The 56,480-nt window shown below is 50.9% G+C and overlaps 2 protein-coding genes across 6 annotated transcripts; one reads left to right on the top strand and one right to left on the bottom strand.

Annotated features, from left to right (window-relative positions):
* Positions 1–8,046: 8,046 nt before the first annotated feature.
* Positions 8,047–26,934, top strand: PMM1 (phosphomannomutase 1). Of its 4 annotated transcripts, none has more exons than XM_073327202.1 (11): positions 8,093–8,182; positions 10,433–10,555; positions 11,684–11,886; positions 12,172–12,289; positions 13,728–13,804; positions 14,104–14,195; positions 14,993–15,092; positions 16,868–16,943; positions 19,614–19,729; positions 20,582–20,661; positions 21,732–26,934. In XM_073327202.1, the coding sequence occupies exons 3-11, from the start codon at positions 11,830–11,832 to the stop codon at positions 21,835–21,837; spliced, it is 822 nt and encodes a 273-aa protein (XP_073183303.1). In that variant the 5' UTR covers positions 8,093–8,182; positions 10,433–10,555; positions 11,684–11,829; the 3' UTR covers positions 21,838–26,934. The 4 variants fall into 4 exon arrangements, with proteins under 4 accessions (XP_073183305.1, XP_073183303.1, XP_073183304.1 ...); XM_073327201.1 differs by having other exon boundaries at positions 8,101–8,182; positions 8,881–10,555; XM_073327203.1 differs by lacking the exon at positions 10,433–10,555.
* Positions 26,935–27,169: 235 nt separating this feature from the next.
* Positions 27,170–56,211, bottom strand: CSDC2 (cold shock domain containing C2). 2 transcript variants are annotated; one of them, XM_073327205.1, is made up of 4 exons: positions 56,046–56,211; positions 34,213–34,478; positions 32,429–32,551; positions 27,170–31,519 (listed from the first exon to the last, which is right to left on the bottom strand). In XM_073327205.1, exons 2-4 carry the CDS (start codon positions 34,386–34,388, stop codon positions 31,357–31,359), a joined length of 462 nt encoding a protein of 153 aa, XP_073183306.1. In that variant the 5' UTR covers positions 34,389–34,478; positions 56,046–56,211; the 3' UTR covers positions 27,170–31,356. The 2 variants fall into 2 exon arrangements, with proteins under 2 accessions (XP_073183306.1, XP_073183307.1); XM_073327206.1 differs by lacking the exon at positions 56,046–56,211 and adding an exon at positions 47,953–48,163.
* Positions 56,212–56,480: the final 269 nt, after the last annotated feature.

Raw genomic sequence — 56,480 nt, 5'->3', positions numbered from 1 at the left:
TTCAGAGTAGCAGCCGTGTTAGTCTGTATTCGCAAAAAGAAAAGGAGGACTTGTGGCACTTTAGAGACTAACCAATTTATTTGAGCATAAGCTTTCGTGAGCTACAGCCATGAAAAAATGGGTGTTTATCACTTCAAAAGGGGGAGAGAGCGTTTTGAAGTGATAAACACCCATTCTTTTCCATGGTCTGTGTGTATAAAAACATCCTCACTGCATTTTCCACTTTTATGCAGCTGATGAAGTGAGCTGTAGCTCACAAAGGCTTATGCTCAAATAAATTGGTTAGTCTCTAAGGTGCCACAAGTACTCCTTTTCTTCTTGCAGAGAGGTGTCCAAAATAGTATGAGGGAGACAGATTTGGAAGAGCATAGGCCAAATTCATCCCGGGTGTGACTCCCATCAATTTTGAGGCATGAAGTTGGTCTGACATCTGTATATAGGAGTGAAAGATGCAAAATGCCAACTCACTTGCAGTTGCTACAACAAGCTACCTCTAGATGGCACTGCTATTTTGTCTCATGGTTATGTAACTCGCATTCCCTACAAACACTTTGGGTCTCATGGTGCTGCTGCTGCTGTTGCAAAGCCAGACTGGGAAATGCCAAGTGGGAAGCAGTGCCTGAAGGTTGTGACCATCCAATGGCCGTCTGGTGGCCTGTGTGATTGAAGGTAGTTCATTTCCAGTCCACTTCCTAGAGGGACAGATCACCGCAAGCCGCCTTCTTGGTCCCAGAGATGCCAAGGAATGAAGCCTGCACATAGAGCCTGAGTTCACTCTGAGGCAGCCTCTTCGTATTAAGCCCAGGGTCAAGACGCATTTGTGGCCCTGCACTGCTGCTGCACTAGCTTGTGAGTAAAGCGAGGTCTCTAGTCTCCCAAGCCACATCCCTTTCATCTATGCGAGATTCACTTTGTAAGAGTGATCTTTATTGGGGACCAGTTTCTCATGCTTGTAACATGCTACAAAGAGAAAGCACAGCTTCCTGGATTATGGGCAAGCCTCACAAGTCTAGAATGTTCAGCCATGCACCTGCTGGCCTGGAAGCTGATCCAAAGCATCTGCAAGAACCCAGACTGGAAGGCTCTGGAGAACAACAGTAGCTGAGCACTTCTTCCTGAAAGCAACGAGCACAAGGAGAACTGAAATGACAACTGCAAAGACTTGGAGAGCACATATCGCCAGCTACTCTAAACCACAAGAAGGCTGTGGTTTCACACAGAGTGTGAGGAACCTTTGTTCTTTCATCCACAATTGTTTCCCTTCCCTCCCCTGTCCATGGCTCTGCCATCGCATTCAGCTTCTCTGTAGGTTTCTAGTTGTGAGGAGACCAATCAAAAATAAATGAAAGCCAACTCAGTCTGAGCAGAACTCAAAATATTTTCTGATGTTTCTGAGTGTTGGGACCAAAAGGGTAAAGATCTGAAGGCTAAATGGAACTGGGGAGCAGAGCACAACTTGCAGAATCTGTAGCAGTGATGCCAAAGCACAGGGAAGAGAGTCCGACTTGGCTTTCAGATGGGCAGGTTGAGATGACAGGGCTGACTGTCAGGAACTGCGTCTTTTAAAACCAAGAAAGTCTGGTAACTAATCAGACAACATTAGAGTTAGTGAAAGAAGGGGGAGACTGCTTGGACTATGATGAGAGGGGACAACTGAGGTATTCTGTGGCTACGCTGAAATAAAACAATATCTATCAAGTCATGGCTTTGCCTGGCTACACGAGGGGTTTGCTCTGATGTAGTTACACTGGCAGCTGGCCACTGGTGGCTATACCCAGGGGACAGCCTTAGCTACACCTCTTCCATTGAAACTAATTGCAGGTGTGGGGCTAAATGCTCTGTACAGCTTTGAGAGTCTCAGCCAAAGAGACGTCAACAGTCTGACAAATCCCTTTGTTTCTCAGTTGCTCAACTGTCACTCGCTTGGGATGTCATTTTCCTAGCTCTCCAGTCACCTCAGGATAGGTGCCCATTGCAATCACACGGTGTGACTGCCTCATGATGCAGCCAAACCTGAGGTAGCTTTAATCTAACTAGCGTGAGTACCAATAGCAGTGATGTCACAGCAGCATGGGCTAGCCACCAGAGTAATTAGCCAGAATCCTGGATGGGTTTGTACAGCCTGCATTGAAGCCCATGGTGCTGTCATTGCTGCTGGGACTCACCCTGGCTAGATCCAAGCTAGCTTGGGTATGCCTACATGTGCAGCAATCACACCTCCCATTGCAGAGTTGACATACTCTCTTCCATCCTAGATATGCCCTGAACGTCTATGGTAAAGCATAAGCAGGTCTGCATTATGGAACATAAAAAAGGGGGCCCAGGGAAGAAGCAGAACTCTAATTATTGTTTTCCTCTTTGCAGATGACCTTTAATTACAGAGAGACAAACCTTAAATCCGAACAGATAAAGTTGGCAAATAACCTGGTTTCAGGATTCTAAATATGAGTACTTCCATCTAAATTCGTCCATGGCTGTTAGGAGAAGGCCACATCAGTGCAAAGCTAGTTTTTTCTAGAACGTGCCAGACATGCACTTATCTTCACTACCAGAACACACCCACCATTTGGGTTTTTTTAATATAATAAGATAACTCAGTTGTTATCCTGCTGTAAAATCCCAGTGGAGACAAAGGGCAGGCAGTTTTCACCATGATGTAACTAGGGAAGGTCAACACTATACCCCTCCACCCATCTTGAGCTTGCCTACCTACACTGCAGGGAGAACTACAGAGCCTTGTCTCCACAAGGATTTTACAGTAAGATAGCTCATGTGCATTAGTTATCTACCCACTGGGTGAAGCAAAGCAGGAACAAGGCATTCTTTTTCTGGAATAACAGTGTTTACACAGAAAGTTAACCAGTAATAACTCCATGTGTAAACAAGCCCATAGTTAGGGCATGTTCTTTGACCTACATAAACATTCAGCCACCTAACTGCATGCCAGCCACACTAAACACAGCTTTCTAATGTACCTGGGGATCACATACTATAGCAAAACCCGTATTTCCAGCCTGGTAGAACACGATGGTCATAAGCAGACTACGGCACAAGTAGAACGGAGAGAACCCTGTAGATCAGACATAAATTAACTGTGAGAGCACCAAAGTCTGGGGAAATACAGTAGATGACCCAATCCCCTGCAACTCCACGCCCCAGCGTTTGGAACGGAGGAGTCCTGCTCACATCTGTTACCTAGTATGCAGTTCAGCTTTACCAGTCAGAGCAAATGGACAGCAGAGTAGAATAGACACCTCGAAGGGAGGGATTAAAAAATCAGAGATTAAAGCACACAAAGACATTAATGGGGATGATATAGGAAGGGGCTCTTGGAAATGCAAAGGGGGGTGGAAATCAGATGGAGAGTGTCACATTCTATACTAAAAAGAAAAGGAGTACTTGTGTCAACTTAGAGATTAACAAATTTATTAGAGCATAAGCTTTCGTGAGCTACAGCTCACTTTATCATGTAGCTCACAAAAGCTTATGCTCTAATAAATTTGTTAGTCTCTAAGGTGCCACAAGTACTCCTTTTCTTTTTGCCAATACAGACTAACATGGCTGCTACTCTGAAACCTGACATTCTATACTGAAGCCTGGAGGCTGTCCTAACCATATACCCTCCCAGCTCATTCCGGTCCCACCTGGATTATTCCAGTATCCCCAAAGTGACAGCAAATAGCCCAGACCAAGCTCACCTTTCAGAATCTGACCTCCTCATCTCCTGCTCCTCAGGAGAGAACAGTAGCTGTGGCCCAGGGTAAACTGAGGGAGAACAAAGCCCATGCACACACATCTTGCACAAGCCAAGGCCTTCTGTATGAAGATGGTGGGTGTGTCTCTGTTTCCCTTGCTCTGTTTCCTTGGATATAGAGCAGCCCAGGGACCCCGAGTCCCTCATTAGTCAGTTGTACAGGATGGTTAACAAAGTGCATTCGAAAGCACCTGAGATTCATTGTCTCCTGGTTGCTAATTACCAAGGTTCTGTCTTCTTTAGTAAAGGGGCAAGGTCAGACTTTCAGTGTTACTGGGATTCTCCCACAAAGAGTAAAGCTTGTTTGTCCGGGAATCAGCCCTTTCTCCTGGGCTGGTCCGAGACTGTGGAATAAACTCCCTCAGGAACTAAGGGCCATCACAAGCCTCTGTATCTTCTGCTCCAAGTGACCAGTCTGTTTCTTTGACCTGCCTTCTCTAACATAAACACACAGCAGCAGGTATATAGAGATCAAAACGAAACCTACCAAAAACATGACACTCCACTATACACGCTTCTCCTGCTGGGAAGAGGATAAGAGAACAAACAACACGACAGATGTGTAGTCACATTTCTTAATGCACCACTGGCAGGCACTCAGATACGAGCACAGTATAAGAACCTCGACAGAAAGTTCCACGTATGTTCATGCCACTTATTTGTATTGTGATAGCGCCTAGGACTCAGAGTCCTGAAGCATGACCCCCTGTGCTAGGTGCTGAACAGACACAGAAAAACAAGATGGGCCCGCCCCCAAAAGAGATTTCCAGACCCTCCCACATTTAGCCACTTGCAATAATTGCCTCTTCAAAAAGGTGCTCCAGAATCCTCTGCACCAGAGATGCTTCATAGGAGATGCTATGGGAATTGGCACAACAGCTTATGAATGATCTCTGGCAGGTGGGGAGGAGTGGTAGAAACTCACGGAGCAAATCTCCACTGAAGTGTACCACTGCACCCTAGTAATAGTCACCTTGGTAACATTAGGGATACGGCTGCCTGCTGTGTGACAAGGTTATATCTTTTGTATGATCAGGCCAGGTGATAACCCAGGAAATAGAGACAAGTCTTTTACCAGCACTTCTGTGGGTCACAGTGTTAACACACAGTATCAGAAGAAAACAAAATCTTTGACAAAAATGGAGGAAGTGATGTCATCTGAATCCCTCAATCTGGCACAGAACTGGAAGAAATGGTTGCAGATTTTACTGAAAGCAAGAAATATTGAAGAGAAACCAGACAGGTGAAATGTGGTGGGTCCAGAGATGTTGAAGCCCAACAGCACATTCCAACGAGAGCAGGAGAGCAAATATTCCGAAATGTCAAGAACACTGCGATCTATGTAAGAATGCAATTTGGGAAAGATATATTCTTTACAAGAAGCTGGGGGTGAGGTGAGACTATTGACCATTATGTACAGGCCTGCATAATAATGTTAAATCACATGAACTCCAGATGGACCAAATTATTTGTGGTATAACTGATAACCAGGTCAAAGCAATATAACTGGAAGATAGACTTGACTTTGCAAAGAAGAGTTGACACTGAAAACTGTGTTTCCCAAGTGAAAGCGTTTGTTAACATGTTAGCTAATTTGCCGAGTCTAGGCATGGCTTGAGCCAGCTACTCAAGAGTGGGGCAGAGCAGTCTTCTTGGGCATCCACTGCTTCTGTTACAGTGGTTGAGGTAGAAGAAAGACCCAGTCCAGTAACGATGAGCAGACACACCACCTGCAGTTCCCTTGGCAATGTCAGTTCACATGCTGTTCCCTAACCCCATGCACCTCATTAGCAGCAAAGGCCAACACAGACACACAACAACCATGCTTTGTGAACGCCACTGGCTCCCTATTTGTTTCAGAGCATAGTGCAAAGTCCTATTCCTAATCTACAAGGCACTGAACATACTTGGATATAGTTAGTGCAGAGAATGCCTTATCCTGCGCAATCCCTCAAATCAGCTACATTCCACATGGCTATTATTGATGAGAAAAGATGACCTTGTGGTTTAGGCACTACATAAACACTCAGGAGCTCGAGGTTCAATTTCCAGATTTGCCACAGATTTCCTGTGTGATCTTAGGCAAGTCACTTAATCCATCTATGCCTCAGTTTCCCAACTGTTCAATGGGGATAGTGCTCCCCTACCTCACGGTGGTGTTCTGAGGAACGCTCATTAATTATTGTGAGGTTCTCAGATCCTATTGTGACAGCCCTGTGTAAGTACCTGTATAGATGCATAACCCAGACACTGGGAACAGAGCATTGTTAGTGGCAGAGCCCCAGCTGCAGATCTCTGTCAGAGACCAGACTGAAGCCAAACCAGGTGTTGTGCTGATCAAACCATGCCTTTTCCATAAAGCCTTCCTCAGAAATGATACTATCCAATCAAACACACAGTCATGCTCCTCTGTTCCAGAGGAACTGGGAGAGACAAAACACCTTTTGTTCAGGGTTTTGGTGTGGCACAGAGATACCATGATGATAGGTGTTACATCAAACTCCAGAAGTGGTGAGATTGGCTAGCTTTTTAAGACTGAACCTTGATTTACTTTCCTCACTGATGGAGCTGTTTAGCTGTAAAGCCCAAGGCTGATTACCTCAGGCTCATCACAGCATCCACAGCAGCTGCTGTCTTGTGCAGCTTACAAATGCAGTTAATTTAACTGTAATTGGAATAAGGGATTGGTCATTCCTACCTCATTATTTTCCAGCCTCCATGATCATCACGAGATTAGATTCCTCTTTCCAACAACCCCCCAGTCCCAAGGTGTCATAAAGGGAAGGGTAATCACTTTTCTGTATACAGTACTATAAAATCCCTCCTGGCCAGAGGCAACATCTTGTTACCTGTACAGGGTTAAGAAGCTCAGCTAACCTGGCTGGCACCTGACCCAAAGGACCAATAAGGGAACAAGATACTTTCAAATCTTTTGGGGGAGGGGGAAGGCTTTTGTTTGCTCTCTCTTGGGACTGGGAGAGGCCAGTCAGAAATCCATCTTCTCCAACCCATCCTAATCCAAGTCTCCAATATTGCAACCAGTAGGTAAACCAGGCAAGGCAGATTTTTATCTTTTGTTTAGTTTATCTTTTGTTTGTGTGTTTTTTCCCCTGTGTTAAGAGGGAGGTTTATTCCTGTTTTCTGTAACTTTAAGGTTTTGCCCAGAGTGGGATTCTCTGTGTTTTGAATCTGAATACCCTGTAAAGTATTTTTCATCCTGATTTTACAGAGATGATTTTGACCTTTTTAAAAATAAATAAATAAATAAAATCCTTCTTTTAAGAACCTGACTGATTTTTCCATTGTTCCAAGATCCAGGGGTTTGGGTCTTTGATGATTTTGTAACAAATTGGTTAGGATATTATTCTCAAGCCTCCCAAGAATGGGGGTGTGTAGGGCTTGGGGAGATATTTTGGGGGAAGACGTCTCCAAGTAGTCTCTTTCCCTGTTCTTTGTTTAAAAGGCTTGGTGGTAGCAGCATACTGTTCAAGGACAAGGCAAAGTTTGTACCATGGGGAAGTTTTTAACCTAAGCTGGTAAGAATAGGCTTTAGGGGGTCTTTCATGTGGGTCCCCAGATCTGTACCCTAGAGTGGGGAAGGAACCCTGACACAAGGGTATGTGACAACTGTAGCCACTGGCTACGGGTGACCTGAAACATAACTACATCTTGTCCAGTCTCTGCTACTATCCCCTGGGGTACTTTGCAGAAAGGGTCAAAAATGACACTGATGTCTAGTCTAACAGTCCCTCTCAGGGTAAAATCTGCTGCTCTGTGAAATCAATTCCTGAAAAAGACTTTGAATAACCGTGGGGGCGGGGGAAAGAAAATCGGGAACCTTCCTTTTCATCCACTGCCCGAAAGCTCGTGCAGTGTTGCTGGGGGCTGTTCAACAGCCACTGCGCTCCACCCCAGAGACGGCTGCACTTTAGTGGTGGGCGAGCCAAATTCTGCCCTTATTTTCTCCTGCCATCCCACCCAAGCGGGGCGCTCGGCTGCGTCGCGATCGAGGCTTAAAACACGTCCCACGGTCTCCGAGATGCTGGGGGAGCTTTCGGCGCGGGAGGCGCCCGCCACTGGCAGCCTTATCGTCCCTCCTCGCCGGGCCGGGCGCGGTCAACTCGTCCCGCGCCCCTGGTGGCCGTCGTCGGGCTGCCGCAGCGGGCTCCGCCGAAGGGCTGCAGGGAGCCGGGCGGGCCGGGGTGTAAGGGCCGCTTGGCTTGTGCTCCCACCCCCCGCTCGGATCCCGCCCATGCGCCGCGATTGGCCCGGACGGGGCGACGCCTCCCGCCCGCCCGCTCTCCCTGCGCGCCGTCTGCAGCGTGGGGCTCGGCCGGCGCCGCAGCGATGGCTGGCGCCGAGCCGCCGAGCCGGGAGCGCGTCCTCTGCCTCTTCGACGTGGATGGGACGCTCACGCCGGCTCGCCAGGTACCCGCCCGTGGGCCCCTCCTTCCCGCGCCCCTTGCCCGTCCTTGAGCAGCGCGGGCAGGGCAACGAGAGGAGCCGGCCGGGGAGGTGTCCGCCCCGGCCCCGGCCCCCGGCCCCCTGCGGGTGCGGAGCGCGCAGCGGGCTCGGGAGCGGAGTGCCTGCCCGGTGCCCCGCGCAGAGGCGCCATATGGCCCAGCTGGGAGCCTGTCGGGTCTAGCGCAGTGGGGAGCCCGGACTCCCAGCCCCTGCGGCCCTCCACTGAGGAAGCTGCCTCCTGCGGCGTCTCTTCCGGGGCTGTTTCTCCCTCCTGAGCGACAGGTCCCCTAAGCCCCGCCTGGCAGTGGGGGGCGAGATGGAGTCAGAGCTCCCCAGCCAGTGCTGCCCCCAGCACGCCTGCTGCCCTGTGTTGGAACCCAAGCGTGCAAGCTCGGGGCCTTGTTCTAGCAGGTCTGGAGCCCTGCGCTGCCTTTCTGTGAAATACCCTGTGGGTGGAAGAAGGAGACTGTGCAAGGCCACGTAACCATTGAGCACCAGGGATTCTCTTTGCCTTGGCTCTTTGGATTTAACTGTAGTTTTTCTGTGTTGTAGAGTGATTTAACATGGAGAACATTTATTGCTTCTAAAAGTGAGGGGCAGATGGTCCTAGGAAGGGGCTGACCCCCTATGGGCAAGGGCTGAACAAGCTTCCTCTCATGCAGCTCTACGAATGCACCGCTCTGACCTGCAGCAGCCTCTACTATTTCACTCCTGATCCCATAGCTCTGCTAATGCCCTCCCGCTGCTGTTCCTGTTCTAGACTGACAGGCATAGCTCTGCCCGTGCTCTCACTCCTGCCCTGCTATAACCTTTGCTATTCCTGCATCTTCCCACACTGTTCTTCCAATGCACTATGATCCGAACATGCCGCACTCCCTGCTACTCCCATCCCAGGCCTCCCCCAAACAGAGGTTTTTCAAAGGTGCCAATTCAGTATGCTTATATTGTGCTGCAAACTGGTGTGTCTCAGCCTTACCTTAAACCAAAAAGCTCCTTTCATAGGCAACCACCCCAAGGTGTCAGCCCAGCTGGCTGGACGCACACACCACAGGTTATATTTGATTAAAGGAGATCTGGCCACCTTTCTAGTGACCTGCACACTTGCCCCTCCCACAGCCCACGTAGTGGCACCTTTTTGGTTTTATCTGGGACAAGATCTTTACATCACCTAGAGACAAGAAGGGGCTAGATGACAGGGTCTAACAGCCTCTTAGGGACCTGGTATGTCTACACTGCAGTTAAACTTCTTGGGCTGGTTCATGCCAACTGCCTCAGACTCACAGGGCTCCAGCTAAGGGGCTGTTTAAGTTGCTGTGTAGACATTCAGACTGCCCGAGCTCTGGGACCCTACCGCTTTCTCTAGCACAAACATCTACGCTGCAATTAAACAGACCCTTCGCCCAAACCCCTTGAGCCCAAGTCAGTTTGCACCGGCCAGCTACAGTTTGCGGCATAGACATATATTTTGGGGTGAAATCGCCTCCCTGCATCCTAGTTATTTTGGCTTTTGGGGAAATAGAAAAAATCTCTGATTAATATGTCAAAGTTCCTTTAAATTGCTGCCTGCCGTATATTTGTGATGCAATAACCAGTTTACAGCATCTGCTTGGTATTAGAAGCAGGGAAAGGGGAGAGGCCTGCTTTCTCCTCACAGCCTGCAAAAGATGCTGGAGCTTTGCAAGGAATGAGAGCAGGTCTGGTGGGCCTAGCTGGCAAAGCCTAGAAGCATCTGGCTCTTCCAGTGTAATCCCACCTGTATTCCACATTCCTTTGTTCTTAGCCACTCCAGGATGAAGTTCTGCCCCTGGCCCCGCATCCATGTATAAACTGTTCTGAGCCCCACTGTAGTGAAGGCCTCTTGCCCACACACAGACTAACCCCACAAGCCTCTTCTTTTACGGCGACCTTGTCCACTATGGGACTAAGTTTGCCCATCTGTATGTTATGGCCTTGTCTACACTAGAGGGACTTACCAGGCCAAGATCTGTGTGGCCCCCTTGCATGCTTGTAAAACCTGTTCGGCCCACAACACGCAAGTGCTCTCAATGGCTTACCTGTGAGCCAAATGCATTTGGATTAGACTAGTGTGTACATGCACATGGTGCGTGAGCCCAGCATAATGGGGCCTGTGATGAGAGCCTCTAACTGTTTACCCAATAGAAATGACTTGCTTTAAATGGAACACAATATTGGATTTACCCTGAATCATTTCAGCCTGCATTGGACAGCACCAGAACAGACCACACAGTCCTCTTCCTACTGGCCCACAGGCCACTGGTGACCTTTTGAGATCTCCCAGAATCCACTGCTGCTGGCAGCTGAGCTGGGAACTGTGGGGTAGGTACGCAGAAGACACTGCAGGGGAAGTAGCTTAGAACAGCACCAGTGTAGATGCAGTGCCAAATGGACATGTTGAAGTGTTTGAGTCTAGACCAGCATCATCCCACCAGCTCAGTTCTCTAGTGGAGACATGACCTATAGGTACAAACCAGTAACACTTCCCTGCCTTGCAGATGGATTGTGAGGCTAGAATCATGTTTGTCAGGCTCTCTGGGATCCTCATGTGAAGATGCTGTATGGGAGGGCTAAGTATCCATGTGATTAACTACACCAACCTTTAAAGCTTGTTATTCTGTAGGGGGTGATACAGAAGAACACATGTCCCCAGGCCAAAGGAAGGGGGAAGAGGGGAGGCGCTGTTGCTGGGTGCAGTCAGCCCTCCAGCCTTAGCAAACTACCTTTATCTAGAGAAGATAAACAGCAGGGTGGTGGCAGAGTCTGCTCCTGGCAGACACATGTTGCCCAACCCTGCGACAGTGGGATGCCTCTCCTCTCCTGCCTCAGCATGGCTTGCGACTATTCTGGCCAGACCTGCAGGGGGAAGTTAAAGGCTTGGTGGGACCTGTGCTGCTTCAGCTGGCATTCTGTTAATGGGATTAGGCAGTAATGGGGCAGCCCTTCAGTGGGAGGGGAAGGGAGCAAGAGCAGGCCCCTGACTGCCGCCTTTGTTATGGCCCCTGCTGTCACTGCTTCATCTCCAGCTCTGTTACAGTGAATTCTGTGATGCAGTTTGGTTTGTCCCTATGGGGAGCCAGCCCTTAGGACACTTCTCTGCCTGGTTCCCAAATGTTTTGGGTAGGATCTCTCCCACTTGTGAGGGATTATTGATGTATAGGCACTTCCCACCCCCTTAGTTAAATACAGAAAAGGGCATATATTACCACTTTGTGTGTCAGGGCAAGGGGAAAGACATGGAGCAACAGGATATGCGGGAATGGGGTGCCAATTTACTATTAATCCCTTACAAATGGGGGGCACATACACGCACTCCTTTCCTTGTTTGTCTCTTCCCCCTCCATCAGTCCTTTGCTGTTTCTTTCCTCCATATCATTTTTCCACCCCTCCCAGTGTATTTTTTCCTCCATGCCCTGGTGGTACCCCCTTCCTGTTCCCATTCCCCCCCAGATGACTGTGTGCTGCTGGGCTTGGGAAGATGACAGCGCCCATTCGTATCACCGTGGGACTAGGCCTCACATGCTGCCAAGGCTGAGCTGAATGCCGCAGAAGCAGAGAAGAGAAGTGTGGGTTCATGGGATGCTGCCTGCAGCTCCATGTGTGAGCAGCTCCCACAGCCCACTCACAGAGGCTGCTGTGAGAGCAGAGAGAAGGCAGGTGGCTTTCAAAGAACCCCTTGCCACTTCGTTCAGAGCCATGGAAGGCCATCTGCTGGGGGAGGGAATGATGGCCAGATCTGGGGTCATGCAGCTATTCACAATTCCAATGCACCTGGTTCCCTGGACTAAAGTGGTGCTCACCAGGCAGGGAAATACTGTTAAAGACTAGTCACTACTGGCTGGGAACGGCCTTCGTTGGAGGCCCTGCTGTAAGTGGGCCAGAGCTTGTCCATTACTCTGGCTGTATTCTGACCTGCCCTCTCGCTCCTGCCCCTCTAGAAAATTGATCCTGAAGTGGACAAGTTCCTTCAGGAGCTGCGTGAGAGAGTCCAGATCGGCGTGGTGGGAGGCTCTGACTACTCCAAGATAGCTGAGCAGCTGGGGGAAGGGGATGAAGGTGAGACGCTCCCCCTACCCCAGATCAGGAGAGTGTGGGAAGGGGTGGGGGAAACAGAGGGTGGAGAGAGAGAGAGAGAGAGGCTACTCTCCTTTGCAGGGAGGGAGGTAGTTTGGCTTGTGTGCTGTTGGTAATTACATGCAGCTGTAGACACCTGAACACTGAGTTTGATTCCACCCACAGAGAGGATAAAATGGTACCCACAGAGAGCGCTTGCACTGCTACCCATTGCCACTTGTGCTACTGAGCTCAGAGAGTCGCCCCCAGGCAACCACTCTTGCGAGAAGCGTAGCACTTGTACCTAAGGGCCCGCTCCTGCTCCCATTGAAGTCACTGGAACCAACAGAAATTTTGCCGTTGAGAGCAGGAGCAGCTCAGCCGACAACCAGAACTGTGGCTATCCACATCAGCAGAGCTGACCTCTGTAACGGAGCAGAGGTGCACATGTAACCCACCGTGTTTGTGTCTCTCTCCTGGGCCAGCACATGAGTAGTCTTCGGCTCCAGCAGCTGCAGCATGTGCTTTTAGCTGTCATGGGCCTGCAAAGAGCATGGGAGGATAGAAGGAGGCCCATTTAGAGTTTACCTTCTCTTCCCTACCTCCAGGAGCAATATAGTCCTACCATCTCCAGGTCTGATCAGCTGTAACCTCCATTAGTTCCATAGCCCATTCATTGACAGTCTGAGTAAATGGAAAGGGAATGGGCACAAACTCTCTCCCATGCTTGGACATGCTCTGTTTTGGAGGTCTGAAGGTCCTGAACAGCAGTGGGAGATTGGGCAGAGTGTTTGGATGAGAAGGAGCGACTGGGGAATTGACAGCTGTCCTCTCTTCTCACTTTCCTTTTTCCCCTTTTCTAATATCAGCATAAAATCTACAGCGGAGTTCTGAAATCCTCTTCCTAGCTCCTTAGCAAAGAGAGGCTGCCTGGTGACACAACTCATGGCTCAAGGGAGCATGAAGTTAATTGCAGAGTCAGCAACAATCTATTTATTGCTGGAGGAGAAGCTAGGGTTAGATAACCAAGTGCATTGCTGAGGGGAGGGTGCGGGTGGGGATGGGAAAGGGTGGAGGCAGGATGGTCTAGGAGAATGAGCACATGGCTGGGAGTCTGGCATTCCTGAGCGCTAATCTCAACTCTGCCACTAACTCCCTGCAGGGCCTTGAGCAGGTCGCTTCTGCTGTCTGTGCCTTTGTTCCCCATGTGTAAAATGGGCATAACATCCAGGGAGTTGTGAGGCTCAAGGTCTGTTTGCTCAGCCTACGGCCATGGAGTAAAGGCTCAAAGAGCTCTGAATCCAGCCAACATCCATCGCTCCGCACTGCTCCATCGCCGAGTGACGGACGAGGTTTTGCTAATGTTTTTTCTCTCGCCTTCATCTCCCTTCCCCCCCCCCCCACCCTGCTGTCCCCTGCCCCATACACCCATTCCCCACAGTCATCGACAAGTTTGATTACGTCTTTGCAGAGAATGGCACCGTGCAGTACAAGAATGGGCAGCTGGTCGCCAAACAGGTAGGCCTAGCTTACTTGCTATGTCTCCCACCAAGCCACAGGAGCTCTTTCCCTGTCTTCTCCACCAAGTCTGTCTCCAGTTCCATCAGCACCAGATGAAACCAGCCATATGCCACCATCCAGAGCTCTGCCAGCTCCACTCCCCACCAAAGCCTCCCTACTCCTTCTGTCCAGTCATCACCATAGTGGGCATCCTGGATGAATTTTGTAGAATAGCTCAGCCCACGTGCTTTGTGGCAAGTTGATGGTAGTCTTGGCTTCATGTGACCTCTAACCTTTTCTTCCCCCTGCTCCCAAAGGCTATCCAGAATCACCTGGGGGAGGAGCTTTTGCAGGAGCTGATCAACTTCTGTCTCAACTACATGGCACTCCTGAAGCTGCCCAAGAAACGGTAATAATCCTCCTGTACCCAGCTGCTGTTCGTGTACCATTCAGATCCAGGCAATTGGACATCACACTCCCATTTAGAATTGCAGATCCACTGGCTTTGTTCTTGGCCTCATTATCTGTATTTTGATAGCACCTAGAGGCCCTAACCAAGAGCAGAGTCCTGCTGTGCTGGGTGTTGCAAATGCACAATTTAAGAGACAGTCCCTGTTCTAAAGAGTTGATGATCTAAGTAGACAAACCAGGGGATGGAAGAGTGGAAGTATTGTTATCCCCTCCTTACAGATAGGAAACTGGGGCACAAAGATTATGACTTGCCCAGTATCACACAGTCTGTGGCAGAGCTAAGGATTGAACCCACGTCACTTGAGTCCTAGTGTCTTAACCACAAGATCAGCTTTGCTCTCGCATTATCTTAGCTTCCAAAACACTGCTCCCTCCCCCTGAGCTCTGGCTTAGATTGAGTTGACATGTTTCCTTCTCTCTAAAGACACCCTGTCATTCTGGGACAACTCCCCTCAACTCTGTATCAGCAAAGCTTGGCTGTGATTAATATCCCAGTGATGTGCTGCAGCAGTAAAAGTGGAGAGTTATTTATTTCTGGGCTTAGAGCGTGAGCACTTGATACCTGAAGCATGAGGATAATCCTGTTGTCATTTTTAGCCTGCTTAGTGTCCCTGCAAACATTCCTTACATCACATGTTTTACAGGCACTCCTATTTTAATGGTTCCTTCTCTCTTCCCTTCCCAATTCTTAAAAAAAACCAAAACAAACCACCATGGACATCTACACATGCACAGCGGGACCTTCATAGAGTTCCGCAACGGAATGCTGAACATCTCTCCCATTGGCCGAAGCTGCACCCTGGAGGAGCGAATAGAATTCTCCGAGCTGGACAAGGTAACTGGCCAAGATTCACCCTCCCCTCCTCCATGACTGGGCATTAAGTTGTGGGGCGTTGACTATTTCTGGCCATGTAATACCACAGCACTCGGGTCTCATCTTATATCCATGCCGACGACTCTGTTGCCTGTGGGCTTGCCTGCATAAGCTCTGGAGGCTGAGGCTGTGATAAGGATGGGAAACCAAAGGAAATATATAGATGAAAGAACTGACCTAATCTGCTGCCACTGATCAAGTAGGAGTGCAGGCTCCCTATGTGGAGAAGCTGTCCTAAGAAGAGCCTCTCATTTTCAATGGTGTTTCTTCAGTGTCATGATTAGAGATGATCTTAGACCAGAACCTCAAAGCCAGCAGCCCTGAACTTAGGTAGTGAACTTACAGCTCAGGGCCCATCTCCAGTCACAGCGAAGCAGCATTGTCAACTGACATCATGTCCCATTCCCCAGCCCAAACGGAGCAGGTGTCTCCTCAATGGGCCTTCCAGACCAGGACCAGTCTCCTAAACGGATCTACAGAGCTCTCAGATCCTTGCAAATGCTGGCTGAACCAACCTATCTATGATGGCTTCTTTCTCCCCTCCCCAAGGGCAGAAGGGGTCAGACTACGTCAAGACATGAAGGCAGATAAGTGGGGAACCTATGGACTTTGGGTCCTGAACTGGGCCTCTGAACCTCCAAGGGAGAGCAGTGTTGATGGTGAAATGCATTAGCTGCCAGGGTGGGGTGGAGTGCAGGAAGGGGCTTTGGTTTGGGGTTGCTCAACAGCTGACCTGGGGTCCTCTAGGCTAGGGATGGGTAAACTTTTTGGCCTGAGGGCCACATCTGGGTATGGAAACTGTATGGTGGGCCATGAATGCTCATGAAATTGGGGGTTGGGGTATGGAAGGGGGTGAGCGCTCCAGCTGGGGGTGTGGGTTCTTGGGTGGGGTTGGGAAAGAGGGGTTGGGGATGGAGGAGGGTGCTCTGGGCTGGGACCGAGGGGTTCAGAGGATGGGAGGGGGATCAGGGCCTGAGCAGGGGGTTGGAGCTCAGGGGTGCAGGCTCGAGGTGATGCTTACCTCAAGCAGCTCCCAGAAGCAGCAGTGTGTCCCCCCTCCAGCTCCTACACGGAGGCGCTGCCCCATCCGCTCCTATTGGCTGCAGTTCCTAGCCAATGGGAGCTGTGGGGGTGGCGCTTGGGGCAGGGATAGCATGCAGAGCCTCCTGGCTGACCCTATACATAGGAGCCGGAGAGGGGACATGCTGCTGCTTCTGGGAGCCACGCGGAGCAGGGCAAGCCCTCGATCCCGCTCCCCGGCTGGAGCGGGACAAGCACTGGATCCTGCTCCCCACCGGGAGTTTGAGGGCTGGATGTGGCCCCTGGGCTGTAGCTTGCCCACCCCGGCTCTAGGCTGACATGGCCAAGGCTAATGTGGGCTGGCTACAGCAGTGTGGGGAGGGGAATCATATACAGGGAGAAATGAAAGTAGCATGAATACAGAGGCCATTTCGAATCCTCACAGCCCATGCTGAATGCCTTCCTCGTCCTCCCCAACAGTTGTCCTGGGTGCTCAGTACAGGAGACAGAGGAAGGAGGTTGTACTTGCTGCTAGGGTAACAAGGAAATTCTGGCCTGGAAACTGGGATCAGAGCAGAGAAACTATCCTGGTGATGCACAGAGAGAGGCTTGCAAGGCCTGTAGGTAAATCTAGACAATCAATGGAATGAGGCCTATCAAGGATACAGTCATTCAAAACCTCCTATCCCGCCATCCTCCTGTTTGTTCATCTGCAGAAAGAGAGGATCCGTGAGAAGTTTGTAGCAGCCCTGCAGAGGGAGTTTGCTGGCAAGGGCCTACGGTTCTCTCGAGGTGAGCAGAGTGCTGCTGTGGGGTTTCCCTGTGTGATGAATTTCCTGTTGAGATCTTGGAAGGGAATGATGCCAGGGTATTTCCTGCTTAAAAGTAGTAGAGCGTCTGCTTGAGTGAACGTCAGAGGTGTATTCCCAGTGGAGATCCCTGGGAGGGGTATTGCCCATGTTCATCCCTGAGGAGGGATCTCAAGCCCTGTTTCCTATTTAATGCATGATTATGGTCCGAAAACCGTAGATCTGCTTCCCTGGTATCACTCGGATGTGCTGGCTTTAGTGACACACTAAGTTTTAACTGTATTTTACTTCTGTTAGCTGTACTGAGCCAACACAGTTCTGGACAGAGCTTGAATCTGTTCTGTCTCAGACAGCAGCAACAGGATTGCTAACTGCGTTCCAACTACAGAGCCAAATTCTACCTTCAGTCCCACCTACGTAACTGCACTGAATCCACTGGTGCAGGAGAGTGGAAGAACCCAGCCTGAGTCTGAGCTCCCAGGTTGTGTTTGCAGGGGTGACTGTTAAGAAAACGGCCTTTACTCCATTTGCAAGGAAAAGCTGCATCTTGAGTCACTGAGAGGCAATAAATGTGGAGCCCAGTACACCATTTTATGCAGTCACTCACTTTAATGGCCAGACTTTCAGGAGTGCTCAGCCCGCAGCCACCCTCACGGAGCACAGCAGGAGGGGAGCACTCTTGGGTCTTTCCACTGAAGTGGAAGGTCATCAGGCTGGGTGAGTGACAGGGCTGAATTCTTTAAAGCTATTCACCAGGGAAGGTAGGTATGGCTGAAAAAGGGAAGGCACTCATCAAAAAGAAAGCACATTACTAGGAGTGTAGCAGGGATGAGTGATGGGGGAGCGTGGTGGAGGTGGCACATCATTTGCCACCCTATGTGTAATTCAGAGTCCCCGAGACTCTGCGCTCGGAGGAGCCTGCATCTCTAGGCAGTATCCCCCTTCGCTGCCCCAGTAAGAATATCTCGTGATCCCTGCCAGCATTTACACAAACCATTTGTCATAGCAGAGAAGGACAAAGGCATTGCAGTCCTGTTCTTCTCCTCAAATGCACATGGAACAAGAACAGAACAATGGTCCTTTCTCCTATGACTTTGGTAAGCTGCCAGCAGTAGGCTAGGATTGTAAGTAAGCACACAAAGATAATGGGAGCTGCGGGGGCTCAGCTCCTCTAAAAATAAGGCATAAAGTGTTTAGAGTACCCCAAAGTGGAGACACACAAAATTAAGGACTCCTTCTGAAAGGGGTGTGCACAGAGCTGAAAAGTGGCAGAGCTGGCAGAAGGCCTCAAGAGTTCCTGGAGCCCAGTCCCCTGCTCACACCACTGAGCAACAACGAGACAGAACTTACTGTCCTTGAGTGCCATCTGTCGTTCCCTCTGCATTTGATCTTCTAGCCCTGCCAGTACCAGGAGCCCCTCTCACTGCCCAGCTCTGCTTAGAGACAGAGCACGCTGACAATATTTTCCATATCTGAATGCATATGGATGTATTAAAGGGAAGGATTACATGTAGGGCTCCAGCCTAGAACTTAGAGACCTGGGTTCAATTCCTAGTCTGCCCCAGGCTTTCTGTGGGACCTTCAAGCAAGTCACTTAGTGTCTCTGTGCCACAGCTCCCCCCCCATGTAAAAGGGGAGGCTAGCACTTTTCTCAACACCCCTGTGAGGTAAGGGAGTTACTGTGCAGATGGGGCCATGGAAGTACTGTGGCAGGGGTCTGTCCCAAAGCACACCTCCTCATGGCACAGAATGGCCCTGCAGGCACCCAGCCCTCAGTTCCCTCCTAGTTCTCCCAGGAACATGGTCGTAGCCCAGAATACTTGCAGTAATGTTCCCCTTCTTGGGGTTCAGTTAAGGCTTTAGGAAATAGTTGGTCTCCTTTGGCCCTTTCAGGCCCAAGCCCTTCCCTCTTGGGGTTTCCTGTTTCACCCTCCCTCTAGGCCTTCAGGTTTGCAGTTCCCCCTCCAGTTAGCTCATTACTAGGGAGCGCTGTCATTCCCACTTCAGCTTCTGGCCACTCTGTGGAGTTTTTTCCCCAGGTGTCTTGCCCTGGTGTCTCAGTGCCATTCCTCTGGTCAAGGGATTCCACAGCTCCTCCATGGGTTGTGCACAGAGTCAAGTTCCCCTGCCTGCTAGGATCCAGGCCTACTCCACAGAGTCTCTCTCCTTCCACTCTGCTCAGCCAACAGCTGGGTTTTATCCTGGATCAGGAAGTAGCTCCATGACTAACACCTGGCCCCCATTCTCCAGCTTCTCTGCTGCCTCCTTAAGCAGCTGTTCTTTAAAGGGGCCATGTCATGAAACAGGGTTGGCTAGCCCCAGATCCCACTACACCTGATAGGGGACAGACCGCTCTGGTACAGTACCCATGGCAGATTCCTCTGGAGCACCACCAGCCTCACTGTTTCCTGCTTGTGCCCTTGGCTGGAATCACAAGGGCCTTGCTGACGCCACCACAGCCCATTGTCATAGAAACAGCAGCTGCTGTCATCCTGATAATGCATTAGAGACTCGATCACCATGGCTGGGCTGGTGCCTGCCTCCACATCATGGACAGACATTTCCCTTTGCCCCAGGGTAGCGAGGTCTGGAATTCACCCCGCACCCTTCCAACACCAGCCTGCTGACCTAACAACCTCCCTCCTGCTGGCAGGTGGTATGATCAGCTTTGATGTCTTCCCTGAGGGCTGGGACAAGCGATACTGCCTCGACATCCTCGAGGACGAGAGGTTCGACACCATCCACTTCTTCGGGAATGAGACGACCCCAGTGAGTATATGGGGGGGGGCATTTCTCTCCTAGGCTGGCAGCCTCTTGGAGGAGAGGGCAGGAGTCCTTCCCCAGCCATATGGGACTTCACCTAACTCCCTTTGGAATTGCCCTCTAGTGGTGGGGGGGTCTCTCTAGTGCGAATGAGGGCCTGCAACTGTACCATAGCAGGCTGCAGTCCCAGCAGAACTCACGTCCCCAGGGGAAACTGAGTGCTGTAAGAAGTGGTGTTGGGGATTCACCGGGTGGCTCTCTTCCTTCTGAGTCGTTACTGACCTAGTGGCCCAGCACAAGTCTGGGAAGGGTTATGCTGCTGATGGTGCCATGTAACCAATGAGCTGTAAACCAAAACCTCGCCCGCTTCCACAGAGGCTTTTCAGTTTAAACAGGAACGGCTCTGCCTACTCTCTGGAATCGGTTACAAGATGATCCTTACCTACTGCAATAAGCTGACTTGGGCATCTCCACTGACGTAGGGGGAGTGGTGTTAGCCAAGCTCCGGCTTGGGTGACTACATTGTGCTGTTCTAAAATTCTCCCATCATTTCAGATGGGTGTGGTATTCTTCACTTCCTATCCTAAACTGCTCCACAGTGTTGTAGCTGCAGAACAGTGGTGTAAGCAGGGACCTTTCCCACATACTCCATTCGCACAGTTAACACACTGTAGCCTGTTACAAGCTGCTACGTTCTCCTCCAGCTGCAGAGGTGGCTGCGTTTCAGTGGCAGATGAATGACCCTTCTACAGAGTCTCCAGTGCATTGGAGATTGTGCAAGACAAAGCAAGTGATAGCTAGAGAGGGAGTTATGGTTGTGATTACTACCCTCCTCCCTATTTTCTTTTCCCCCTACAGGGAGGGAATGATTATGAGATTTATGATGACCCCCGGACAGTAGGACACAGCGTCCAGTCTCCCCAGGACACAGTCCGAAGGTGCTGTGAGATCTTTTTTCCAGAGAGAGCTAATGAATCGTGACTTTGATACCCCTTCTCCAGCACCCCGCCTCCCGAGATCCCACATCATGAAAACCACCTTCATTCGAGGCCTCTGTGCAGGGCCCTTTTAAGAAAGCTTTCTAGAGCTGGTTGTGAGGGAAGGATTTAAACTGAGGTGGAGGAGGCTATAGGGAGGGGGGTTATTAACCTTCCACTACCCCCAGTTACAGGTGGGCTGTGTGGGACCAGGCTCCTTTCTGCTGCCATCAGACTCTCTTCCTTTTCCAGGTGAACGTTCAGTTCTTGGTGGGAGACGGTTCCCTGCTCTGTTCATCTGAGGCATTTGTAGGGGCCAATCACTACAGTCTCACTCTCTAAACATATTTGCACAACGGATGCACTCCTCATCAGTTAGCACCTTTTAAATAGGAAGCAGGGTCTGGGACCCCCATAAGTCAGGTGGTTCTCAGACCTCTTCACACAGCAGACCAGTCCTTAAAGGCAACCTGCAAAGGGTTTTAAAAAATGATCAGGGCTGTAACCCCATGCTCTGGGTGTCCCTAGTCTTTGATTGCCAGAAGCTGGGAGTGGGCGACAGGGGATGGATCACTCAATGATTACCTGTTCTGATCATTCCCTCTGAAGCATAGGGCACTGTTCACCGTCAGAAGACCTGATCATGGCTAGATGGACCATTGGTCTGATCCATTATGGCTGGTCTTATGAGCTTGTACCCTTTTTATATATATAAACAAAAAATATAGAAAAAGGGTGCACTGGATTTCTGTTTTTGTTTACACTAGAAACATCAGGAATGTTGTGCCTGATCTCTTATCTTGTTGGAGGACTTGTGGGAGGTCTGTGGGGGTTTATTCTGCCCTTAGCACCTCAGTTGAAGAGGTTGGGAAGTGGAAACTTTAACAAAGACATTCTTTTAACCATTAGGCATTGGAGTTGGATGGGTATTAAGTTTATATTTAAAAAAAAAAAAAAAAAAACAACAAACACCACCTCTGGCAGTTTCAGCAATCTAAGTGTTATCCCCTTTTCTATCCCAATTGCTCAAGTCTTCCTGGCTGGAGAAGCTATGAAGTGATGACATCACCAGACACCCTTGGGACTGCCAGCCTAGACAAGAGCTCGATTTCTAGTTCAAAAAACCTCACCCTTTAAAAAGCCAACCCAACCCTTTCAAGCGTTCTTTATCCAGCTGGAAACAAAACACGGAACAGCTCTAATTTGCCCCATTCCCTTTTCCAGTCACCTTTAAGGAGGCAAAAAGAACAGGAGTACTTGTGGCACCTTAGAGACTAACAAATTTATTAGAGCATAAGCTTTCGTGGCCACAGCCTACTTCATTGGATGCATAGAATGGAACATATAGTAAGAAGATATAGATATATATACATACAGAGAAGGTGGAAGTTGCCGTACAAACTGTAAGAGGTTAATTAATTAAGATGAGCTATTAGCAGCGAGAGAAAAAAACCTTTTGTAGTGATAATCAAGATGGCCTATTTAGACAGTTGACAAGAAGGTGAGAGGATACTTAACATGGCTGCTTTCCCCATTCAGGAGCTTATCTGTGCAGTGAGTGCAGGGTTACACAGCTTCCCCACCCCATGGTGCTCTGCCAGTGATGAGCTGCCAAAATCTTAACAACCGGTTCCCTCCTCATCCCACGAGGAGGTCATGGCCCTCCCCCGCCCCCCAGGACTCCTGCCCCATCCAACACCTGCATTCCTTGATGCCGCCCCCCCCCCCAGGACCCCGTCCCATCCTCCCCTGTCCCCTGACTGCCCCTGGAACCGGGCAGGAGGGTCTTGTGGGCCACCATAGTGGGTGCCCACCCCGCCTCGTCTCGCCCCTAAGAGCCAGAGGGACCTGCCGGGGGGTAAGGTGGGGCTTCCCGGCAGTGCTTACCTGGGACGGCTCCTGGGAAGCATCCGGCAGGTCCCTCTGGCTCCTAGGGGCGGGGAAGCGTAGCTAGGTGGGGAGCAGGGGGAGCGGCTGCTCCCCCCACTGATCACATCAAAAGTGGCGCCTTAGGCGCTGACTCCATGGGTGCTCCAGCCCTGGAGCACCCACAGGGAAAATTTAGTGGGTGCAGAGCACCCACCAGCAGCTCCCCACCCGGCCTCACCTCACCTCCACTCCGCCTCCTCCCCTGCACACGTCGCCCCGCTCTGATTCTCCGCCCCCTCCCCCAGCTTCCTGCGAATCAGCTGTTCGCGCGGAAAGCCTGGGAGGGCTGAGAAGCAAGCGGCGGCTTTGTGCTCAGGCCCAGGGAGGTGGAGGTGAGCTGGGGCAGGGTGGGGTTACCTGCTGCAGTGCGGGTGGCCCTCCTCGTGCCCCCCCCACCCCAGCTCACCTCTGCCTCCCTGGGCCTGAGCACGAAGGCACCCCTTGCTTCTCAGCCCCCTGGCTTTCTGCGCGAACAGCTGATTAGTGGGAAGCCAGGGGGGCAGAGAAGCACAGCAAGGTGGCACGTAACTCAGGGGTGGAGGCAGAGTGGAGATGAGCTGGGGACGGGGACGGGGAGCTGCCGGTGGGTGCTTTGCACCCACCAAATTTTCCCTGTGGGTGCTCCAGCCCTGGAGCACCCACAGCGCCACTTTTGGCCGGTTGTTAAATTTAGAAGCCCTTTTAGAACCACTTGTCCCTTGCAGGACAACCAGTTCTAAAAGGGCTTCTAAATTTAACAACTGGTTCTAGCAAACCAGCTCCAGCTCATCACGGTGCTCTGCCCTGCACCCACTTGGGACTTGCCTGGGGTCACCTTTCCCAGCGGCCCACTACTGCAAGGTGGGCAACGCTGGCTTCCCTACTCAGCTGGGAACGCAAAGGGCCTTTCCTCAGCAGTGCTAAGCTTCACATGGAGTTGTGTGCGCTTGGCCTTGCTGGGCTCCCACTAATGCACAGTTCAGCACCTACCACCTGAATATTGCTCCTCGTGGTAGCGGATGCAGCTCCATGAATCTGTTTCAGAACCACTGTAGTAGGTGATGCTGTGCCAACCGTGGGCTACCATTAGGCCCCCTCTCTGTTAGAACCCAAACCATATTAGGGACCAGGTCACCATGTGGTGGGCTTCCCCCCATGCCAGTCCACAGCAGAGGGGAGTCCAGTACACCTCGCAGCCACAGCACCAGGCTCTTCAGCTCTGGCTGTAGAGGCTCATGGATTTAGCTGTGGAGGCCCCTTCTCCAAACTGCACTGTTGGCCAATGCCGGGGCTGTCACAGCCCTGCTTTTAAGGCTGTGTAAGTGGAGAGGCCGGGCTGGCTTTAAGCAGTTAGCCTGGCTGGGGTAGAGCAGAGCCCACCCTGCTACCATCCTTGGCAAAAGCAAAGATTGAGCCAGGTTGCCTCCTGTTCTAGCCTTTCCTTGCCCACAGGCCCCCATCTGGCCTGGCAGCGACAGCAGTAGGGAGGCAGCACCATGGGGGGAAGGGGATGGGCTTGTACCAACATTTTCAAAAGCCACCTCTGACTTTGGGGGCCTAACCCCAACCCCCCAGGCCCTGCTGTGCCAAGGGGCTGAGCACATGGTGTGCACCTGCTCAGTGCCTCGGAGAAGCAGGCCCCAGGTGGCTTAGCTTGGCTGCCTCCCATTAGCACAGGCCCTGCTGTACTAGACTGATGTGGGCAAGGGCCCAAATGCAGGTGTGGAGGGAAGGGGCAGGACTGGGCTCCTTGGGAGGGGTTAGAGTGGGTGAGGGCCTGTGCCCTGCCTGAGCAGCAGCTTTCAGGAGCGGAAAAGCCTCAGTTTGACCACACCCCATGGTTACATTCCTAGGAAGCGCTTGTGTGCACCGCTTGTTCCTAGAGCCCTCCCTCATGTAGTCACTCTTCCTGCCCCCTGGAAATACTCACCAGGTGCTAGTTGTCAGACCCCTCCCAGGGGGCTAGAGTGGGGTCTGCATGCCCCAGGGCACATAGCAGGTGAGAGGGCCACTCTGCCAGCGCTAGGAGGAGCTGGGAAGGGGAATCCACCCATCTGAGTCCTGACACCATGCCCTGGTGTGGCTTCTATCCGCACACAAGCATGAGGAGCACCCATCCCAGGTGTGTCACCTCTGCCCTAGCAGGGAGTGCACGGGGGGCGATGGTGTTACGTGAGAGGGAAGATGGGAATAATTGTTGGTCTAGAACAGGGGTCGGCAACCTATGGCATGCGTGCCAAAGACAGCACGCGAGCCGATTTTTAATGGCACGCTGCTGCCGGGACCCCGGCAGGCAGCAGCATGCTATTAAAAATCCTGCCCGCCCCAGCCCACTCTTCTCCGCACTCCAACCCCCCGCAGGAGCAGGGTGAAGAAGCTTGGTCCTGCCAGCTGCTGCAGGGCAGGCAAGCTCCCCCCTCCCAAACCTCTTCCCCCAGTGTGCTGGGTTCCTGTCCCTCCTCCTCTCCCTCCCTGCTGCCGATCAGCTGATGAGGGAGGGGGAGAAACAGAGCTGCAGTGTGCTCCTTGCTCAGGGGAGGAGGCAGAGAAGAGGTGGAGATGGGGCCTTGGGGAAGGGGGCTGGATTCAGGGCATATCCCCTCCAGCCCCCTTCCGTGAGCCACTCTGGGCAGGGGGCTGGGATCACCCCCATGACCCTAGCCCGCACCCCCAAGCCCTCTGCCCTGAACCCTGCTGCCCCGCACGACCCTAGCCCTCTGCCCTGACTCCTGCACCCCCCACACATACCCAGCCCCCCCACCCCATGCTCTGACTCTTACACCCCCCACATTCTCTCCCCCACCCTGAGCACCAAACGGGAGCTCCTGCACACACACACCCCACATTCCTACCTGCACCCCTCACACCAAATGGGAGCGGCCCAGGTGAGCACTCCACACTCAAACCTCCTGCCCAAACCCTGAGCCCCCTCCCTCATTCTAGCTCCTAGCCAGACCCTACACCCCAAACCCCAGCCTGCTCTTTCACCCCCAGCCCTGTGCTCAGTGCACTCCCACCCTCAGCTCAGTGCAGAGAGAGAGAGAGAGGAAGAGAATGGGCTAGAACCAGGGAGAAGGTAGGTACCCACTCTATGTGGGCAGGGCTGGGATCCCAGACTGGCAGCGGGCTGAGCGGGTCCGGCAGCCGGGACCTTGGCTGGCAGGAGCTGGCAGACGGAACCCCAGACCGACAGTGGGCTGAGTGGCAGCGGGCTGAGCCGCTCAGTCCACTGCTGGTCTGGGGGTCTGGCTGCCGGCCCCTTGCCAGCCAGCGTCCCGGCTGCAGGCCCCGCTCAGCCCGCTGCCAGCCTAGGTGAATAGAACCCCAGGCTGGCAGCGGGCTGAGCGGGCCAGCGGCATAAGATCAGCATTTTAATTAAATTTTACATGAAGCTTCTTAAACATTTTGAAAACCTTGTTTACATACGACAATATTTTAGTTATATAATATATACTTAGAGAGAGAGAGACCTTCTAAAAAACATTAAAATGTATTACTGGCACACGAAACCTTAAATTAAAGTGAATAAATGAAGACTCAGCACACCACTTCTGAAAGGTTGCTGAGCCCGGTCTAGAATTTAGCATCTGTTTTTTTCCATGTCTGTTTCCTAACCCTGTATTTGTAACCCTGCTGGGCAGATCTCACTGTGACAGGTGGAGAGGGCATGAAGTGGGAGCCCTGTCCTGTCCCTCACCCCCCCCCCCACACACACACACACAAACACACTCCTCCTCACAACAACAGGAGACAGAGCATTCAGTAGCCCATGAAGGGCTACAAAACAGGGAATATGCCTCCTTTGCGTTATACCTCTGACTAGCCACGAGGTGGCTGGACCTATTAGCACTCCCCTCTGCCTTCCCCCCTGCCCTGGGATGTAGGAGGACTCTCCTTGTACTAAAAAAAAAAAGAGGACTTGTGGCACCTTAGAGACTAACCAATTTATTTGAGCATAAGCTTTCGTGAGCATCCGATGAAGTGAGCTGTAGCTCACATAAGCTTATGCTCAAATAAATTGGTTAGTCTCTAAGGTGCCACAAGTGCTCCTTTTCTTTCTGTGGATACAGACTAACACGGCTGCTACTCTGAAACCTCTCTTTGTACTGTCCACAGCTTGTACTGTCGTGATATCTACCACGATTAAGCAGGAATGTGTGTATCAGAGTTATTGCTGTGTGTGTGTGTGAACATCGATTGATGTGTCAGTGACCAAGGAGACAGGTGGCTCTGGTCACATCTGCAGTAGAGCCAGGCAGCTCCTGTACAATTGATCCCAAGTGTTTAAAATAAATTTATTTAACAAACATTAAAATATTAAATGTGGCTAAGGAGCGCTCTGTGCTTTGTACCGCAGTACTCTTGCAACCCACTGGGGCCAATCACAGCAACAGCTAGCAGGGTCTAGTAACAGAAGGGGAGCCAGATACTTCTCTCCTACTGCAGCTGTGAGACTAATCAGCCTTAGTGGAGGATCCTGGGGACAGTCCTGCAGTGAGGGCCCTGCCCATGTCAGGTAGATGAAAGAGCCACCACACAAGAGAGACGAGAGAGGCAGGACTCCTGGGAAAGTCACTTTCAATGGTTTATTGCCAGTGTTACAGAAGTTGACACAAGGTCAGACAGGCGGGAACCACACCAGAGTTGTAAAAAACACAAAAAACACTTCTAAGATTTTAGTTTACTTCCAAAAGAACCAAAGAGTTGGTCATGGCCAAGCCAGCTGCCCGTTCTAGGAGAGATGAGAGAGGGAGCTCTGGCACTTGTTGCTCCACCAGGAGGAGACATGGGTGGCTGCTGCTGTTTGAAGCTTGATAACCAAAGAACAGCAGTGAGGATGTGGTGGAGCTACCTCAGCATTCAGGACAGAGCCTCCAGTGAGGAGGAGGAGGAGGAGGGAATAACCTGGTCCCCTGATCAGTTTGCCCTCAAGGGCGGAGGCAGGTGTTGCATGAGATGAGCAGACTACAGCATTCCTTCCTCTGCCTCCGTCTCACCCACGCGGGCAGGAGCTCACAGCCCAATGGGTTCCAGGAGTTAATAAGCCCTGTTATGAATCACTCTGTGATAGGCCAGATCCCACTCCCCACAGCGCCAATACAAGGGTTGCCGTTGACTTCAGTGGCAGTAGGATGGGGCTGTAAAGAACCCCCCGTCCTTGAACGGTTCAGCTTCAAAGGGCAGGCTAGGAAGGCTGTTGTGACTCACAAGGAGTTTCCCCTTTGCTCCCGGGAGCGTAACGCTGCACCCACGGAATAGTAGTGGCACAGCCTGAACCCATTTGGGTAGGGGAAATGAAAGGAGGGCTGCTGAACCAGCCGGACTTGATGGGCCACTGATCTCCCCAGGTACCTCAGCTCTGCGTGGATATTGGGCCAGGCTCCAAAGCATACCAGGGTCAGGCATTTTAGGCTTCAGCAAAGTCCTGGCAGGATGGGGTCCCCTCTCAGAGAGTTACGGCAGAACCCACGCTCCCATGGTACCAGAAGCAAGAGCGGGGAAATTCACTGCCCTCTAACCACCATACAAAGCCACTTGGCAGCGTTGCCCCCTCTTCTAACACAGGTGCTGCTCGTGCACAGGTGCTTTCGCTCTCTGGACCCGGCAGCCCATCCACCCCCCCTCCCCCTCCCCCAAGGGCACCCTGCCACTTAGCAAAACTGATTTCACCCCTCATGCCACTGTTGTTGCTATGTCTGGGCAATGTCCACGCCGCTCCAGCTTCTTCACCCCTGAGATGCTGGCATTTTCCAGAGGACCAGCCCAAATAAGGCCTCAGGAGGACATGTTCAGTTACAGAGTCTCCGAAGGGTTGATTCAGGTTGAGGAGCAGATAGTATCAGTGCACACAGAGTTGCAGCCCTGGCTAAACCCCTGGTCAAGACACCTGTGCTTACACTGGAATGTGCCTCAGCCTGCCAATAATATGCAAGCTCATAGCAGCCACGCCCTACCCGCAGAGCCCCTCCCCTCTCCTAACAAGCTGCATTGGGAGATTTGCCTCCTCAGGATACTTACAGGAAGACCAGAAATTAAGGTTATGTTGTAGCAGTGACCCTGTGTGCCCCAGGGGGAGGTGCCCAGAGAGACCCACGTACTATAACTGGAGGAAGCAGTGACTGAGGAGGCGCACCTAGGCAACTGAATACGCAAAGGGAAATTACTGCATAGCCCACTAGACTACCCCTGAGACCATACGGCCACCTATGCCCTTCCTCCATCTCCCTCGCTTCCCACCCCACGGCCAGCAACACAAACATACGCAAAGGGAATTTATGTTAACAAGAGGGGAGGGGAGCTGTAGCTAAAAACTCAGGTCAGCTCCATCCAAAGAAAAGTGCTTCTTCACCTGCAACACCTCTAAACACTCCCGGAAGTGCAGAGGGGTCTTCAACCGCAGGTCTCTGGCCATGCAGCAGCATAGAGCAATAGCTACCAGCCCAGACCGCTGCTCTGCTATCCATCCATTATCAGTGCAAAAATCACCAGCCGGGGGGGTGGGGTGGGGGGGTGTGTGTGAGAGAGAGAGAAAGAGAGAGAGAGAGAGAGAGAACCTAATAGGTCTTTTTCATCTGCAGCATCTATGCTGCTATATGTGATCAGGATATTAAGAGTTCTTTCTTCAGCCATCAAGCCCAAGTCACCCCCTGACACAATCCTCCCCATCCTGTCTAGAGAGCGTGACCTGTACATACAGCACACCATGGTACCATAGCAACCACAGCAATTATGCCATGTAAATCCACGGGGTCACAGAGACAGAGAGAGTTGCTACAACAACTAGGATACTCAAGGACAGGAACAAACCATGGGCTTTTGTGTGTGTGTGTGTGAGATGTGGGAGCAGGAACCGAATGTACCACTTGTTGTGGCTAGAGGAAACTTGAGAAGAGTGCCTCCTAAAAAAGAAAAATCTTACATTTTGCATTTGCAAAGATTTATTCAATTAAATTGCTTAAATAAGTTAATCAACTTAATCTAAAGCAGGAAACTATTTATCCAGCTATGTAGCTAGTGAGGACCACTCTTTTGAGGATTAAAGACAGCGTCTAGCCTACAATTCAGTGAGTCTGCATGACTGGACAGGACATCAGTAACTAGAGTCTAGATTTATTCCCATTGCCTTCTTGGTTTGTTATGCTCTTTCCTGATCTCTCTCCACACACACCCACACAACAATAAACACCACACAAACGTCTATACAGGGCTGTTTGACCTGTGATCATCTGAAGGAGGAAGATTTCTAAAGGAGTATGAGTAAGACTGTAAATACCAACTAGCACTTCTAGTGGACCTACGAAGCGCAGGCCTCAAAATGGGTAGGACTGAGGGAGAACAGACTTTATCGTCCCAATGGGGAAATGGAGGCAGAGAGATTAAGGTTCAGAAAAGCATATATTGAGACACGTAGGCTCTGATTTGCAGACATGCTGCACACCCACAACTCCAGATGAAGTGATTGGGGACTGTGGATACTCAGCACCTCTGAATGTCAGATCCAATATGATTCATATTGGGCCACTGAAAACTAAAGCACCACGAAATAAGAATCAGAGATCGCTTCTGAGTCTGCTGCCTAAGTGACTTGTCCAAAGCCCCACAGTGAGTTTATGCAAAATAGAGCCAAAGTCTCCTCGCACTCTGGACAGGAAGAGGTTTTCAAAGCTAACCTCATTGTTTTTAGGACATCTCCCTCCACACTAATGAGATTTGGCAAATCTCAATCATATGTGTGGGGACCTGAGGGAAGGGTTGTGGGGAGAGAGACTTAATTCATATTTTAAGGCTCCCCCTTCCCCCCGCATAGTGGTACATTCCATTGTCTTACAAAAAAAATAAAAAAACAACAGCCTATTGGTATATTCTTACTCCCCAGGCTCAGGATGCCAGTATTCGGGGGAATTACAGGCGAAGAGGGTGCAAATGAGGCTCACTAGAGCAGTGGCCAGATCCAGAGCCTATGGAGTACAGCTGTTCACTCTGCAGCTGCTCAGAGCCAGCAGGCAGGTGTATAAAATGACGTGGGGGAGATACACTCCATTTTGCCTCTTCTCTCCCCTCACTGGCTGGAGGGGGAATAGATTCTATCTCTTGCCAGGTGAGAGAGTCCCAGGAAAGACTCTAGAACCCTGAACTGGAGCTTTCAATCTACATGCTTCTTTAAGACTCTGTGGGGCTGCCCTGCCCCTCAAATGATGAGTGCCTCCTTGCCCACTCTCTACAGGGATATTGCCACCCACCCCTCATTCCCCCTGGCTCTCCTTAGCGTCAGCTTTGAAGAAGTTGGCGGGGGGTCAAAACTCTGGCTGTCCTGGCCCCCTGCATGGGGGATTTAGAGCTTCCTGAAGGAGTTGGGATCAGGGAAGAGTGGTGAGTTTGGATAGCATGGGCAGCAGGATAAACTGGACATCAACTCCTGCTGGGTTCACACCTCTCCTCTCCCAACACAAAGCAGGCGCTTCTGCACATGTCCCTGGGGAAAGACCACATGAGCTCATGACATGTAGGAAAGTGGGAATCTGCCCCAAAGCAGCTCTGCCTCTCTCTCCACCCTCAAGAAGACACAGTTACAAACAAGGATGTAATCTTATAAAAGACACAGAATGGATACGGCTACATGTCACTTTGCAAACAAGAAATGTGATCCCACCCCTCTCCCCCGCAAGCCAGCTGCCCCAGACTTTGTCCCTGTCCCCACCCCCACCCCACCTCCAGACTGAGCTAGCTCATGTAGACTCCACCCGAAGCCTAGGATCCAATTATTTGCCCGGACCATGTCTCGTGCTTTGTGTGCGGGGCCAGGTTGGTGAGCACCACCTCCACAGCCTGGAACTTCTGGTTCTTGGGTGGAATGGGGCAAATTTTGTATGTGACCTCGTCTCCTTCCATGGGGACGTACTCCCCCTCGATGCTGGAAGAGAGGAAGATATGGTAGATAGTTAGGGGCTGAAATGAGACCGAAGCCAAAAAAATAATCAGGCAGTAGTGATGTCCTTGGTCACAGGCTGCTCTTGGGGGAGTGGGGACAAATGCTTCATTCCTGAAGACCTGACATCAGCTGTGCCCTTTCTATAGGGGTGGAAAGAGCTGCAGTGATAGCCCCTCCTCTCCCTGACTACAGGATGATGCCATGAGGGACTCTGGCACCATGATGAGTCCCATTATCTGGGGTCCTTCAATGGGGCAAAAGCAAGTTCACGCCTCTGGCATTCAGGCCTCTGACTCTGTGGGCTCCTTTGGAAATCCCAGCCTTAATAAATGTTTTGCTGCGGTGGGACACAAGATCCAGACTTCGGGAAGAGGTTTTACCCCCAGGACAGGTACTGCCCAACCAGCAGCCGCATGTGCACTTCGCTGACACACACTGTGCCTCCAACCTAGAGAGCCCAGTTTTGGAAAGGAGCGGGCTTCAAAGTGGAGTCGGCCCATCCCTCCCCCCTGCAGATTTTAGCCAGTCCTAGGCCTCCATAACCAATCTCATCAGCTAGCCCTCGTGCCCCAGTTAACACCAGGCATCATGGCTATTTGTATGATGTGAACACATCTCCACAACAAACTGACCTGAGATCCTGCTGGCTCCCAGAGCCCAAAGTCACTTCTCACAGGCCCCAAACAGCCATCAAGTGGCAACAATTTCTGGTCATTCCCATCTATTGTTACCAGTGACCTCCACGTTAAAGGATCCTGTCCCATTCGCAGTGGGACAGCGGCAGGGAGGGAGAGGACGGGGGGCAGGAACCCCTTCATTCATCCAGTCCTCCTAGACCTAGCGATGCCCTCACGGTGAAAGGTTCTATATCCCACTCCCTGCAGGACTCACTCAGACACGTGTACAAATATGTCCTCTGTGCCGTTCTCTGGAGTGATGAAGCCGTGGCCCTGGGAGCGCGAGAACTGCTTACAGACGCCCTTGAAGACAGGGCCAGCAGAGGCACGAGCTGTCCTAGGGAAGGAGAGAGGAGTGGGGAAGAGGTGAAGTAGCCTCACAGTTAGCACCACAAGAGACACCATTAGGCAGTGCCACTTAAAGGAGCCAGACCAATCAGTCTCACCACATCTTTAGCCCAGGAGAGGGTTGTGTCGCCACTTTTCTAAACAAAATGGTGTCCCTTACCATGAAGATCATGGTCTTGTGTTCTTGTGACTGGTGCTCTTAATACCAGAGTTAGACCTGCACACTTGGGATAAAGAAGGGAGAGTTTGTTTGAAAGTGTCAGTTGTTTACAGGGTCTTCTGGTTGCCACGGATGCCACTCAGTTTAGCAGGACGGACACCGTTAATCATGATCTCTCGGAAGATCAAGGTTGCAATTACAACCAGGAGGCAGATTTTTAGGAGCCTCTCCTCTGCCAGAAGTGGCTCTCCACAACGGACAATCCCAAACCCAGGCAGGAATCAAAGACATTGTATTGCTTCTATTGTTATCCCCACTGTCTGGCAAAGGCCTGTCAGACCCAGGTATTGGTGGCGCTGCAGCGGAGAGGTAGGCGGTGGAAGAGGAGAAGGTTGGGTCAGAAATCAGTCAGTTATTTACAGAATTAACAGACCGTAGCCAGGCAATAGCCTCCTTTCAAGGGGGGCAGGTAGATCAGTCACTATACGACTGAAAGGGCTGGGCCCCCTATGCCACACAGAGCACTTCTCTCAACCTCTGCGGCACATGGCGGGGGGGGGGGGGGGCTCAGCCATGCACTCACCATGTCAAGTGGCCACTGGCTAGGGAGGCAGCAGCCCAGGGTGCCACATGTTAAAGTGGCACCTCTGGAATAGCACTCTGAGTGCCGATCACCCACCAACGTGCCAGTCCCAGACAGCTCTTCACCAGCCCTGGGGCATCTGCCTATCTGCTCCCCCATGGCTGCTAAGGGGCAGCTCCCATTTTTACTCAGTAGAGGGGGAGGAGTGTATGAGGGAGGGGTCCTTGGCAGCCTAGAATCCTTCGTGTCCGTTACCTCAGGACCTCCTTTGAAGCATCACTAACTAGTGCAGAGGGTTCTAGGAGGGAGGGGGGGCTGAAGTTAAAAGCACCTGCCGTGCGCTTTTGAGTGGGTACCAATCCCTCTGTTTAGGGGAGGGGACGACAGTAGGGAACCAGCTGGGTGGGTGGAAGTAAGGGAGCTACTTGTGGAGGCATCAGATCCCCTCCTTGCCTAGGGCGCCCAGGGACACGGGTCTGAGTTTGCTCACCATGAGCATTGTTGGCGTGTAACAGTATGTGCATGCGCACACATACCCCTGTGCAGAGACCACAGGGCGAGTGCCAGCTCAGTTACACATAAGCTGTTCCCCCGTCTGCAGCACACACTCAAAAACACACTCTGCATGGCCCTGCCTCCCCTGGCTTCCTACTCCTTATGTGTATGCGTCATCCAGGTCAGCACAGCTCCGGGAATACCTGCTTGTCTCTGAACTACTGTGGTTGAACCAGCAAAGGGAGACCGCCCCAGTGGGTGTCTGGGTGTGATCACATACACACAGCAGCTACAATCTCTCCCATTGCTCCCCCACATTGGAGCAGTCCACAGGATTTTTATACTCTGCCCTATTGCCCCTTGTGCAGCGACCGCCCTGTCCGACCCTCAGCAGCATAAGCCAGATACTTACGCAGAGTATGTTCTGGTTCTTTTGGTGGGGAGGGGGCTGGGCAGGTCCCGGAGGAGAAGATTGCCCCGCTCCCAGATCCGACTTCCCTCCCGGTGAAAGGGGAAGGTGGGCCAGACAGGCGACTTCGGGGAGTGGAGGGTTGGGACTGTCGGAGGGGTGGTTGGGTCTGACGACATGGCGTGGCTGGCGGGATGAGCCGTCGTTTGGAGGGGAGAGTGGCAACAGGAAGGAGAGAGCGAGCTCACAATTTTGGCTCTTACTTCAACCTATGGTACAAAGCAGAGAAAGAGACGGTGTAACATACAGGGAACAGACTGTGTGATCTGCAGCCCATTGCCCCCCTCTCTCTCATAGGATGAGCAGGGCCAGGCCTGGCTGGTGCTTGAGTTGGAGATCAGCAAGGAAAAGCTGGGTGCTGTAGAGGTGGCGTTGGCAACATGGTAGGCGGTGGCGTTCCCTGTGAGTCCGTACAGACCCCCCAAGCCCCAGCGTGCTGTAACAGCATGGAGGTGCCACCAGTGCTTCAAGTGGGCAGGGTGGGAATGGGTCGCAGACCCTGGGGACAAGGGAGGTTGTTGTTGTTTTTAAAATCAAGCTGGGTCACAGTGGGGCATGCTTTAAGCACAGCTTTTTACAACAGCTCCTGTGTTGTATCGCTCCTGCAGCCCCCAGACTGGGCTCCACACCCCCACAGACACAGGCACAACACACTCACCACACCCACCCACCCCAGGATCGCCCCTCCCCACTGGAACCCACACTGTTCTCACAAGAGGGGAGGGCAAAGGAGGAAGTGGAAACTACCCAGCGGCTCTGGGTGGCCCCAATTCCTCCTCTGCTCCTGGGAGCAATAGGATGGCTCCGCCCCCATCCCTCCCTGCGGCATCCAGCCTGGGAAGGGGTAGAGGGAATCCTGTTCCCACCCCTCACTGGTCTGGGAAAGGGAGGTAAAGAATAGCTCAGTGATTTGAGCATTGGCCTGCTAAACCCAAGGTTGTGAGTTCAATCCTTGAGGGGGCCGTTTGGGGCAAAAATTGGGGATTGGTCCCCCTTTGAGCAGGGGGTTGGACTAGATGACCTCCTGAGGTCCCTTTGGATTCTGTGAATTACTACTCCTAGCCTGAAACCCCAGGAGCTGCAGGAGGAGCAGAGGTGAGGGTGGGGCCAGAATCAGTTGCTGGGCAAGCGAATGGGCACATAGGGGGGTGATAAGACCCCCCACATACGTTTGTCAGATCACTTAAGCATTGGGTACAGTTTGTGATCCGAGGTGGAAAAAAAAATCAAGGTCTTCCCCCCCTTGTGGTTAGAAAATATCTGTCTGTGGCTGCTGGTGCAGGGCCCCATGTTGTTGGAGAGATGGGCCCCACCCAAAAAGCTACTAGGCTGGATGGAGCTGCAAGAACTCCCGCTGGCTGCCCATTTGACTCAATTTTATTGACTTTGCTGTCGTCTTGAGGGACCTGTCTCCAATTCCTTTACTGCTGAGAGTCAGAGCTGCGGCAGGGATCAAAACCTTGTCACTTCTGCTTGAAGGAACCTTCAGATATTCGCTATATATGTGCTGGGGAGGAATTCACTAGGCAAGTTGTAGGGAAAATTTAGGAGGATTTAGCTCCACTACCCCCATTGCAATTAATGTGAGCTGTGCAACTAAGTCCCCTAGTAGGCTTTGAAAATCTCATCATATAGAACAGAGCTACAGGTAACTCCCACTGGTTAGACCTATGGGGTGGGACTTTTCAGATGTGATTTAGGCCAGGGCTATGCTTGAAACTTTTGCGAGTACAGTAAATTCAGTCAGGGGTGGGATTTTTGTGTGACATTTCTATACCAGCAAAAGGCCTAGTGTAGCAGTGTTTGTACCAGCATAAAAGTTGGTAGTAAATATTCACTTTATGATTTATAGTGTTAAACTCTCATAATTGTTATATGCTAACCAAAGTCCCTTTTATGTTGTGAATCAATATATTTAGTGCCTTATATCTACTGAAATGGAAAAGTACTTTGTCCTTCAATCGAACCTAATGGGTGAAGGAAACACTGAATTCAGTAATGGAATGTGTATAATCTTTTACCCTGACTTTACTAATATAGCCAGACACCCAGGGAAGGGACCCCTCAGAACTAATGAAAGGTACCTACAGAAGTATGTTATAATAAATAAGACTGGGTAATTGGTAAGGAGTGCTTGCCATCTAATTATGTTCTCTGAGCAATAAGAGGTACTTGTGATTGCAAACGTTTTCTGTAAGGGGTGAAATAATGACCCACTGAAAGGTGTCTTTAAACTCATTAAGAACTGCCAGTTGCCACAGCTGTCAGTAATAATGACCAGATCAGAAAGCCCTTTAGTTTAACTCAGCCATGGAACCTGGGACAGCCATGACAGAAACGCCATAAGTAATTAGTTCAGATAAGGTATCAAAAGCAGAACAGGGTGAAACTAATCATGGGAAAGTATTTTTCCCTCCAAAAAGGGAAAAATTCTTTGTCTCACACCCTATAAAGAGACAGAGGTTTGGGGAGTTAGACTGGGAATGAACGCTGCCAGCATTCCAGCAGGTACAGAGGAAGGGCCCAACTACCCTCTCTTCACTATCTACAGGGGATGGGAAGACGTTTTCTTTCTGTATCCTGTGCAGTGCTGTATGAATCTCTGATTAAATAATTCCATTGGAGCCAGTTATTCTGACATTTTCTACTGTTATTACATTCCAGCACACCACAAAGTGCTTTTATCAGTGTAGCTTATTTTGCTTTGGGAACCAGTATAAGCTCTACTGGCAAAAACACTCCTTTGCCAATTTAAGCTGCATCCACCCCAGGGGGGTTTGCCAGCATAGCTATACCAACACACCTTTTCTGGTGTAGACCTAGCCTAAGGAGCAAAACTCCCGTTGGTTTTCAGTGGGTGTTGAGCATCCAAATCTCTTTGGCACTTTTGAAAATCTCTCCCATTTTTTTCTAAATCCCAAGATTTTGGATTCAAGAGGTGAGTATGGGCACAATGCTTCCCCGTCTCTGCTGGGATCTACGTGCTAACGGAATACAAATAAGAGTTTTTATACTAGCATTCAGAAATGTATCTGCTGTTGGAGGAAACAAACCTTTATCCTCCCTCCCAACCCATTGCCGTAAGCTTTGTGAACATCAAGGCACGTAGAACGGGCCAAACTCAAAATTAGCCAAAGGAAAGTAAACCCCATGGAAGCTGTTCGATTGAATAGAATCCTCTCCGTTTTTGTTCTGTCATCCCAGATTCACGCTGTGCCTCACAAACTGGCATTGACTTCAACTACATTGTTGTCACCACCTCTTTCTTTTAACAGACTTCTCCATTTCCGTTGCCTTCCCACTTAATCTCCTACTGCTAAGCTAATCGTCTCAAGTTATTTTTCCCCACACCAGAAAGAAAGAGCTAGAACAGAATCTAGTGATGGTTCTGTAAGATGAGGTACCCGTGCACCATCCTTCCTCTTCTATCAGGGGCTTACCCAGTCATTTTCCATATGCTGGAAAGCCCCGGAAGGGCCCCTCAAGGATACTCAGGCAATAGAAAGTCACAATGTAGTTGTGGAACCCCCCATCACTGGAGGTGTTTAAGAACAGGCTGGACAGACACCTGTCGGGGTTATCTAGGATCCTTGGTCCTGCCTCAGTGCAAGGCGCTGGGCTAGATGAACTTTCAAGGTCCCTTTCAGCCCTACATTTCTGTGATTCTATGTTTTTCCAAGGGAAACATGCTGCAGAGTGACTATTCACCAGACTCCCTGCTCTGCCTGGCCATGCCCAGGCACAGAACATCTTAACTGAGCCAGAGAGATTCCAACTTTTAAATAAACCTGCATCAGTTTATTGCTTTAGAAAAGTTGTGCTTTTCCTGGGACTTGGCAATACAACATTGACCTGCCCTCTCTGCCACTGATCTACTGCGTGACCCCAGGAAAGTCACTTCACCTCCCTGTCTGTGCCTCCATTTCCCCTCCTACCCTTTGCCTCAGCCATTTACAAAGTAAGTTCTTCAGAACAAGGACTCTGTGTTGCTGTACAGCGTCTAGCACAACTGGGCCCCCCATCTCAGTCAGGGCAGTAGATAATAACATAATGCTAATGCTAACACTAACAATTCATTTTGATTTGAACCACAGAGCAGAAGTGGATATTGAGAGTTGACTCCACACCCTGATTCCCTTTTTTGGGAGCACAGTGTTTGTTTCCCCGGATGTTACTCAATCCACCTTGCACAGACGGAAGTAGTTTCTCTCTCTAGTTTCCCACTGTAAAGGTTTCAATGCAGATTTTAAACTCCTCTATGCCTGCTGATGTCAGGTGGCTCTTCAGAAAGACGCATGATCTGGACAAACTGGAGAAATGGTCTGAAGTAAATAGGATGAAATTCAAAAAGGACAAATGCAAAGTACTCCACTAGGAAGGAACAATCAGTTGCACATATACAAAATAGGAAATGACTGCCTAGGAAACAGTACTGTGGAAAGGGATCTGGAGGTCATAGTGGATTGCAAGCTAAATATGAGTCAACAAGCAAACATCATTCCTGGATGTATGAGCAGGAGTATTGTAAGCAAGACACAAGAAGTAATTCTTCCACTCTACTCCATGCTGATTAGGCCTCAACTGGAGTATTGCGTCCAGTTCTTGGTGCCACATTTCAGGAAGGATGTGGACAAGTTGGAGAAAGTCCAGAGAAGAGCAACAAAAATGATTAAAGGTCTACAAAACATGACCTATGAGGGAAGATTGAAAAAATTGGTTTGCTTAGTTTGGAGAAACAGAAGAGTGAAAGGGGACATGATAACAGTTTTCAAGTTCACAAAAGGTTGTTACAAGGAGGAGGGAGAAAAATTGTTGTTCTTAACCTCTGAAGATAGGACGAGAAGCAATGGGCTTAAATTGCAGCAAGGGTGGTTTAGGTTGGACATTAGGAAAAACTTCCTAACTGTCAGAGTGGTTAAGCACTGGAATAAATTGCCTAGGGAGGTTGTGAAATCTCCATCATTGGGGATTTTTAAGAGTAGATTGAACAAACAGCATCAGGGATGGTCTAGATCAGGGGTCGGCAACCTATGGCACGCATGCCAAAGACGGCACACTGCTGCCTGCCGGGTTCCAGCCGCTGGCACTGCTCAGCCCACTGCCGAACTCAGGCCGGGACCCCAGGAGGCAGCAGCGTGCCTTTAAAAATCTTGCCCGCCCAGCCCACTCTTCTCCGCTGCCCCCCGCCCCCCCGCGGGGGCAGGGTGAAGAAGCCTGGTCCTGCCAGCTGCTGCTGCAGGGCAGGCAAGCTCCCCCCTCCCCCGCCTCTTCTCCCAGCATGCTGGGTTCCTGCCCCACCTCCTCTCCCTCCCTGCTGCCAATCAGCTGATGGCCTTTGTGCAGGAGGGGGAGAAGTGGAGCCGCAGCGTGCTCGGGGCTCCAGGGAGGAGACGGAGAAGAGGTGGGGACAAGGCCTTGGGGAAGGGGGCTGGAGTCAGGGCATATCCCCTCCAGCCCCCTGCTCGTGAGCTGCTCTGGGCAGGGGGCTGGGAGCACCCCCATGACCCTAGTCCACCCCCACAGCTCTCTGCCCTGACCCCTGCACCGCCCGCAGGACCCCAGCCCTCTACCCTGACTCCTGCACCCTCCTCACACACCCCCAGCCTCCTGCCCTGACTCCTGCATCCCCCATACATACACAGCCCCCCAACCCCATGCCCTGACTGTTGCACCCACCACAGTCTCACCCCCACCCTGAGCACCAAACGGGAGCTCCTGCACACACACACACCCCACATTCCTACCTGCACCCCTCACACCAAATGGGAGCTGCCCAGGTGAGCACTCCACACTCAAACGTCCAGCCCCAACCCTGAGCCCCCTCCCTCATTCTAGCTCCTGGCCAGACCCTACACCCCAACCCCCAGCCTGCTCCTTCACCCCCAGCCCTGTGCTCAGTGCACTCCCACCCTCAGCTCAATGCAGAGAGAGAGAGAGGAAGAGAATGGCTAGAACCAGGGAGAAGGTAGGTATGTACCCACTCTACGTGGGCAGGGCCAGGACCCCAGACCAGCAGCGGGCTGAGTGGGGCCAGCAGCCGGGACCTTGGCTGGCAGGAGCCTGCAAAAGGAACCCCAGACCAGCAGCGGGCTGAGTGACAGCAGGCTGAGCTGCTCAGCCCACTGCTGGTCTGGGGTCCCGGCCGCCGGCCCGCTCAGCCCACTTCCGGTCTGGGGTTCTGGCTTGCCAGCCGGGGTCCCAGCTGCAGGCCCTGCTCAGCCTGCTGCCGGCCTAGGTGAATGGAACCCCAGGCTGGCAGCAGGCTGAGCAGGCCAGCGGCGTAAGATCAGCATTTTAATTTAAGTTTAAATGAGGCTTCTTAAACATTTGGAAACCTTGTTTACTTTACATACGACAATAGTTTAGTTATATACTATATAGACTTATCGAGAGAGACCTTCGAAAAAACTTTGAAATGTATTACTGGCACGTGAAACCTTAAATTAAAGTGAATAAATTAAGACTCGGCACTCCACTTCTGAAAGGTTGCTGACCCCTGGTCTAGATAATACTTAGTCCTGCCTTGAGTGCAGGGGATTAGACTAGATGACCTCTTGAGGTCCCTTCCAGTTCTGTGATTCTATATATGCAGGAATGCCAACCCCACACATTCAAAAGATCAGGAATCGTGAGATTGGCATAATATGAGAGGTTTAAAAATTGGGGGGGGGGTGGCCTTGTGTTTTTAAACCTTTAGGGTTCATGTTCTCAAGCTTCTGTCTGCTGCCACAAAGGCTAGAAAGTCTCATGTAAAGCAGAGCTTTAAGACAGACAGCAAATTCGGAGAGACAAGCAATTAAATTGCAAGAGTAGGCAACACTCAGATGCCGGACTTTACACTAAGAATGAGAAATCCGATACTGTTGTGGGCGATCTGGCCACAGCTGAAATCAGAATCAGAGCCATTATCAGGATCCCAGAGAGCTAGTTGTTTAGTCATTTTGAAATCACCATGTGAGTGTGATCTCAACTGTTTTGGCACTCGGTCCAATTGCACAGTAGTGCTCGCTCTGATGGCGCAAGAGGCATTTAGAGGGGTTATTTTTGTACATTTCTATCCTGTTGGGCAATTCGGTTGCCTCTGTTTGATGTGTCTATGTGATGTCATCAGGAGGCAGCTGTGGTGGATGCATCACTTCGGGGGTTGTTTTGTTTTTAAGCTGCATTCACTGTATCATGTGGGGAGTGCTCGGCACTTCCCAAGTGGAGGGGCGCCCTGGGCAAATCCCAATGGCAATTTCAGTTGGAGCTGGGGTTCATTTCACACCTCAGACCGTTCTATGGCACTGCATTTAAACTGCTGCCATGGTCCCGCTCAAAGACCTTTGCTCTGCAGTAGCGAATGAGTGACTCCTAGGTCTCTGGTGCGGTAGACCCCTTCAGAGGTAGCAGCACTGTGGATATGCCAGAGAAGAATGTATTAGCTTTATCTGATCACATGCCTGAAATCATCCCAAACAGAACTTAACTGGCACCAGCTAGGATAAAAGTGACCATGCCGTGGGGGTAAGCGGATTTCCAGGACATGCTCCACATGAGTAGCTGTCCAGCATAGAATCATAGAACTAGAAGGGACCTCGAGAGGTCATCTAGTCCAGTCCCCTGCTAATTATCTAGAGCATTTCTGACAGGTGTTTGTCCAACCTGCTCTTAAAAATCTCCAATGATGGAGATTCCACAACCTCCCTGGGCAATTTATTTCAGTGCTTAACCACTCTGACAGTTAGGAAGTTTTCCCCTAATGTCCAACCTAAACCTCCTTTGCTGCAATTTAAGCCCATTGCTTCTTGTTCTGGTTGACCTCTAAGGATAGGACAATTTTTCTTCCTCTTCCTTGTAAGAGCCTTTTACATACTTGAAAACTGTTATGGCCCCTCTCAATCTTCTGTTTTCCAGACTAAACAAATCCAATTTTTTCTATCTTCCCTCATAGGTCATGCTTTCTAGACCTTCAATCGTTTTTGTTGCTGTTCTCTGGACTGTCTCCAATTTGTCCACATCCTTCCTGAAATGTGGTGCCCAGAACAATACTCCAGTTGAGGCCTAATTAGAGTGGAGTGGAGCAGAAGAATTACTTCTCGTGTCTTGCTTACAACACAGCACTCCTGCTAATACATCCCAGAATTATGTTTGCTTTTTTTGCAACTGTGTTACACTGTTGACTCATATTTAGCTGTGATCCACTATGACCCCCAGATCCCTTTCCACAGTACTTCTTCCTAGGCAGTCATTTCCCATTTTGTATGTGTGCAACTGATTGTTCCTTTCTAAATGGAGTACTTTGCATTTGTCCTTATTGAATTTCATCCTATTTACTTCAGACCATTCCTCCAGTTTGTCCAGATCATTTTGAATGTTAATCCTATCCTCCAAAGCACTTGCACCATGCTGTGGGCATGGGAAGCAGGGCAGTTGTACAAAGGCTGTGAACATGATGCTGTCAGATTCCAGAAGGAAAAGTCACTTTTGTCCAGGGGAGGGGTGAGAGAAAGATACCACCTGGCTTAGGGGGGCTCATGAGTAGGTGCGGTTTGTGTGTGTTGGGGAACGAGGCTTTGAAAGGCTAGCCTAGCTCCACCCCCCCCAATTTGCAATTAAACCACCAGCACCTTCAGCTGGGCTCATTTAACACCCTAGGAAACCCAGAGGTTTGAAATTCGGTTCCAAACTCGTGCATAGCCTCCAGAGGAAGGAACAGAGTCCTTGGTGCACGGATAAAGGGGGTCCCCTCCCCTCCACTCTGAAAAGAGAAGGTGCAGAGGGCTTTGGGGAAGTTTTCTAGATTAGTTCCAGTTTCAGGAAGAAAGAAGCCGAGTGGAGCAGACTCCCCCGCTCCTCCCACAGGTTTTGTTTTCTCTGCAAGTTGCTGAGCCAGAACGCTGCCAGCATTCATCCTGGCTCTGCCCCAGCAGACCTTGTATCCATGCCTTAACCACTTCCCATCTGAACAACGGCCATTGCCACTTGTGATCCCCCCCAAACCTTTTACTCAGCTTCTGTGGGTCCTGAATACTGAGGCCGTGCTGCTCTCATTCGAGGAAGCGGGCCTGGCCTATGCCCAGCATACCAGCAGAGGGATTCTAACGTGGGCACTGCTGTACTGGCAAAGCTGTGCTATAGTCACCCTGACACAAGAGGCTTTTGCCGGCACAGCTATGGCAGGCAGGGGTCACAACTCATCATCACTCCCGCCCCCTTTGGTGGCTTCCTCGCCACGTTCCTAACTACCCCAGACCATTCTATGGCCCTTCCCCGGCATCCCAGCCATCCCACCACCCCTTCCAAATTCTTTATCCCCTTCACCGACTTCCTGTTGTGATGAACCGGGTGGTGCCAATGCCTAGCGCTGCCCTCTGCTAGGTGGAACCAGAATTGATTGGTGGAGCAGTATTAATGCCCTTGCTCTGGTGAGCCCTCCTGTGGAATAGCGCATACAGTTCTGGTCACCCACGTTCAGGAAAGATGAATTCAAGCTGGAACAGGTGCAGGGAAGAGTTACTAGGATGACCAGGGGAATGGAGACTGGAAGAGCTTGGCTTGCTGTGTCTAGCAAGAAGGCTGAGAGAGAATATGCTTGATCACTATAAATACATTGCCAGGGAAGGGGAAGGTAAATACCAGGGAGGGTGAAGAGCTTTTTAAGCTAATGGACAATGATGGCACAAGAACAAATGGGTATAAACCTGCCATGAACAAAATTCAGACTCGAGATTAGACGAAGGCTTCTACCACCCGAGGGGCGAGGTTCTGGAACAGCCTCTGAATAGGAGTTGTGGGGGCAAACCACTCAACTAGCTTTAGGAGAGTGCTGGACAAATTTCTGAGTGCGGTTGTAAAATGGGGCTGATTGTAATGGCAGGGGAGAGGGCTCAGCTGCCCCAGGGGCTCACGTCCAGTTGATGTCTTATGTTCCTAAAGCTCATGCATCATGGTGTCAGCAGGTCACCTGTCGGGCTCAGGAAGGGATCCCCCCCCACACACACACACACACCATACAATGTATTCTGTGAGGGTTTTATTTTAATCGCCTTCCTCTGAAGCATCAGGGATGGTCACCACTGGAGCTGAGACGTTGGATGGGTGGAGCCAGCCCAGGGCTCTGAGGTGGTACCAAGCATTCTCTCTCAGGTGCGTGGCTGGCTGGTTCTGGCTCATATGCTCAGGGCCTAACTGGGTTGGGAAGGAATTTTGGCAGGGTTGGGAAGGAATTTTGGCAGGGACCCAGGGTCTTGGGGGTGGGGGTTTCACCTTCCTCTGTAGAGGTGGGTGCAGGTCATTTGCCAGGATTATCTGTATATACCTCACAATCATGTCCCTGACATTGTGCACCTCCGTCTCTCCTAATCTCTGCTTCTGGCACATAAGAGTCTACTCTCAGATTTTAAGGCCAGAAGGGACCATCATGATCATCTAGGCTGACCTCCTGCACATTTCAGGCCACAGAACCTCACCCACCACTCCTGTAATAGACTGACCCTTATCTATGGCTGAGTTACTGAAGTCCTCAAATCATGATTTAAAGACTTCAGGTTACGGAGACTCTACTTGCAAGTTTAAACTAGAGTAAATGGTGACTTGTACCCCATGCTGCAGAGGAAGGTGGAAAAAAACCAGGGTCTCTGCCAGTCTCCTGTGGGGTCAGTAATACTTTGGTTTAATTTCAGTGGTAGACGTAGTGTGAGGGTGCTGGTGGCCTGTGATACACAGCAAAGCATCTAGTCTGACCTTGAGGGTCCCTTCTGGCCTTAAGCTCCGAGTATGATGATGTGTCATAGGCCTTATACTGCTAACTATCTGTGGAGAGTCCTTTAGCTCAGACATAGGGGGCTGTGCTTTTGGAGCAGGATGATCAGCCTTCTTCCCCCATCATCCCCAGGACGGTCTGAATAGTCATGGTGTGCAGCAGAGAGACAAGAAAGTTCCAAATGGCCACAAATTTGTGATGCTATCCCTTCTCCCGAGAGTGACCAGATGTCCCAATTTTATAGGGACAGTCCCGATTTTGGGGTCTTTTTCTTATATAGGCTCCTATTACCCCCTACCCCGTCCCAATTTTTCATACTTGCTGTCTGGTCACCTACTTCTCCCAGCCCCATCCAGCTTTCCTGCCTCCTACCATTCTCCTCTCATTGGAACCAGTCTGGCTCACATCACAGCATTCGCGGGTGGAGGGGGAAAAGACTTTTTGACTGTTTGTAGAATGTCATCTAGTTCCACTGAAATGAAACATCAGGATTAGGTAACTTCTTGCAGTGTCACTCCAAAGATTGCACCAGAGCCCTCTGGCTCCTACAGTCGGCAGAGGGGACTATTTCTACTTCCTTCTCCCCTAGAGGAAGCAGCAGTTGCTACAAAATGGTGCCGTACATCCTCCTCTGGCCTGCTCCATTCTAAGAGCTACAGCACACATTCAGAGACCCAAGAGCACACCAGTTCTGAAACCTGATCAGATGTGGATTTAGCCCGACAGCCAGATTAAGACAGCAGCACTACAGAGGTGCATCTAGGGTCCCTGTTTCTGGAGTCATGTGATTAAAAAAAGCTGCCCTGTTGATGTAATAAGAGTTTCTAGCCCTTATGGTTTGTTATGCTTGGGTCACATTTAGCAATCTAGAGACATCTGCTGGAGTCTGCCACCATCCTGAAACAGTGGCTCTGAGAAGTGTGAACTGCCCCGAGCTTCTCAGCCAGCTCTGGAAGAACCCTGCTAACATACCCCAATAAGGGATTATGGTTATGACAGGAAAGAGTGTAAGGGGCCCTGCCCTTTCACCCAAGCAGGTAGATCCTGGCTGCTGAGTTAAGTACCAGGGGGACCCCAGCCTGCCACCCCAGCTTCTCCAGAGGGCAAAGACAGAATTCCTGCTGTCCTCTCAAGGTGGGGAAGAAGAGGCCCCATATTGTTGCCCCTGTCTCTCTGGGAAGGGAGTGGGGCCCGCCCCTGCCTTCACCAATCCAAGTGGGGGTGAGGCCACAGGGGCAGAACTATGAGAGGCCCCATGGCGTGGGGCTATCAGGGCACAATATCTTACTCCAGCCCTCTTTGGACCCAAAACAGAACCCTCTCGCTGAGCTCCCTTTTCTTTTAGTCAAAAAAGCTTTGATCAACCGTCTGACCAGCCCTGCTTGGGGTAAAACAGCAGCACACTGGCAGACCTAGAGGGGAGCCTCAGTAAGGAACACAGATTAGCCAAAGTGCATTGAGAGTGCTGGGTGGAGGAAGAGCACGGCCTCAGGGCTAGAATAGCAGAAAGGGACATAGTCACCTGCACTACAGAGTTTTCTGCTTTGGAGTCTCTTATGCTAATTTTCTTGCATCACTTCATTCCTATTCTGGTGCCTAGACACCACAGATCTGCACCTTCCAGATGTCTAGACGGAGCTATATTGGCAGATGCAAGGACAGTGTCAGGTCTGCAATAGCAGGGGATGCTGCAGCTCACAATTGAAATGCATTGGCAGAGCTGCGCAAGGAAGGTTGCACAGCGCCTGCTTGAGACACAGTGGCTCTTTATAATGAGGACCCTTGTCTGCTAGGAAATTAGCTGACACCCCCTCCAACCCACCACAAGTCATTACACATGGACCATAGAACAGCCAGCAGCTTTGAGTCACTGCCAGTTCGGGGGTCACTTGAGCCAGCAGCCGAGAAGCAACAGGCTGGGTGTCGTATTAGTCCCCTCAGCCATCCAGAGCAACGTACGACCTTCTCTTTGGGCAGCAGAGGCAGAAAAAGGCTATGTCACAGGGAGGACGTGTGCAGCAGCGAGTGGCACAATCCCAACAGAGCACCTTCCCTGCCTGCCCTAAGCCCCGCAGGAAGCAAGGCAGTGCAGTAATCAAGGCTGAAATCGTGTTGTGCACATACAGACAAGTCCTAGCCCCCCCGACAACGCCCTCCACCCTCTGCTAGTCAGGCACACTTCCAGTATGGAGGGACCAGGAGGGACCAGAACTAACTGGAGGCAGGTGCAGGGCCTGGTATCCTGCACTCTCTCTCTCTCTCTCTCACACACACACACACACACAGAGTCCCTCAGTGCAAGAAGCAGCCCCATGGGGGATGTCAGACTAAATGAAGGAGCTTTGAATGCCCCAAGATCTCCCACACTGGGAGATCACTCAGATCAGTCTGAAATAAACTGACTGCTCCCACCCCACCCTTCTTCTGGCATCCAAACTCTAACAGTGTCCGAGGGCTCCCTCTGCCCCCGCACTCAGATCCTGCCCTCAGACTCAGGAAGAGGTGCGGAGGAGAGATCAGAAGAGCAAGCTGGATTTCCTGGGGCGTACAGTGATCTCCAAGAAGTGGCATGTCTCTCATTGCTGGATAATGGCACTTCATTACTTTGTGCCACAAACCAGCTTAGGCAGCTTGTTTCAATGCAGCCAGCCTGCCTCAGAACTGTCCCTGAGCTCTCATTTGGACTATCAGTGCCCTCCAGTGACCCACTCCCATTGAGGGCTTGTCCTCTCCCTGCCAAGAGTCTCACAAAGGGCACCACCAGATTGTCTATCGGACCCTTATACTTGGAGACTCCATCGCTAAGGGAGTCTGCAAACAAGCCTCACTGGATGATCCTCTTTGTTCCTAGACTTTAAGCCAACACCTGCCTTTCTCTCCCCCCTCCCACCCGGCTGCCCCTGGTTTTCAGATCAGCCCCCGCAGCAGCAATTTCTCACCTCCTCTGCTTCTGCCAGGCTCTTGCTGGATCCAAGTCTTGATCCCCCAGGCTGGTTTGTGCCCCAGGAACAGCGTTGCCTCCCTCCTGTCTGATCCTGTGGCCTAAGACGGCCCCTCCACCCTTCCTATGTATGTTCACCTCCCCTCCCACACACAACACTGAGCCCAGCTCTGGCAGAGGGACAGCTTCCTATCTCTGTGAAACACCACCCAGCATGCTACAAAACAGCACAGAAGGCTGAAGGAGGGGTATCCGTCAACCCCCGGACGCACCGCTGCGTGACACAGCCAGGGATTGCTGCCACCTGACACGCAGAGAGGCAGGGACTGGGGACCCAAGAGACAAGACTCCAAAATGGACTGGACCACAGCAGAAGCCTGCTTACCTCTGCCCCAGTCTTTTACAAAGAATGAGAAGCCAGGGCTCTGGTCACTGGCAGTCATTACAGATCTCAGGGCACTTCTCAAAATTAGGGTTGTTTACAATAAGATCCTGGCCCGACTCCAAATCAGATAATATTCTGTTGGCCTAACCCCACCTCCTGTGGGTTCTAATTGTCACTTCCCCTCCTAAGACATTGTTGGATTGTCACTGGCAGTCACACTCCTCAAGCCACACAACCCCTGCCACGATATAATGACAAAACTTAACATTTATATAAAAACAATCCCTGTGTATTCCGCCTGCTCGGCATTTGGGATTATTGTAGCATCATTTCCCTTTAATTTCAAATGCCAATATCTGAGCAAATGTAGCAAAAGGATTATCTTCCCCATCGCCCAAGTCTCTTCCTCTCCCTTGAAGTCCTACCTTCTCTGCCTTCCCCCAGTCAACCCTGCAGGGCAGTCACGCAACACAATGCCTGTAACATCACAACCACTTCTGTGGCTGACCAAGAGGAACATCACAAGCAAGTTCTGGCAGAAGGAGAAGCCAAGTGTTGGGGAGGAAAAAGCTCATTCCAAGAGGCACAAATATCTGCATTAGCTGGGAAGGAAACACCGGAAGTTGCTGGCAGAGCCAACGCTGTTTTTGATTAGCATCTCCCACCTGTTCCTTGTGACACCTCATCATGTGACACTTCAATCTCTGTGTTGTCACTTCTTTGGGATTCTTCAGTTGTTTCATGAGGCTGTGGGGCAGACCCATGACAACTAGGACTCTCCCATGCAAGCTTCTTGTCCCTGGACTGGGTGGATGGGCTGAAGGGACATTTTGTGAGAACATGGAAGAGCCACTGGAGGCAGAGATTGAGGCCGTCACAGAAAGAGCCCCACAGCAGCTGATGGGACGTAAAGTAGCGCTCAGCATTCCCATGGCATTTTACAGCTGCTACTCCTGGAGAAATTCTGCACCAAGATATTAAAAATTCTGTGCACAGTATTTTAAAATTTGGCAAAATTCTGCATATTTTATTTGTCAAAACAACAATATAAATCATGCCAGTTTCAATTATTTTGGTAATTTATTTCAAAATACCTGTCAGCAAGTACATCTGTAACAATACAGACAACACAAGAGATTCAGGAAATGTTTTTTGACAAGTAGATTCCCTACTAGGCCTATTCATACAGAACTCTGGGTAATAATTTATTTAAAGTTCATTTTTGTTGGTCTTTCGGAAGAGGTCTTCTAAAGAGAAGGATGTGTGGTTCTGGCTCATGGATCCTGTAATGGACCCAGCCAAGACTTTGCTGGACATCAAGTCTTCTCCAATACAGAACCATATTTCCCACATACCTCAGAAGCGGTGTAAAGGCTTGGAAGTCAGGGATAACGGAGGAGCTGTGGGAGAGGCAAGTAATTGCTGGGAAGGAGCCTGGGTGTGAACTTACAGGGTTGTTGGATGTAGGTGGGAGAAGTAAGGAACAGGTTTTGGGGGGGACGGGGAGGGCTTGTTAGGGAGCCTCCACTGAGCAGATGCTGGCTGACCCCTAGCCTCTCTCGTTCAGTCAGGCATATCTGCATCTGGGCAGCAGGTGGCCCGCCTGGTCGGGGAGGCTAGCCCCCGCCCAAGGCCCTGCTCCTCCCACCTGAGGCCCTGCCGGAGCCCAGAGGCCCCACCCCCACGGCTGCCAGCCCCTGAGTGCCAGGCAGCATGTGACGCCCCCCAGCCCCAGAGTGCCCCAGCTCCATGTGTCCCTGCACCCCTACTCCCATTCAGTCCCCACCCCAGTCTGTTGCACCCCACACACACACACTCCTTGGTGCTTGAACATAGGTGCTGAAGCACCCCCTGGCTTGAAGAGGTTTCCATCATATACAGGGTTTACAGTTTGATTCACTGCCTCCCCCCCCCACACACACACAGAGTACAAATTGTTCCAGCACCACTGCCCCCACTCGCCCTTCTGACCCCAGTCTGTGACTCCCCAGCAGACCCCGCGCCTCCTGACCTGGCCCCATGAGCAGAGCACTGTGAGGAAGGCAATCTCTTCTTTCCCCTGTCCACAGCTGGGACTGGCCCGGAGTGAGTGCTCTCTGTTCTGGTGCCACAGCAGCCCCTGGTGGGTGAAAGGCAGAACTACTGCACTGCTCCAGCAGAATGCGGGGGGAAAAATTCTGCATGGCACATGAATTCTGCGTGTGCGCAGTATTCCCCCCGGCGTAATCTGCAAACAGAGATGACACATCGCTCTTGATGATGGGCGGGAGCACAATTTCAAGATTTGGAGGGTGGGGTATGTGACTGCCCCACCCATTGCCTCTGGGCTAAGGAACAGCAGCAGAGTCAAGAGCATTAGGGCAGCAGTGAGCAAGCTCCTCAGGGAGCATCTCATTGGAGCCTGCCTCCACAGGCAGGGGCCGGGCTCCTTCAGGGGAATAGGCAAAAATGCATCAGGGTGCAGCTCAGAGCTGTGCTGCCTGCCCTACCTGGGGAGTGCCCAGCCATGCAGAAGCAGTCCAGCAGGGAGGGATGCCAGGCAGCCAGCCAGCGCCCTGGCTCCCACAGCCTGCGCAGCTCCCACCAACTTCCAATCCACCAGCTCCTGGCAGGAGATGGTTTTCAAATGGTGGGGTGCACCCGTCTCCCCCAAGAGCTAAATGGAAGGCAGAAATCTGGGGGAGCACCTGGGTTCACACGCCCCCCATGTCACCTCTGTCTGCAAAGCATTCTACATACAGCTAATCTCTCAAGATCAAGCTGCTGCACAATAAGAAGCCCATAAATCTCCTGGCAGATCAATATTTTTCTAACGGGGGGGCCATAGGATTCTTCCACCTCCACCCTCCCTAGTTAGGGGTTCATAATCTGGGCAACAGCAACCTTTTCAGGCACTATCTCTTAATTAGCACCTTAGTGGTGACTCAAGTTTTACCCCTCCACCTATGCCTGCAAGTTATTGGACAATTCGATTAGGTGAGTATGTGCTTGGAGAGCACATCTCAGACTCAAGTTTATTCTCCCACTAGGGTTGCCAACTCTGACTGAAACTATTCTGGGAGATTTTCCTCCCTCCCCCCCCCAACGGAATGTCATTTTCTTAAAATATCCTATTAAAATCTCGCTGATTGGTTTCAATACTTACTGGGAGATCAATGTTGATTCCAGGAGACTCCAGGCCAGTCCTGGAGGGTTGGCATCCTTATCTCTCACAGGCCAGCAGGAGGTGGGAGGGCAATGGAGAAGGGACAGAGCCATGTGTAAGTGGGGTGTTTTTGGCAGATATTGCTTTCCATGCTGGGGGACCATGGCATCCGTGGGTCCTTACATCTCCATTGCCCTGGAGAAACCACCCTCCTTTAGCTTGGCCCTGGTGTCTTGCCAGTCAAATAGCAACACTGATGGGGCCCAAAGGGCATCACCTAGTCCAGCCTTCCCACCACTAGAGATTGTGTCTCAGGGTCTCCTCTTGAGGAGCGTGTGCATTTGGCAAGGCTGAGGAGAGAATGCCAGGTGGGATTACGTTCCATCTCATCTGCAATTACAGATGGTATTCACCACATATCCCCAAATCCACAGGGCAGCATCCAGCTTCACACAGCAGTGCCATGAAGCTAATGCCCACTGGACCATTCAAGTGCCCAAGTTTATGTCAGGCACTACTGATGCCAGGACACCTCATGACAGCAGTCTCATTGATGCCCACAAGACAAATACAAGCAGGGAAGGGACCCTCCTTTCCAAATCCACCTCTGCTGCAAGGAAGCAATCCACATGCCCTGAAACAGAGAGACAGGAGGGCCCCTCCCCAATTCCAGAGACCCGTTAAGGGTCCCAAGACATGGGATAGTCTGCTCAAAAGTAAGCCAGGGTGGAAACCTTAGCACAATGGGTCACTATGGGATAGTCATACTGACCACAACCTAATCTGAAACCCCACCACAACCAAAGGAATGGAGGAAATTAAAGTCATGGAAAAGATGTACTAGAGCAGTGGTTTTCAACCAGGGGTCCAGGGCCCCCTGGGGGGAGGCCATGAGCAGGTTTCAGGGGGTCCACCAAGCAGGGCCAGTGTTAGACTCCCTAGGGCAGAAAGCCAAAGCCCCACCACATGGGGCCGAAGTTCAGGGCCATCAGCCCCACCACCCGAGTCTGAAGCCAAACTTAGCTGTTTGGGGGCCCCTGTGGCATGGGGCCCCAGGCAATTGCCCTGCTTGCTACCCCCTAATGCTGGCTCTGGCTTTTATATGGAGAAAACCAGTAGTGGTGGCACAGGTGGGCCGTGGAGTTTTTATAGCATGTTGGGGTGGGGGGGCTCAGAAAGAAAAAGGTTTAGAACCCCTGCACTAGAGGATGAGAAGAGTCCTTGCTCTTCCCATCTTGCCCGAGGGAGATGCAGAAGGGCTTGGGAGCACAGAGAAAGCCTATTTCATGCCCCTCCCCAGCAGGATTCCCCTTTGGATCCCAGCAGCCACATTCTTACGGGTAAGATCCATATTAGGCAAGGTGGAGGAGGGTTGTTGAGAAAAGCACCTTGTATTGCTCCTCTTCCACACCCCCAACAGCCATGCTCACCTCTGCCGTGGGACTAAGAGTGCTTCCTTCACAAGGGTTTCAACCTCTGCCGGCCTTGGCAACAGAGATCCGAGTGACAGACCTGCCCAGGGGAAGGGAATCCAGGTCACTCCCGTGGCAAGTGCTGCATGCACCAACGCAGCTCCGCAAGATGGAAGTCAAGAGGTTTTCCAGTACAGCTCCCTGCCCATTGCTGACAGACTCATTCGCCCCAGGCATCTCCCTTTGGAGGGGAACAGAAGCTCCGTGGCTTTGCTTGGACAGTAGGAGAAGGTGAAAGCCATCTGAGTCCAGGACCCGAGCGTATAGGCCTCCTACTCTGAGCTCATTTGGGGGACCAGGCTCAGCAGCCTGTGTTCTAATTAAAAACCAAACCCTTATACTTCATTAAAAGCGCTGCAGTAGTCTTGAACCCTGCAGTTTTACTCTCTCCTGCAGCAGCATAAGGGACAGCTACCTTAGCTTCTTCAAGAAAGAAGAAAGGAACATTTCCAAGCATCACTGACATAGAAAAAAAGAAGACTTGTTCTACCAAAGAATATGCAAAAACCTAGTTCAATTATTCAAGAGAGGCTGTAGACACATCAGCTTTCATCCAGAGTTCCCTGCACCCCATTCATCCCAATGATCAGAAGCGCCCACAATTTATCAAACAAAAATCTCTCTTTTAAATACAGACACATTCATCTGGGAGCTGGCTGTGACCTCCTTTAACTAAACACCCTTTGGGTGCCTCCAAATATGGGAAGGATGCTTTTGAAGAGATAATACCCCCCTTTCTCCCTCCCACCCTCCCCTCAGTATAGGAGCAAAGAAAATCCCTCAGCTATCATTCAGCCAAGCTAGGGTATATATAGCTAGTTCAGTTACTCTGCCCCTGTGAATCAATGCCTCCAGCCCTTTAATCATCTCTGTTGCTCTTCTTTGTATTTCTTCCAACTTGTCAAGAGCTTTCAGGTAAGGAGGTGCCCAGAAGATAACAATATTTCAGGGGTGATTGCACCAAAGACAACTAAAATGGGACTATTTTACATTCTTGCTCTCTAATTGGACGCCTCTGCACATCCAACCCCAAATTGCATCAGCTTTTTTGGTGGGTAGTTATATCCCATCACAAATTCATGTCTAATGTGCTGTCCACTCTCACCCTGGTCTGTTTGAGCATTCCTGCTCCCCAAGCTTCTCCTATTCCTGCTTCCCTAGCTTCTCCTATTCCATAAACTAGCTGCTTTCAGATTATTTTTCCTCTGGAATCTCATTTAGTTATTTCCTGCCCATCTCTCTCACTTATCTAGGTCGCTAGTGTTTGCAACTCCTCCCAGTTTAGAACCATCGCGAGTTTCCTTGTGCTATTTGCCACCTCTTCCAGATCATTAATAAAGATGATACATTTTAAGAAGGGGCTGATACCTGCAACATTTCACTGAAAATCCCCCCTCCCCAACTACTGCATCAAAGGGAGCATGCTGCCAGACTGGAGACCACCATGTGTATTTCCTTCAGGCTAGAAAGCATTCTTGGCACACCCTGGCCTCAGGCAATGAGAGAGCGGTAGTCTGGGCACAAAGAAAAGGAGTACTTGTGGCACCTTAGAGTACTTAGGTGCCACAAGTACTCCTTTTCTTTTTGCGAATACAGACTAACACGGCTGTTACTCTGAAGTCTGGGCACAGAAAAGTTAAAGCAGCATTCTGGCCTGGAGCCATTCATGAAGCTGGTCTAACACCCCCAAAACCCAAATTGTCTAGACAGACAGATCTCTCTCCATATAGGTCTACACCCACATACAATTAGTTTGTCCTCAGAGTTCAGTAACAAAATTACATTTTTATTTCCCCCCCTTATATACACACCCACTTAAGGTCACCGGTCTGAGAACTGGACTGGACTGCTCCCCTGGGTGATTATTCTAATGGATATTCATCTGGGAAATGTGGTGATTAAATACATAGTTTATTATAAACAGGTCTGCTGCATTGGTTTACAGACTACCCTTATTCTTTCTTCCTTCCTTCCTTTCTCCCTCCTCTTCAGATCAGAGCTCTGGTGTCTGGCAGGTTTTTATAAATGCTGTCTCTACCCAATGCTAATGAAAGCCTCTTATCCCTGCCTGGGTTGGTTACAGTGTCCTGCAACCAAGAGTTAAATCACATCACAAGCAATGCACTTTCACTTACATGTCCTAGATGTTAAATGCTCCTTTAGGGAGATGAATCACAATAAGATAAATAAATAAACCATTTACTGGATTACATATTTAAAGCTCCCCTCCCTTGAGCTGATCACACTTACCCCTCCGAGGAGCAGCCACGTCTACAACAGACCAGCTCGATTAATGGTAAAATATAAATGTCACCTTTATAGCTAGATTATAAGAGCCTTCTTAGTCAGTGCTAGGCTACTGGATTTGGGGGCTGGTGGTGGGAGAGAGAACAAACAAGCTACCAGTGCCAAAGAGGTGGGGGTTGGAAAGAGAAGCCATCATGGAGTCTATATTTAAATAAATAAATAAATAAATATATGCATAATAATAAAAAAAGATACCCAGCTTGTTTTTTAATGGGAAGAGTGGCTGTTTTAATACCTCAAGCTAATGTTTCCATACACCCTCTTCCTTCCTCCTTTGGAGACTGGAATTGCTGTTTGCAGGAAACAATTTCGGTCAGTCAGTCAAAAAAAAAAAAAGCTACCCTCTTTCAAAGATCATTAAGGAGAGGTTTTAACCAATCGCATTCCCCCCCCCGCCCCGAAAATGACAGAGTAGATACGAGACGTAGCCCAGCTGATCCCAGCCTTCGATGGCAAAACTACAGCTATTCACCCACAGCACACAAAAAATAGATCACACACACAATACTCCGGCTGATGCCAAAGGGTTTTGGTTTTAAGGGAGGGGAGGGGAAGAGGAGAGAGAGAGAAATAGGAGGGGAAAGTTAATTCACATTTAATTTGACACCTTCTCCTCAATCTCCCAGGATGAGTCACTCTACACCTCTGGCTCTCACGGCAGTATTCCAGAGGGTACCAAATGGGGCATTTCCCCTCCCCTCCTAGCCAATTACAGCCCCTCCTGCAGCTTGTAATTTACAAAAAGCTTCCGTGCCTAGAGCGGATGAAGGCTCCGCTATTACCTTGCGGGCAGCAGCGGTCCTGTCGCACTCAGCCTCGCTCCGGGGTTTTTCTTCTCCCCCCCTCTCCTCTTGTCGGGCTGCTGGCGGCTCCTGGTGAATTGAAAATATTTGGCGTGTGTGAGGTTGCACCCTGAGCCTCGCACATTATACACTCCTGACGTCAGGATGCTGAGGGAGGCGGGGAGGATGGAGGGGACAAGTGGGAGGGATGATGATGATAACGGCTGCTCTGGATTTAAAGAGACATGTATTTTTTGCGCCGGGGGGGGGGGGAATAGGGGGGTTTGTAGGAGCACATCTCTCAAGAGTTCAGGCATGACTCGGGCTGGGGGTGTGCGAGAGAGATGACATGACCTAAGAGGGGTAGCCCTGAAAACTGCCGGGAAAGAGGCTGATTATGAGGAACAGAGAATGACCCAAGAATAGCAGAGGGTG

Source organism: Lepidochelys kempii, chromosome 1, assembly GCF_965140265.1.
Source record: "Lepidochelys kempii isolate rLepKem1 chromosome 1, rLepKem1.hap2, whole genome shotgun sequence".
In the NCBI taxonomy this organism is placed as follows: Eukaryota; Metazoa; Chordata; order Testudines; family Cheloniidae; genus Lepidochelys; species Lepidochelys kempii.
The sequence above is the reverse complement of the archived record's forward strand: the minus strand, read 5'-3'. Positions and strand labels throughout refer to the sequence as shown.

Bases quoted from the DNA above. Each gene is read 5' to 3' on its own strand.
- CSDC2 (XM_073327205.1), bottom strand. From the start codon at position 34,388: ATGTCGTCAGACCCAACCACCCCTCCGACAGTCCCAACCCTCCACTCC. The intron at 32,552-34,212 runs GTAAGTATCTGG...CTCCTTCCCTAG, and splicing joins AGAACCAGAACATACTCTGC to GACAGCTCGTGCCTCTGCTG. The intron at 31,520-32,428 runs GTGAGTCCTGCA...CCTCTCTTCCAG, and splicing joins ATATTTGTACACGTGTCTGA to CATCGAGGGGGAGTACGTCC.
- PMM1 (XM_073327203.1), top strand. From the start codon at position 11,830: ATGTGTGAGCAGCTCCCACAGCCCACTCACAGAGGCTGCTGTGAGAGC. The intron at 11,887-12,171 runs GCAGGTGGCTTT...CTGCCCCTCTAG, and splicing joins GCTGTGAGAGCAGAGAGAAG to AAAATTGATCCTGAAGTGGA. The intron at 15,093-16,867 runs GTAACTGGCCAA...GTTCATCTGCAG, and splicing joins AATTCTCCGAGCTGGACAAG to AAAGAGAGGATCCGTGAGAA.